The following is a 61,057-nucleotide window of genomic DNA, read 5'->3' on the forward strand; positions in this document are numbered from 1 at the left end:
TAAATGGAAAACCGGTTGCTTGTTTGAAGAAGTTTGCTTTGTTTTACATTGGGGAAATACGATGCATTTGTAGTGCTACACATATGTGACACGGTTTACCATTACTATACAACATGCAGACATACTGCTCAAAATCACACAAATCCTTTAAACATACAGCTCATTGAAACAAGATAAAAGTAGAAAATCTATCCTATTTTTTACTGTTCCCATTATTTATCATGCTTAGTTCTATTATATTCGAGTTTGAAATGGATTGATTTGTTGCCCACATTTTGAAAAGTTCCACCATGATGATATCTATTCACTGCTGGGAGTAAGTGTAGAAGAACAAGTAAGCTACAAACTTCTCCCTTATTATGTTAATTCTCTCAGCGCTCCCCCTCAGAGAGTTTAGATTTCATAGAGTGCATATAATGCATGTTTATACATTAGTTTTGCAGAACCCCATGAAGATAATCATTTAATGGTTTTACAATGTCTTTTCATTCTTGGTGAGAAGACAAAACCAAAGTTGTTATGCCACATTATACTCACACTCTCATTTATTTTAAACACCATATGTACAACATATTGAATAATTAATCTCCTTCCAAGACTTAAACCTTTGGGGAACGTGTGTACCCAGCATTACAGGTAAGTGTTCCTTAGAGGACCCTGCCATTTACATGTAGTGGCCTTTACAGACGAATGTTCCATTCTCTAAATGTAACTGTAAGGAAATACCATCATTGCATGTTTCCATAAACTCCTATTATTATTCTGGTGTCTTTTATTACACAGTATACCTTTTCTCTTCATTTTGCAAGCAATCTTTTCTTTTGCCCTTCACTCTCAAACCCACCTAGTTGCCAGTGTTCTCAAATGAAAATAATTTTTAAAACATTTGCACGCAATTCCAGGCTATTCAACTATCTGCTCTCCCCCACTGAAATAATTGTATTGAAATGTAGTTAAACATTTAACACAATGCACAAATACTCACAGGTATTAAGAATTCAACAGAAAGACTATGTTGCTCAATTTTTGGTAATAAGAACAAAATTCAGATGTGTTTTTAGTAAAGGGAATCATATGCTGGATAATGCTGGAGCACTTGCTGACGTGATGTTCAAAATGATTTTCCAGTCAGTTCTCAAGTGAATTTTATTTTTAATGGGTTCAGTAGCTAGTGTGTTGAAATTCCAGTGTGGCTATGGTACCTTAGAAGGCGTGAAGTTTTGACTTTGGAGTTTGGAGTTTTGACTTTTTGAGTCTAAATCAGCATTTCTCAAATCTCTCCTGGCAGCCCACTGTCCTGCGTATCTTCTATCTATCCTTGCTGCTTGATTAAATCAGGTGTGCTCAGCTAATCAAAAGTGCCACTGATCAGTCAGGTAGGTAGAGCAAGGATAGACAGATGATATGCAGGACAGTGGGCCACCAGGAGTAGGATTGAGAAACACTGGTCTAAATCACATATACAGATCTGGCTCAGAGATGGTGATATATGGCTCACAAAGTCATTCCTTATCACAAAGTTATCCTATCTGATGCTGTTGGGTCTACAGACATAATACTGTCATTCAAGTGTCCATCAATTATGGACATTAACATTACATTGACATCAGCATCATATCAGCATCCTCACTTATACCTTGGAGCAGTCATGATGTTTAAGTAGTCTATATATATATGCTTTTCCAGTTTTTTGAAAGCATAAATGTGGCTGGCCAAAGACCATCTAGTGAATTACAGACTATTGCCAAAGACAGATACCAGCAGAAAAAGGTTTTGTGGCCTTATATACCACTTAGGACAAAAAAGATCCCTCCTGGGTCTAGTGAGTAGATATATATGGCATTATTTTTCTGGCTTTTGTGTCTATAGTCACAGGTGCAGAAACATGAAAATTGGCAAAATTATGTCCACATTCGCAAGCCAGTATACCTGTCTGCCATGTATGGTTTGTAGTAAACTGCACAAATGACCAAAATGAGGTTTTCAAGTCTGGTTTATTGATTATTAGGAAATGAAATGAATTGATTCTGCCGGTAATTTGTGAATGCGCCAATGCAATTGGTATGTACGTATGTATTCCTGCTGTTACTGCTGTTCTTCACAGGATCAGGTGTGTGGGCCTCCCTAGTCTGCTTGAGACCTGTTACCCTGCTGGCCATTCTTGTGATTGATGGGCTAGAGATCTTGGGTGGGGATGACCCCAAAGGTACAGCCGGTTTTATTTTCTTGAGCTGGGTGCATGGGGATGTTTGGGAGACTGCATTTGTTGGTGGTGTATAGGAAATCTATTCAGTGTGCTAGATATTGTAGATGTTGTAGTTAAAGGAAGATTGGTGTGAGTTGTCAGAAGATAGGGCCATACAGTTGCCTGTGTATTTCTTTCTGGAATCATTCTGGAATCAGTTTCCCTAAAATTCATTTATTTAATTTTGGTAAACAAAATTGGAGCCAGCATTGTTTTGGCATTGTCTCTGCATTTGACCACCACTTACCATTAGTACTACTAGTAATACTAGTACTACAGCCACTATTACTACTGTTCCTGCTACTACTACTACTACTTCCAATAATAATAGTAAAATATACAATGAATAGAAACTCTTTCTGTTGATTTTTTAACTGTCAAAACTGACTGCTGCAATGGATTCACACAACATATGGAGCACAAGAATGCCAGAAAATACCAGAGATCCAGGAGGGCTTCCTCTTCAGGCTGGAACTAGAGAAGCCATTCTTTCTGTCTGCAATGTTTTGCAGTTAGCGCATGTCAGATGCTGAGAGCTTACCTGCTAGTGGAAGTGGGGAGGAGCTGTGGGTATATGGACTGTCAGCCAGGTAACGATGTACACTCAGGCTTCATTGAGCCTTGAGTCTGGAAGCAGGAGCCCGGGGGGCTTATGTAAGCCCAGCCTGGGGAATGGCACAGTGGTGTGTGATTAGTGAGGCAGCTGACTTGCTAACTACAAAGGGAATGTTGGCAGGGGAGCGGTTACTTTTGTGTGCATCTTGAGCGCTGTGCCCGGTGTTCTGTGTGGTAGCAGCTGAAGTGGAGGCGAGCTGGAGTGAGAGAGAGGAGGGAACTAGCGAGCAGGTGACCCGGCGGACGGTGTTGACCGGGGAGTTACCTGGAGCAGAGATTCCAGATGCCGCAGTCGAGCCAAACAGGCAGGGAGAGCTGTGCCAGATTGCAGAACAGCATGTCTGCGCAGTAAAGGAAGTGTTTAATCCAAAAGCTGCCAGTGTGACGGAGCGATGAGCAGTTTGAACGCTGCTCTGTGTATCTGAGGTGCCTTTCCTCCTGGCTGAGACTGGCATGCTGACTACCAGAGAACAGGAACCAGATAAACCAAAAATCAACTGAAAGTACACTTCATTTCCATAACATTTTGTTACCTTTTGAAAAAGCTAAAACAGCTGGAATCATACGAAAATCAATTTCCCTCATTTACAGTAACGGTATCTTTCAATAAGCAAACAATACATGTGAGTGTTACTCTGGTAACATCTACTGGTGTAACGTATTTCATCTGTGCAACATATCATTCAATTAGTCTTTTCAACTGAAAAAGCACCTCACCGCACCTGCCTGTTCCTTGTCACTCAATGCACACTGAGTTAAAAAAAAAAAACTGAAGCTGGCCAATGAAGATATAAAAAAAACTCTTGAGGTTTGCCATTTTAAAACAAGTGTCTGGTGCTAGATTTATCAGCTGGGAGAGTAGAAGTAGAATTTCCCCTCGTCCTTACCAAGGAAACGAATGAAATCCCAGGCGGACGCTAGGCTGGGAATTCATCTCCTAGCTCGGCGATTCAGTTCCGACAGAAACTGGCTTCGACACAGAGGAATGTTCTGTGTTAGGGGGCTTTCATTACAGACACTGGAGAGAGCAAGGCGCCGGTCTGTGGTCCAAAGAAACTGCGCATTTTAAAGAAACTTTAAATGTGAAAACCATTTTTCAATGGAAAAACTTTGAACTGAAGGTCATTTTTTGAAAGCTGAATGTTGGAGATACAATATACTAATATAGACAAGGAAGAGTACTTAATGCATAATTACTTACACTAGTTGTCAACTGATTAAAACAGCCTTTTTAAACAATCCTCCTCTACATTAAAATAAAGAGTATTCTTGTAAGTGGAAGAAGAAGGCAGTACTATGCTTATACCCATTACTGCCAGTAAAACCTGCTGTATGAAAGAGATACAGTGCCTGTGAAAATCGCTACCAAAATACAAAACCCATATTGTTGCAACACCAGCATTTAGGAGAATGGAAAGAAAATGAGAGTTGAAACAACTGCAGACTTCCCCATTATTGAATGATCAATGGGCAATCAGATGGAGCTTGCAGAACCAACACCTGCTTCTTATTTTATGGAACAGAGGATTTAAAACCACTTCATAAAAAAAGACATTTGTACTAAAGGAAAATGATATTTTTGATGACTCTTTTCACCCGGAAACCTACAGTAAAAACCATTCCACATTGTTCACCATTTTACCACATTGTTTGAAGTTCACGAAACAAATTTTTAGAGTCTTCTGAAAGTAGCAAATAACTAATTCCAGAAACTCAGAAACTTATTTTTTCTCAAAGGGAAAATGTTGGCTTTGAATTTATTAAGCAAATATTAAAAAACATATTCTTCTACTACTACTTCTGATATGCAGTATGTGTAGGTATGTGGATACATGCTGTGAACATAAGAAATATAAGCTGTGCATTTATAAAGTACATGTAGTTTATGACTTTAAGATATTGATTAAAAATTTTTGGAATTAGTTTGGCAGATCATTCACAAACACACAGGAATACGCTGGTGATCTGGACTGTTGCATAAGCACATCATCACCTCATTAGTCAGAGAGGTGACATGGAATAGGTGATGAGGTAATTTAACCCGTTGAATGCCAGGCCTGGTGAAATTCAAGAGACAGGACAGAAAGGAACCGATATGCCCCTTTTATTAAGAGAACAATGCCATAGTCTGAGCCTGAATGTAACTTACGTAATGTAGTTTGCTGTATACGGTGTTTACTTTTGAAGCTGAAGTGTCTGAGTCTTCATACACTGGGCATTGATGATAGAGAGAGAGACGGAGAAAGAGACTGTCGTTTCTATGATCGGGGAATGTCTCCACAGGTAACCAAATAGCCTGATGAATATGCTGGCTTTCTTCGATATTACCGAATCATGGAAGCAGGTATCAAAGATCTTGAGTTGCCATTTTATATGCAACTTCACTGTGACACGGCTGCTCATCTGTCATAACAACTTGCTAAAGGTCACAGTGCCCCCTGCTGTTCTGTTGCAGTGATACTTGTGCTGACTAAAAGTCCACACAAATAAAACAATTAGCGTTTTCTCCCTAACTAGCGTTTTCTCCCTTGCACTATTTTTATGTCTGGATCTGAACAAGATCAAAGATGGCATTATTTCTTCACAGAGCATGAGCAATGTTTGTACTTCTGTCTTGACCTTGACCAGGCGAGCTGATACTTGAACAAACAATAGCTGAAGTGATGTATTGAAAGCCATTATATTCATTGCTCAGGATGCTCTGCTGTGTCACACATAGAAACAAACTGACTGCCATTTCACTCTTAAGCGTGTAATCTTGAGGGGGAAGAGAGAGTATTTAACATAAAGAACATCTGTGAGAGAAATTCCTATGTCCTCATAATTCCTTCTTCCAGCACTCAGTCTGAATTTTTGATGACGATCTCGTTTCAAAATATGATGTGTTAGATACAGTTTAAACCTCACAGTAAACCCTTGAGTTTAAGCCCTCCCTCCTCTTTGCAGAGGAAAGACTTTAAAACTGGAACTGCTATGCTCATACTGTGGTTTCACAATTCCGGACCATTAGGATATGGAAGGCGCCACTCAGACCACACTCCCCTCAGGAATTTGCATTTTAGACCTCTCTTTAGTGGTGTACCAATACTGCCAAACTGCACTTTCTGTGCTTGCGCATACTCCAAGAACATTCTGCTTTGTGCAAGTATTTTCTAGATGCATGAAAGCAGCTCAGAGCGTTACAGAAGTGCGGGAACTGGGCCTGTGATCGGAAATATGCACATTCAGTTCCCAAGTGGGGCACTGCTATTGAGCCCTTGAGCAAGGCACTTTGCCAAAATTGCATCAGTAATATATCCATTTGTACAAAGCAGCTATGTAAAAATGTATGCTATGCAAATTGACCTAGATTTCTGCATCTGCAAAGCAAATAAATGAATAAGACTTACACAGCCTGTTTTTATCCCAATAATTTCTACATTTATAGCTGCGAACAAGTCAGAAAATATCACAAAGCCATCCTCCCTTTGAATTAATTCTTGTGCATGGAGCTGAGGACATGTTTAATAATATCTGATGCTTGGGTACCAGTGACAGACACTGTGATAATGAATTACTCATCTGAAGTACAAGTCCTCTGAAGCCTTTCTTTTTAAAGCTTGTTGAAGTTCTTTTCATTAATACTACTGAGCGACATTCAGTGGGAAATATCCTTTCTGGTTGTCCAGGTCATCTGGTATTATTTTCAGGAACACATGCTGATCTCACCCTGAAACATTGCAGAATTTATTCACAACTCATTGCATCATCATTTTGCAATGAGAGTTATTGTCAAAGTTATTGGGGAGTTATATTGCAAAGCATCAGATGCAAACACCACTAAAAAAATCAGATTTAACCATTTTATTTACATACATATCTGATCAAGGTTTCACAATTCAATATATATTGTCACTTATTTCTAGGCAAAAATATTTGTTCTCAAAATGTTTCAAAAGAATTATTGATGAAAAAGGAAATACAACACAAAAGTGCTTTCTAGCCATTCATATCTGTTTATGATATAGTTTAAATGTATATTAAGTTAGTACTTTCACATCACAAAAGGCACATTTTGATCCGCTATAGCTCCAGAGATTATCTTAATATCTTAACAAGCCCTGCAGGAAATGGCTCCACAGGCAAAGAACATTAAGCATGAGAAACAACATATCAGGTTTCAAATACTGTAATATGAGTAATGTAATAGCATTCAGGAAATTTGCTCTAACATCTAGAAATCACCAGAATTTTTATCAACAAGACAAACAGAAGACGCGTATTGTGTATCATTTCTAACAAAACTTAGTAACATACAGGAACATGCACGTCCCTTCTATTCTGTACAAGCAGTTTGTAAGATTTGGATATAAACACGTTCTCCTGTCAATCACATCCACCTACCAAAAGAGAAATAAAAAAGCAGATTGTATTATGGTTGGTGAGTTGAGTGCCCTAACCTACATACTCATCCACCAAAGGTCCACAGGTCATGAGTGTTTAAGGATGCACAGTTCATACATCTTCTTCATTCGCGGTATTCTCTCCCTCAACCTGCTGCTGTGTGGTCAGGTCACATGGAGGGGGGCTGTCCATCTAAGGAGAAGGAAAACTACAATCAAGCGCCTGCTTCACCTTCAAACAAACATCATTCATTGCCCTCTTCCTGTCTTTTTACACTGGTTAAAAGTTAGAAATCAAAGTTTCAGGACAAACTGTAAACTGGCTTGGAAAAGCCTAACATGGCAGTACTCAGTAGTTCCAAGCTTTTGCTTGAGAGATAGTCTGCATCTGTGCCCGCTGTTTGGTCCATTGTGATGTCAGATGTTCACATTCAGATGTGCATTCAGATGTTCCAACCATGCTAGTCAATTGGAAATATTTAGATGTAAAACTGTAAATGTCTTCAAAAATACTTCAGGCATTGGCACAAAAAGCACAAGCAACACATGTAGCATACTAGCTGAAGGTACTGGCCAAGTTTCATTAGTGCATCTGAAAAGATGCACTGTAGGAGGAGTTGCGTACACAAAATTGGTTGGAATAAGAGGAAAGAGAAGAAGAAGGAGGAGGAGGAAGAGAAGAAATAGAAATAATAAGAGGAACAGCGATTTTGCTTTTCAGACATAACTTGCAAGAAATTGCTGGCATTCGGTGCCTCCTAATCACAAATTACTATCTAGCACAGATTGCCTGTGATCCGGAACCATCATATTTAATATTTAACAGCTTTCCACACGTTTCTAGGTATGCTGAGGTTTGCTTGCCTTTGAATGGGATGTAGCAGGAGCTGCAGTAGAGATGCTGGTTTCGTATTCTGACTTCGGCTCCTGATCCTGATCCCCTGAGGTCAGACTCGCAGTCGAAGCACTGGCACAGGACAGGGGAGGCACGCACAGTGAGTGGAGAGGCAAACAGTTCTGAGCTCCAAATGAAGGAGGTACAGATGCTGCGAGGAGAGCTGTATCTACACCCCTGGCTTCCAGACGAAGAAGGTACAGATACAGAGAGGCCAAAACCGTCGCACTGCCCATGAAGACCCAAGGAGCGAGGAGGTTACCCAGCTTTCTCCAGATTCAGGAGTTCAAGACAGACAATAAAAAAGGAACCATTACCTCGAGAGCTGACGGCCTAAAATACAGCAGATTCACAGCCCACGGAAGAACACCAGCTATGGTAGCATCCCAATGACTGAGGACTAGATTAGGCAGGAGCTGATACACCAGTGCAGTGGAAGGAATGATGAGTCAGTGGAGAACAGGACAGGATCCTCGGGTGTGAAACGCAGATCCCACGCAACACATGAAGGCCAGGCACACCACCTGCAATACTCTAACCTTCCAAATCACGAGAGGCTAACCACCTGGATTTGTAGGACTAGAGAACTTACAATGTTATTATAAACTAAGCCAACATTTGCCCTGGAACTTGTAAATGTAGCAAAAACCCTATTTTAGTTGAATGTTTTGTGAGAGTCAATGCTTATTAAATTAATGTGTGAATTATTAAATGAATGAGTGGGACAGCAGCATAGCATAGTGGTAAGGAGCAGGACTTGTAACCAAAAGGTTGCCGTTTTGATCCCCCACTGGAGAACTACTGTTGTACCCTTGGGCAAGGTACTTAACCCTAAATTGCCTCAGTAAATATCCATCTGTGTAAATGGGCAACATGGAAAAAACTGTAACCTGTGTAAGTCGCTGTGGATAAGAGTGGCTGCTAAAAATGCCAATAATGTAATAATGAATGTGAGTGGTGGAACAGACTTGAATTTGGAACCTCTTTCCCTCGCGTGGCCTTATGAGTTGCGTGGATTCTGACAATGGCAGACCGATCAGGGTTAGTACGGCGCATAGATACGAAGGCAGTCTAATCTTCTCAGGCGAGCTGGACTCCTGGTCTCCTCCTGCCGGCCGTCCTGGCCCTCACCTTAAAACAACGCAAATGAAAACAAAGGCCCAGGGACTCGATGACCATGGCGGCCCCTTTGCCGAGCGGGGTGTCACAGAGCGTGCACCTCCTCCTCCCGCTGACTGACCTGGGTTACAGAACGGAGCGAGCGTGTGACAGGAGAGCATCTCCATTCATCCAATCAAAAAAACACGGCAGAAAAGATTTCAGCCTGTGGCACCGTGTCAATTCAGAAAAGAAAGGCACTGAGCTGTTATGTATTGATCATAGATGCAAATAAAACCATGAAAAGCCTAATTAGCTTTTTTTCTTAAGGGATCCTTTGCACTTTTGCTGAACCCAAACAGCGGATGCAAATTAAACATTATGCATTCTATGATCAAGGGGAAGCGTGATTATAAAGTAAACATGATGCTACGTGTACGAAAGGCAAATATGCATTGGACGGAGTGTAAAAAAAAAAAAAAAAACCCAAGGACCTGATTGGATGTTACCTGGTGCGTGGCTGTGACTGGGGGCAGGCCTCAGGGTCAGGTTCTTCACTGAGGTCAGTGGGAGGGGCTGGGGCGGTGGGGGAGGGCTGGAACCAGGGGCCCTGCTTCAGGGAGCCAGCTGAGTGGGAGGTGGGCAGGGTGTAGGAGATGGAGCGCGTGTAGCCGCAGGAGGAGGCGGAGCTGGAGGCTGCGGACTGCGGACGGCTGGAGGAGGACCCTGGTGGCCATGGAGACTGTCGCCAGGAGCGAGCGGTGTTGAGGTTATCCAGAGACTCATATCTATGGGCGAGCGGGCAGATTTGTGTTAGTGTCAGAAACACTCAGGTAAATTACAGTTTATTTTTCATGCCCCAGTGTTGTTGTCAGGAATTTTTATTGCTGCATTTTCAACCTTAAACTGATTTAAACCTAGGTTTTTCTAAGCTTATTACAGTTTGATGATATAGAGCTGAAAAGTGCTGCTGTGTCCAATCACAGCTTGTCCTTGTAATGTCCACAGCTTGTACTGTAGCTGCCAGATTACTGACTCACACACACTTGTCTGAACACATCATGCCTGTCTTATGATCCCTATGTTGTTTGCCTGTTAAACACCACAGTCATTACAAGGTAGCAATCTCAATAGATAAGACCTTAAATGGGCCTGAATTGGTAACAACCTTGAAGAGTTGTATGTGCTGGCTCAGTCTGCTAGAAAATTAGGGACAGAGATTCTTTTAGTTGTTATGCTCCCTGAGCCTGTAACTCTCAGCCAGTTAAGACTAGAGGTGCTGATTCTCCTGAATCCAGCTGAAGACATTTCTCTTTAATTGCATTTTACGTAACTGTATAGTAATTTAATTGATTTAACTATGTACACCACCCTGGGACAAACCGATCTGAAAGGGGGTCACTCTCTGACCTCCGCATGCCCGCCCCCAGGCAGATGGGCTCCTTGTAGATGTTGGCGCTGCGCTGGCGGATCCAGCTGCTGTCTGTCAGGAGCTGGGTCCTCTTCTTCATCTCCTCCAGGATCTGCAGCCGGTCCAGCTCGGCCTGGGACAGGGGCCTGTTCCTCTTCTTCTGGGCTTCCTGGCTCCTCAGGCCCACCCTCACGCCGCCACTCACCGCTGGGACCAATGAGAGGGCAGTTAGTCGCTGGCTGAGAATGACTTCACTCAATTCCCACCTGGATGAACACTTATCAATCAAGTCCAACTGATTACACCTCAGAAATATAATAAGTAACACTGTCAGAAACAAGACTGTTACACTTTGACCAAAGAGTCATAATTGCCCATATAAAATAAGCAGGTAGGAATGACTGTTTCAGATAAATTTAGTTCATTGGTATTTAGCATTGGCTGACTTTTTGAGCAGACTGGTTCTGATCTGGGGGTTGTGTATCTCAGATACAGAGTAGGAGAAGGAGGAGAGGAAGATACTCACGTGGTTAGGTTTCATATATATTTTTGGCTGGTATGTTTCTCATTGCTGTCTCCCACTGCTGGCAGACTCTGGGTCTGGGCTCATTGCACTCTCCTTTATTACTCGTCCATGAACTACTCAGTCCACACGTGGGCGTGGCTACAAACAGCCACCCTCACACAGCTTAGCGGGACTCACGTTTTTTTAGCTGCCCTCTGTTCTCTGCCTCAATGTTCAGGGTATCGTTTGACTCATTTGAGGCTATTCACATGGTGAAAGGAGACACCTTACTTCTATCAAAAGCTTTTTTCTCCCCCCAATACACAGGTCCTGTGTGTCATCTGTAAGGCTGCTCAACATTGTGTTGACTGTCTCAAAACACGAACTAACCTTTTCCCTCTGGCTTGTCGACTTCGTCAAGATCAGGAGTTGATTTCGATTTTACCCTGAAAACCACAAACAAAAACTGATTAGACCATTTGCATCCTTAGATTCTGTAACACTTGCATATGTGGAGAGTGTTAGTATTGTTGGCTAAATCCAATGATTTCCCCACTATTTGATTAGACAGTATTCATATGATAAAAGGTCCTATTTGTTGTTGCAAGTCCACAGTTTTCACTTTGTTGTTTTGGGTGAGTCAAGCTCTTAAAAATCTAAAAAAAAGTTTTTTCAGTACAAAATAAAACACTGTTTTCACACAGTCTTTATCTGAATTGTTAAAGCTTTGATAGGCCTGAGAATGCACATGTTGTTAGGTCATTCCCAATATATTAGCGGTGAGAGAAAAGGGGCTCGGAGGAGATTTAGGTTCTGTTTCTTCCACCTGAGCACTGACTGAATGCATTGTATTTAATTGGGACAGCATGACCAGTCAATCATTCAGCAGAAAGGGGAGATGTGGGCACGCTAATGGAACTAGCTCTACGGTGGCCATTGAGGACATAAGGGGCGGTCCTTTGTGTTAGACCGGGGCTTGGACTGGAGATCGGCATCATCAGAAAAGCACCATTATACTGACCTGTCTGAGGGGGCCATCTCAGGGAGAATTTTAGCAAACCCGTCTGACTCCCCCTTCCTGTGTCACAGCGGCAGAAAATGACACAGTGAACCAGGCGTTCACAGCAGGCCCAGTGTTACCAGGAAGGAGGACAGAGAGATAGTTTAATCATAGACAAGGAATTAGTGCTGCTGACAACTGTTTGGGTTTACAACATGCCTCTGTGAGAAGTTGGTCCCTTTGATATACAGCAGTAAATGCTGGCTGATATTTCATATGAATATCCAACTGTATGAATGACTTAGTTGCACTTAGGAAGTGGTTTGACCTAGTGGAAGGACTGGAATGTAATGAGCTGCCAGCTCCAGACAGCCCTAATCAAATTGCTTCCTCCCAAGGAATAGAATCGCCTGGGAAACAAACACAAAACCAGAGAGAACACCATTTTTTCGAAGAGCGGTACCAAAAAATGAAACAAAATTGGTTTCCATTTAGCCTTTACTTGTTAAAATTGATGTAGATATCACCTAGATATAATGGTGACCTCAGGGTAGTGTGGTTTTCTGGTTATGACCATAGCTAAGTTGTCGGTACATCTCAAACGAACACTGCTCATAGCCTCACATTGCTTTGAAAACAAAGATATGCACAAACACTTATGAATGCAGGTCACAAGCCCCGAGAAAGCATACTCAAGTCACATATCTTACAGTTCACTGCAATTACTCACTAACAATCGTCAAAACAAACAAACAAAAAACACATGGATGCCCTGTAGCTGAGGGCAGTCTTCACAGCAGAGGAGAGCACTGCACCCATTTAGAAAAACAGATTATGAATGACAGAGAGGACAACATCTGACTAAACTGGAGCTTTTGCTATTACACACACAGTTCTGACACCTTATGAATATATAGCTTTTGTTTGCTTCAAGCAAGAAGCAGGTCTTTAGCTACTTAGCTAGTGTTGTAGTTAGATAGCAGCTGGCAAGCCAATACAGTAACAAGTTACAACTTATACCTTTTTAAATTATATGGGTGTTCCTTCATTTTAAACATTAAGTGTGTTTTACTGTGTTGTATGCATATTCCATTTTTGGGTCAGGTAAACACCAGCACATGGAAAAATAGACAAGAGTATCATTAAAAGTAATAAAATAAATGAATTTTCAAATCCTCTAACTTTTTGCTCTAACTGGTTAAAACTTTAACAAGCGCCCAAACCACAAAGAACAGAAAAAAGGAGTTCTGTTCATAATGAACAATTATGAAAACAAAAAATCTGTTTCTGTTCCCTGCTGCCCCATCCCGTTTGGGCTGGCAGTGGGTCTTCCTCACCGCTGCTCCTGCTCCTGGCTCCTGCTTTGCTCTCTGAGCTGCTGTTGCTTTGCAGCAACCTGACACGTCTTCCTCTCCTCCTCCCCGCCCAGTCCAGGGGGCTGCTCCTCCTCTTCCAGCTTACTCTGCCATTCCAGCTCCTCCCCCTCACCCCTTTGCCCCTCCCCCTCTCCCATTTTCTCCTCCCCCTGCTGCTTTGATCCCGCCTCTTGCGCCTTCCTCTCCACCAACTGGCTGGGGTCCTCCCAGGGCGGGGGCGTGGTCTGGCTCAGAGGGGATACAGGGGAGAGAGGGCTGAGGCTCGTGGTTTCTGTCTCCAGGATCTTCTGCTCCTAGTAATGATGAAGAGAAATGAGATTCTCCTCATCCCAGTTCAAAACTATGCAAAGCTATTTATTCATGAAGTATTCACTATTCATGTTTGCCTTTCACAACTAAAAATAAAACAAACATTAAAAGCTAAGCTGCCATTATATTTTATAGATCATTATAGCACAGGTGCAGTGGTAGTCAAAAGCTGCAGCGCAGAAGAAAATAAAATAATAAATATCAACATTATTGTATCTCATTGGAGCTTCTAGAGATCTGATATACATAAATCCTCCAGGCATTAGGCCAGGTGCATATATACTGAAGTAGTCATTAAATGCATAAAATGCTTGTCTGTTAATATTCACGACAATAACTGCACCGATGGTTCTTGGCGGTTCTGGCAAAAGCGGTTTGTTTGTGTCAGTAAAAACTAAATTTTCAAAAAGGATTCAGAGCGCTGAAAGAAATGGCATCGTTATCCCGAGAGGTAGGGTTCCCGAGGTGACGGCAGCCTCACCTCCTCGTGGTACCTGGAGCCCTCGCTCACGGCCTCCTGCTGCGCTCGACGCCACTCCTCCTCCAGTTTCTCCTGGTCGCGCTTGTATTTCTCCTACGCAGTGAGGGCACAGTCAGAGGCAGGAGAATGTGGGTCAGTTTGTGCTCAGTGGAAACCAGAGAGTGGCAGAGTAGAGTCATCCTGCAAGGATGACTGGGTAACATAGAGCTGATAGAGTTACACAGCTGGTGACCTCCCTACCAATGAAGAGCAGAGAGAGCTTCAGAGAGAATAAACAATAAATAATATTAGTCATAAAATGTAAATCTTATCATTCAATAAAACTAAATATAGGGGTTTACAGCCCAGTATTTATGTCCTTGGCAGGCATCATTTCATGGAGTAATTTACAGTTCAGTTAAAGAGTGTAATATTCAGTCTTGTCAATTCATAGAGCTGAATATTTTTCAATCAATGTTAAAAATGTTAAAAACCTTGCTCAAGGAGAATGCAAAGTCACACATTGGATTGAATGTGGCGTTATTCAGTTTCTGGAGCTGTCCTCTGATGTTCAACTCAGACTTTAGAATGAACTAGTCTGACAATTTATGTGTTGCAGATTTTTATCTTACAGAAGATTATTTTAACTCAATCTTTACCATGACACATATTTTTCAAACAATATGTTGGATGGTGAAAGGACATTAATTAACAGCAAAAAAGAGAGGACAGATGCTTCACAGACCCACTAGGGTGCAAGTAACTGAACCATTCCAAACTTTTCAAAGCACTCAGCAATTTCTGTGATATACATTGCATTTATGACAATGTCTCCTGTAAGTTATAAATATGAGATAAATACATCCAGCCAATTAGATAATCAGGCCATTTAAGCCGACAGGGAATTTACTGCAGAGATAATCAGTATGCACAGCTGTTCTGAACTAACTAGATTTTAGGCTTCTGATCAAGCTCTATAAATAGGCTTTAGAATCTGAAGATTTTCACAGCCATGGAAATCAAAGAGATGAAATGATTAGGATTAGGATCACCCCCGTGTCCTCTTGATGAGCGCTTCCCTGTAATACCTGCAGGAGGCGCTCCTGTTCCTGCTGCCATTTCTCCTGACGCCTGCGCTCCTCCATGGGATCCCAGGAGCGGCGGTTAGAGGCGGTGCTGATGGAGGGGACCTGCAGCTGTTGCAGGAGATCAAAGAAAAAGAAAAGGCACATGTGCCAGAGGTCTAAACTCCAATTTTCTATGGCGGAAAGCTTGGAGCTTCATAACAGTTTCTATACCTGTCTGTCAATACAACTGCAGGGAGAAGGGGTTAAGTTTATGGCTGTATAATATGAATACTGAGGTAAATGATGGCCTAGAGAAAATAAACACTGGAGTCTTCCAGGCCTAAGGACGGTTATCATGTGCCCCCCCTCAACAAAAAGACCCAAACATCATGCACTTAAGGAGTTCAGCAACCTGGTGTTGATAGGGTTTCTAAAGAAGATTACTGCTAATATGTAATGTATAGTGTATAAACACTGAAAACATTCCTACAACATACACAAAGCAGCATAACCCGCATGACATAGGAATAACTTACATCTGATATAGCTGACTCAGAGCCTCCTGCAAAAGAGAGGGTTATCAGTACAGTCCTTTCAGCACACATCAGCCTGAAAGTTACTGCATCTGAGGACTGAGGAGTTAACAGATTCAATTTATAATCCCCATGCCAATTGACCTAAAAATACTGTGAAACTGAGCTCTAGCTCCACACTTAAGTGATGTTATTTTTTGTCTTTCGCCTAAGACTATTTATATTTTACAGCATTTGAAGTTTTCTAACTTCAAACCCAAGGAATTTGAAATTTATGCTGCAAATGATTCCAAAACTATAATCTGGTCTCTGGAAAACTCAGTGCTTTAATGAGAAATGCAAATATAAATATTTAAATATTTCAAAATAAAACAATTAACATCACTATCCAAATCTATTTAAAATCACAGTAAGATATACTGTACTCTAATACATATATATATATATATATATATATATATATATATATATATATATATATATATATATATATATATATATACACACACACACACACACACACACACACACACACACACACACACAAAACAACCAGGAAGAAATAGACAAGTTACTGGCTCTGATCATAAGCACAGACCATTATTATACACTAAGAATACCAAGGTCATGCCCTGCACAACATGCAGAGTGGGACAGAGATGTGGTGTACAATCCACAGACCATATAAACAAACTGCTTCTGATTTACTCACACCTTCAAAATATGTGCTGGATATACAGTTTAAGAGCATATAATGCACAATTTATGAATGCAATGTTGTTTTCCGTCACACAAATATGACATATTATACTGTGTAACTGGCAAAACAGGTTGTTTCAGATTGCGTTTTGTTTCTTAAAACCAGCAATTTAACAGTTCTGGGTTCTTGTTAAAAGACTGAACACAGTATGTTGGTATGGTTTGGGACATGACTAGGAAAACCTTCAGGACCGCACTCTAGTATATTTACCCACTGATGCAGGTTTTTATACCTCTTTGCACTGTACTATACATCTGGGGAAACTATAACATTTAATTGTTTAATTACAAAAAAAAAATTCTCTCTGTGGAAATTTATATGCTATATATAGTATATATACAGTATAAATATATACTGTACTTGATTTTGTGTTCTGAAGGTTTTCATGTTCAATAGAAGACATATGGAATTCTCCCATATTGGTATGATTCAGACCTTTGAACAACTATCAGATGATGTTGCAATGTATTTTTTGATGTATGCCTTATATTTTAGTGCAATCTACCTTAATTTCCCACAGTGCAGTTACTAAATTACCCTCTGTCAGATGCTAGCACATTTGTTTGTTTGATAAAGAATGTGACAGGGAGAGGGCACTGAGGGAAGCCATACTTCAAGCCCCTTATTGAAATATTTATGAAATAAATGTCATGTATCGACAAACGGCGGCATGTCGCCATTTCAGGAAACAGGAAAACACAGCAAGCGTGGCCCCATTTACCACAAAGGTAGACCAGCGAACTGACTGTAAACCCCGAGGAGCCTGAAGGGAAAACACACACATTATGCTGACATGTTACATGAGAGGATGGCAGGGCAAGGCTGATGTTCTGGAGCCCAGCAAGAGAAATGCAAAGCCTGACAAGACAAAACAAGGAAGCTTTCCCCTCACCACCCAAACACCCGTAGCTTTACCTTGCTTTTCAAAAAATTCAGACCTCCTTTTAAAGTTTTTCAAAGAAAGGGGTTGAGATTCTACATAGGAATTGAAATCGAGGAAAGAGGAAAGTGAAAGAAGGTAAGTGAGGAGCACATTCACAGATTTGAAATTAGAACATTCAGCAGCTTCTGAAAGCAGAAGAATAGCAATGACGAAAAAGCTTAACCCCCCACAACTGCGTGCTAAACCAAGAATAGGAAAACAACAGACAAATCTATAATAGTGGGCAAGGCATATTTACAGTTTTTATGTATATTTTTCAGACAGATCAGAAAACTTTTTTTCACACTCCTAATTACCTTTGTTTCTCATGGTCACAGATTCATCAAGTAGTCCACCATTCATGCCTTTAAATTCCACATCCTGAAAAAAATAATAGTGTGCCCTCTGCATTTCAGAGAGTACTCTAAATACAATAAAATTTTTTGCTTGTCGGCTTTTAGACTAAAAAGAAAGCCTTTTGTTACTCGTCACAGCTCCTTTAATGTGAAATAAATTGGCAGAATTATCTGGCATTATGATGATACTCACATTGACAGACTTGTTGCTGAATGGGTGAGACATTTTCATAGTGGTTTCTGATGATGGCTGGGGATTAAAATCATTGCTGGCATTGATGTGGTTTTCAGGGGAACCTACGAGAGTTGGATCAATACAGAGCAGTCTTTTTTGCCTCTAAGTATAGAAATATTGCAAAAATAAGACATCCTGACACATCTTAACCTATAATGTATCTGAGAACCTAATCCTCTGTAGTCCATGTAGACTTAAGGGATATGTGAATGTTATGTGATTTGACAGACACATCAGCAACTGGACAGCTGTGTAAAAGTGCAAAGGTCAACCAAGCTCAGAGAATATGGTAATCTGCCACATCTTTTTTTTCTCATCTCCATAGGTTCGGCATACAAGGGTTTCAAGTGTGCAATGTTCCGAAAAATGGGACCACCACCTTCAAACTCCAAGAAAGTATTTAAAAATGATCCATTAAGAGGGTATTGTCTCTATGAACAATGCTATGGTACCACTTTATCAGAAGTGGTGGTTCACAAGCAATTGCACAAATATGTTCACCTGCCAACTACTGCAGTCTCAAAAGCCCCTGTGGCTAGTGTGATGAATACTTAATGTGTGTTGGCAAACACCGAGCAAAAAGATACATGGATTTAGAGGGCTGCACTGTGTCTGTCACCAAACTCCTGATTCCCCAGTGGCTGTTTCATCGAGACGTGCCCCCGAGGGGAGACCTTCCCTCGACTTACTCTTCTGTCCGTTTCGGCGGACCTCCAGCTGCCGTGAGGCGTCCATGCTACCCTCCCACTGCTCGCGGCTCATCTCCGACGCCCTGCGCCCGTCCACCGCCAGGATCTCATCACCCACCCGCAGATCGGAGCGCTCGGCCAGGCTGCCTGCATGCCCACAGAGCAAACAACTGGACTTGAATTTAAAGTCTATCTACGGTTTCATTAGGCGGTCAAAAGGACGTTGTTCGCAGTTAACTGTAACTGTGACCTATTCCGTGAGGACAGCTCATCCACAAATACAGCATGGTTTGAACATACTTCATTTCTGCTAATACTCTCACTCTCTCTCTCCCTCTCCCTCTCTCTCTCTCTCTCTCTCTCTCTCTCTTTCTCTTTCTCTCTTTCTGTCTCTCCCTCTCTCTCTCTGGCAGATGTCTCTGTCTTCTCCAGATAAGAATGTCTGTTTGCCTTTTCACAGCCTCTTCATATTGTTCTACATCTACCATCATTCAGACATTTTCTATACAGTAAGCTCTGCCAATAAGCTCTGTTAAGAGCTTTACATTAAACAAAACTGGTCAGAACAGCATTCTTTCTCCCAGCCAGCATATTGCAGGGAGCAGTGTGCTCTCCACATATGACCTAGAAAAGATCTGCCCTATATAGAGTCTTGGCAGGCATGTGTTGCAAAATTGCCCCCAGTTACCAATGGCAGGAATGATAATATTAAAGCCCGTAGAATCTACTAGTTCTAGCCACTGCTGGTTCTAGCTACTAGTTCTAATTCTCTCCTTTTGCAAGTGGCAAGAACTAGTAGCTGGAACAAATAACTAGCATCCACTTATTTCACCTTGAATAGAAATGAAAGCAATAGTGTTAAAATGAAAGAAATCCTACACGTAATGTCGTTTCAGTGCTGCACCAAACAGGCTAAACAGGTTGGATAATACGCAAACTCAGTGTGGATTTAGCTCAGCGACCTCCAGGAGGGTATGCAAGGGATACGCATTTTTGCCGCTTCGGTATTAATCATTCATGGCCATCTCACAAAGCTGCACACCTGATGCCCTGCGCTCTCCAGGTGCAACACTGCTCTGAGTCTACAGAGTCCTCAGCCACAGCTCCGGTCAATTCCAGTCAATAATCCCAAATTGCCCCTCCAAGAAAGGACAATGACATTACTGGTACATGAAAGAATACTGAGATTTTATTTTTTTCAATCTCATTACGATGTTATATGAATGAATCCATTTTAGAAGAGGTGGGAAGTAGGAGTGATTTTCTGTTCAGTGTCATCTGCAAGAGGTTAGTATGTCCTTCAACTCAGGCAGCCCTGTGTGCAAGTCATTCCCAGTCTCTTAATGAGCTCCAACTTCTCAAAAATGTAAGTACACCACCAGCAGCTCTACTGAATTTAACACAAATTCAAATTCAGTGCCGATTTGTTGAGAATTGAAATTAAGAGCGTTACCTTGTTGAACGGATTTGACGAATGTCCCGGTCGAGTCCTGGATGGTCTGGAAGCCAAAGTCCTGACTGCCGTTTGGTTTCTGGTTCAGACTGATTCTCATGTCGCTGTAGCGTCCCTGAAACGCACAGAAGGTGACACCTGAGGATCCAGTGTCACCTGTTTCCTGTGGAAAACCGATGCCTCCGCAATACCAATGGGCTATGGCAGAATGCACCTGGCAAAGTAAAAACACGCTCCCATAAACACTCCCAGCTCTGTTAACTAAGAGGTGAAACTGCATGACAGATACTACAAGCTGACGCATCCGTTGTACCAAAACAGGGTGATAGAGTGCACGACGAAGGTGAAAAACATTTCCTTTCAGTGCTCAATAAATGGCTGCCTTTTACTGGCAGATTAAATGGAATATAAGATACTGCACAAACACCTGCCCCCAGGGCAGAGCCATTGCTGTCCTCTGAGAAACCCGAGGATCCACAGAAATAAATACCACTTGCCTGTCATGATAACATGATAACTGAGAACGCAATCTGCCAACTAATTTGTCATAAAACTCAGTGTCATCCAAACAATAGCAAAATAAAATACCAGACAAAAATTTATTATGGGGAGACCTAGTCCTTTTCCACCTCATTCCAGCTTGTTTGAATCAAATCCAGTGCTACTCAAGGTCTCCTCAGGAAAAGCTCTGGTCACTGCTGGTTTGGTTATGACCAGGTCTGGAAGCACCTGTAAGCTCACCTGCAGAGTGTAACTCTCTGAGACCGAGCTGACCGGAGACACCAATTTGGGCTGAATGAGGTCACTACCGGTCCGGGGGGCAGAGCATGTTCTGTGTGGGCCAGGGGCTGTCCCCTCCTCCTCGTCCTCGTTACTGCTCGGTACGGAGTTGGACGGGGAACAGGCCTCATCCTCTGAAGTCAGGAGCTGACTGTAGCGGTTGGGGGCAGTGGAGCTCTGGGAGCGATTCATCTCTCCATTGAAGCGCTTGTGTGAACCATCCATCTGAAGAAAGCAACCAACTGTTCATATTTTTTCATCTATTTCATCTTTTGTACTTATTGCTAAGCAACACAACTCGTTTGGATCTACCACCTGCCTTGCATTCAGAAGGTGGAAAAAAAAATACTTGGCACAAATTTTGAACCTTCCATCCTCAAGTGTCCCCACATTAAAATGCAGCGGGGCTTTAACTGATCAGATGATACAAGTATATACACAAAATAGCTGTGTCAATGAAGACCTGCACTACAGTGATATTGAAAAACACTTCTGCAATGATGATATAAAGAACATACACATACAAGAACGCTATACTATGCATAAATGCAGGATTTCAACATGCACAACAAACACAAGCTATTAGTGACCTGCTGTCACACAGTGTGAATGGTAAGTAGTATAAAGAAACAGCCAGTTTCATTATTCATGAGAGCTGTAAACAGATCAGGCACTCACACGTAACCCGAGGCTTACACACAGAACATGGCGCGCAGCAATATTTCAGCCCTGTACCATTACCCTGTGAAACGCGCTGAGGGGTCCCAGTTACAGCAGAAGAAGGGAATCTCGGTGACCGGTCGAAGCTACTTACGGCGAAAGGTTTGGGCAGCGAGGCGATCCTGGTGGACTGGGTCCCAAAAGGCCGGGGCGAAACTACAAAGGCGAGACGGGAGCTATCCGATCTCCGGGAGCCGCCGGGGAGGAGGGCGGTAACCTGAGCCGGCCCCGGTTTTGTATCCATTGAATTGTGATTGTATAGAGGGCCGGGGCTCCTGTGTTCCATCGGACTGCCAAAGGAGTGGCTGGGTTCAGACGCTCTGTTAACCGAGCTGGCTGAGCTCTCCCCGCTCTTGCTAGTGCTGACCAAATTTGTCAGAACCCTGCTGGTCCGGTCGCCTGAGGCCGTGCTGGTCCGGCTATCAAGATCGGCGCTGGTGGAGTCGGCGGGAGCTGTGCCAATCTGATCTGTGCGAGTGGAGCCAGTTGAGCTGGCTGCAGCGGTGCTGGTCCAATCAGTGAGAGTTGTGTCGGTCAGGTCAGTGACAGACGTGCTCATACAGTTGGTCAGAGCGGTGCTTGTCGGCTTGGTGACAGCTGTGCTGACCCGGTCGGCGAAGCTGGTGCTGGTCTGGTCAGCGACAGCGGTGCTGACCCGATTTGTGAAGCCGATGTTGGTCTTGTCAGTGATAGTGGTGCTGCTCCGGTCTGTGGTGGTGCCGCTGTCCTGGTCAGGGACAGCGGTGCTCGGGCTGCTGGTGCTGACTGAGGCCGCCCGGCCGGTGTTGCTCTGAATAGAGGGTGGGGTGGCGGCTGTGGGGGTGGCGGTGCTGTCAGGTGACAGGGCTCCAGCGCAGCTGCTGTCCCCTGGCGTGGAGGGAACGGAGGGGGCTGCGGCTCCGGTCACAGGTGGGTAGGGACTGTCCACGGTGTAGCTACGCAGCGGCAGGGATCTGCTGTGAGGCTGGAGCTCGGAGGAAACGTCACTGCATACGGAGGAGGAGGCACTGCTGTCGCTGATGGGGGCGCCTAGTTCTCTGCCGTCCCTGCAGGAGAGACACACAGGAGCAGGGTGTAATCCACTATTAGGTTACACTTTTACAGCAGACAAGGGGACGGGGGAGTTCACTCAGAGGCACAACACTTTCTCCTTGTTACTAGTGGCTTAAACAAACACACACACACAAACACACACACACGACACACACGCATACATTCATGCACACACTTTGCTGCAAGAAGGGGGGGGGGGTATGGCACTGCTTAGCTCCCTCACAATCCCCCAGACTAATTTCCTTGATTGCCACCATTTGTCACTCAATGCAAAAACGTTTCAAAGACGTCTACATCAGGACAGACAAACAACCACAATCTTTGTTGAATTCAGATTTGATGCTCATCATGTTTATCAGTTTACCATGACAATGAAATGAACAAACGCAACTATCAAAGTGTACACTGGGCGCAACAAAGCAATCAATTATAACTGAAGAGCACTACGGTAGGAGGGGGTGCTGTTCTGTCTGGTTACTGCAGTTGAGAGACACGCCAAGGGGAACGGAAAGACCACAGAAGCCGTCATTCCCAGCGGCGGCATCTTTACCTTTTCTCCTGCGTCCCCTGGAGGGTTTCGGCGTTCCCGGCGCTGGCCGCGCTGGCGATTAACCCCGCGTGCTCCGGCCCCTCTCGCGTCCTTACCGTGTCAGAGTGGGCACCCCTGCGATGGCTCTTCCACCTGCTGAGATCCTGGGGATGAACGGGGAGAAGAGCTCACCCTCCATGCCTGAGCACCCAGGCCAGTCCTCCGCAAAGAGAGACAGAGGGAGGGAGAGGGACGAGGTGGCGGCGGAGAGATAGAGGGATACATTTATAGGTGCCCCACTTCTCTCTGTTCGACTCCTCCCAGCTCTGGTCCCTCGTGGACCGGGGCCTGAATGTGACCTAAATGTTCCCATTAAGATGGAGCCCCTAGCAGCACAAACACACACTCATACTCATTTCTCAGAAAGAGTGAGAAGGGGCTATCGATCTGCTTTGTTATCGTGCCATTCCTTTTAGTAATTTAGGATGACATGTGTGCCATTTTGGTTGGAGGACAGCAGTTAGGGGTGGCGGGTAGCGCATTGCAGATTGTAGTGTATTTTTGTTTCTGCATTTTGCACCTCAGAAAAATACCAACACTTAATGAAAACAGATCATAAAAATTACCTTCATGTGTCATTGTCATACTGAGGCAGACCGTGTGCTGCTTGGTTTAGACAGATTTACATGGTGATCAGAAGCAGGCCATTGCAACTAATTTATTACCAACTAACGTTGGTAATCTAGGTTGGCTCAAACTGACCATTTTCAGTCTTCAAAGCATGCATTGTGTTAAAGGTTGTTTGTATTGCTCTGTGCTGCACACCGGAGCACCACCATCTCTCCTGACAGCAGATGGACCAGGTGGCTACCACTCACAACACTGCTGCTCTCTTTGGGTGGATATCATACTCACAGGGATGGTCATATTCACATTGCTGGCCATATTCATTGCGAGTCAAACTCACATCTGGCCATACTGAAGTGGCTGGTCATACATTGCTGATCATACTCACATTGCTGGTCGTATTCGCATAGCTGGTCATACTAAGGTGGCTGGTCATACTCACTGCTGGTTATACTCACATAGTTGGTCATGCTCACATGGCTGGTCATACTCATAGCTGGTCGAACTCATACTCACATCTTGCCACTTTTCCTCATTCTCCTTTGTCCAGGCTTGGATTTTCTGTAGCTCCTCGTAGTACTGGGTGTCTGGGCCCACAGGGCTGGTCCTTGTGGAAAACACAGCACTACATCTCACTCTGTGCACAAATGCATTTTAATGGCTGTGTAAAATGTATAATTAGCTTGCATTAAGAGGAATTATACTGCATGCATTGGTGTTCACATAAGACATTCAGAAACATTTAGACATTACACTCTTCTGAAAGCACTAGTAAATTACTAAATGTTAGCCACCTTTCTGTTCAGCATGATGGAGACACTTCATAAAAAAGACTAAACTGAGTTATGGAAGGATGAACTGTGGTTGACTGTCAGACATTTACTGAAAACTCTCCACTGAAAATGTCTCCAAACATTGTCCACTGCTGGATTCATACATTCTGCCAACTGTAAGGCTAGCTTTAATTAAAAACAGCTTTAACTGTCATCTGCAAAGCAGTTTCTAGCTTTCAGAGACCAACACTTCAAACTTTGTTAAACCAGTGATCATCCAACTAATGAAACATCTAACCATTAGTATAACAAAATTTTGAAATTAAGGAATATATAGCAAATATAAAAGTTAGCAAAAATACAAAATGTGTACAGTCCATTTCAGTCAAACAGAAACATATACACAAACACTCTACTGTGCAGCAGATCTTCATACATCTATTGATCTATTGATATTATGAGCTAAAAAAAAGCCATTCCTTAAAAATGCATTCCCACAAGCACACAAACCAAGATGTATAAGAGGGATGTCAGGCTGAAATTTGTTCCCAGTTCATCTTACCTCGGATTGTCAGCCATCAATGTGGGAAAAAAAAAGTCAAACCACAAACCACTACCAGGCATCAAAAACCACCAGTGAGATATCAACTCCTACTTAGTCCCGAAGCAGTTATTTGATATGATTTATTGGTTTACCTCACCAGCACGACAGCAATAATTACACAGCGCATCTTGTGCACCTGCTAACCCAAGTTTGTTTCGCGATTGCAAAAAAAAGCGTTACACCCACCCCTCCCTTGGTCGGGGTCCCAGTGAAAGAATTCAGGACACTGTACGCGTCAGCATTTAGCAGCAAGCGAGCCCGGCAACACAAAGACACAGGCAGCGGGGTGCGACCGCGGGGCACGGGGGGCTCGGAGCCCCGCGAATACAAACGCGCAGCATTCCTGGACTAGAAGCCAACTCACCCGTCACAACCGAAGCGCTTTCCGAGCAGCCAGGCCAGAGAGAGCCGCGGACAAAATGGGTCAACTCGCTCAGCGCAGTCGTTCGCCAATCTTGTGTGCCAAGAGGTGGTAGGCTTGGGGGTAGACACCACAGACGTGCAATCCAGTACATATCGTGAATGATGGAATGTCATTGTTATACGGACCTTATTGGAAAGGCAAGTTTCATTCTGGATGATGGCAAAGTTACCAGCTCAGACAGAACAGGGCAGTGTTTCGATAGCGTCTATGACATTCCACATACCTGCGGTGTAGTCAGGGAAGTGTTTAACCACACGTTATTTTGCCAATAATAAATTACTCTAGGGGATACACAGAATAGCCTATAGGGGAGAGGAAAACATTAAGAAACAAATCTCAAAGTAGTTAAAAATGTATCCTGAATCAATCGTAATTCAGGCTGGCCGAGGCGCTCCGTGAGCTAAAGGGTAATATGATAATATAAGCAGATATTATATTACAGGCATTTAGCAGACGCTCTTATCCCAAACGACGTACAATTTTTACAGGTCAACCATTTATGCAATTGGTTATTGCTTGAGACAATTCCGGGCAGCAGTGATCCAGCGAGGAATCAAACCGTTAGCCTTTGGAGTACGAGCCCTGCGCCGTACCATTATGCTACAGTGCCCATTACAACATTAAGGAAGATAAAAGAGAATCATTTCAACTTCAGAGTAAGTCATGGCACTCGAAAATGTGGCCGCATTAAAAAAAAATCCATCCAAAATGAGTAAAAACGGCAGAAACAAAGTATGCAGTTAACGCCAATTACCTGAATGTATAATGGCGTTTAGGGACATAACGCGAGAGGATGCTTCCTATGATCTCCCATGAGGCACCACACAATGCACGCTGGAACTTTAATGTCATATATTCTGACTACAGAGTCAGGATTGGGCTGCGGGGATTCAGGAATGAACATGATGCCTAAAACATTAGGATAAAAAGGAATTTCAGCATACAGCATGGCATGCACATAAACCACTCAACAGATTCTCGTTACTGATAATATTTGGTTCAGGCACTGATCTCCCTGATCCTCCATGAAGAAAAAAAATCATATAGTGGTATATGTGGATTGTCCTCAGGTGCAACCCTTCCCTCACAACCTTTTTTGTTGCATCTCTGTCTTTACCAGTCAGTGTGAATTCTCTATGAGGCAGGAGCGTCAAACTGTACAAACTGAATGTAGGTGTAAGTCTGAAAGCCAATTTCCCCAAATGATTCATCACACCCACAGAAGGTTTTCCAGCTGACTTTCTTTTATTAAACACAAGAACAATTTCAGTTCATATAACAGGCAGACTTCATCTTTAAGCAGGAAAAAAAATAATCTTTACAGTGTATGTAATTTGAGTCTTTCTACAGTGCATACACTTTTCTTTCATAAATAATAGTAAATTAGTTATGAGAAGCAAATCAAAGAATAGTCCATTGTGCCTCTGTGTAGCATCTGTAAAGAGCTGTATTTAGGTTGTGGAGCAATAAGCTGATGGCTGTTAGCTGCTCCTTAGTTAAGTTAAGCTTTCTCCCATTGTTGAACTAGCAAGTACATCATTTAAATGTAATGTAATACAAGGGGCTCCACCCTGACACATTTAGTACTTGAAAAGGGTAAACACAAATACTGTAACAATAAAACAGTTTCCGCTGAGGTTTTGAATTGCATTTTAATATTGTTCAAATCAGAGTGAGATTTTGATACATACATCTGCCCACATGAATGCTTTTTGAAAGAAAAATATTAATGATGCTCTAATTATGCTTTAATTAGTACTTATTTACACTGTATATTAGCATATGATACACCTGTAAGGCACATGAAAGTCTTATGTCCAAGTCTGCCACCAAACCACTGTGGTTACATCACCCATTCATTAAAAAGAAAACAGTAGACCTACAGAGTGAGGGAGGGAGCAGTGAAATGGAGGTGGTCATTCAGCCGAGTCTGACCTCTCCATACTCAGGCCTCCATGTAATCTGCAGACCATTGTCTGTGCTGCTGGAGGAGGACAGAGCAGGGGCCGTCTGAGCGGTGGCCCCGCCCCCACGGATGCTCCGCCTCCCAGCATCCACAACAGTGATGCCACAGAGTGTCCTTCCCCTTGCTCATGACCTTCAACCTCTCTTCTAAAGCACTATTCATCCTCAACAGAAATACACTGCAACCTTCCATTTAAGTAGCCTGCATACTCAGAGCAGATATGCTGTGAGTCATCGATGTGTACTGCCTATAGGGGATGGGGCTGAGTTGTCCTTGAAGGATATATAAAAGCATATCTTGAAATGTAGTTTTCGAAAAGGTGGAAGTTTCTCAAAGAAAAGAACCACTCCAAACCAGTCCCGGTAATTTAAGTTATGTTGGTATTATGTGATACAAAGTGCTTTACAAATGAAATTCAGCAACTCAAGCTTCTGTGTTTAGCATGTAGCAGTGTTTAGGCAATGCGAACATGGCACATACAGCAGTAATCAGTAGGGTCTGGATGGTAGTGCCCTGCGCTGGATGACAGCTAGGGACTGTGTTGTGTGTGTCTGCTACATTTAGCAGGGTTTGACATCCAGACGAGCAGGTCACTACTGTCTATGTCCAAGAATGCAAGTTAATCCTGTTTAGGAGGAAAGGTGATAGAGTCATCAGCGTAACCTGGCCTCTACACTGCACTCAAGTTCCTAACTGGTGACGTCTGGGTTGCTGTTGAGGGAACATGCCCGTCGCACAAACACATCATTCTTCCTCAGGAGGAAGGGTCTTTGGGCAGGTTTTCACAGTTCAGAGTGTAAATGTGTCCTGGAAACAGGTCTGAAGTGTGTTCTTGGTGGGCTTTAACTATTTATGTTTGCAGAGGGTCTGTGCAGGCCTGTGAGAGTATGTGTGGCTGCATGGGGGAACTTGAGGTCAGGAGCAAGAATAGAGCCAAAAGCAAAGATTCACAAAATAAGAGAAAAAAAGTGTCTGGTGCCAACTCTACAGTAGGTTTAAAATTGTCCAGCCAAAATAAAAGAATTGTATTGTGCATAGGGGTGATGCTTATCAGATATGATAAAAAACAAAACACACTGTACTGAGATATCTAAAAATAAATCAGTTTCAGTACCCATATTTGTCAAAGTTAAGTTATCATTGCTATGGTAACTTTCCAGACTCCAATATTTTCAGCAAAACCACCAAACAGGATGCACATAATAGAGAATATTAGTTGAAATAGAGTGCATTATTATGGAGTGGACATAGAGTGGTCCTTATTTTGGGAGGTTGCTTCATGCAGCAATATCACTCTGTAAGCTGCGGGGAGGAAGGAGTGGGTAGAGCCTCTGAATGCATTTGGGTATTTTGCCAATGTGTCAGGCTAGATCTGAGCAGGTGAGGGCGCTGCGAGCCAGGGACTGATATCACAGTCTGAGTCCTCTGATGATGAGCCAGTCCTCTTTCGGCTACAGCCAGGAGAGAGACAGAATAAATGGGATGGGGGGGAGTGAGTATGTGGGAGAGGGAGAGAGAGGGAGAGGGAGAGGGAGAGGGAGAAGGAGACTTCAGAGGGATGAAAGAAAAGACACCTGAAAGACAAAAGTGCTCCACTGCAATATAAAATCGATAAGTAGTGAGTAAGAGGGGGTACAATAAGAATACACACACACAAACAGCGAGATGAGCTAGACCTTTCATCTCCCACTGCCTAGACAAATAGTATTCAAGAGTTTATAAGGGCTCGAGAGGTTATAAAGTGTTTTATTTTTTGTTTGTTTGCTTTTTAATGGAGCGCGGTTCTAACTTTTGGAATCACCAATTGTACACATTAGGCTTGCCTTTGTTGCCCACTGAGTGCAGTCATGCAGCCAATGGCTATTTTTCACACTACAAGTCCCACAGTGCACCAGGAGAACAGAGGCCAAATGGAGAATGGGCACATCTCCCTGAAACCAGTTAAGAGACTTGCAGGTGCTTGGTAAGTTGATGCATGAGAGCTGTGAGACAATGTGACCATGTCAACATACTCACCCCCTGCCCCAGCGGAACAAAACCAATTTGTTCCATCGCTGAGGGTTCCTTGTCATTGACATGGTTGGGTGCTGGAAGAAGCACCTTGACCGACTGAACCAGTTGGAACCAGTCAGAGCCAGTTGGAGGTAATTTTTGATATTCAGATGCTCATTCACGAAGGAAATGGGAGATGATAAAAAGGAGAAATGAGGTTCTATTATAGGAATATGGAATATGCTGTAATTCCTCTCACAGCAGTTGCCTTTAAAAGGTCTGTGTAGGATGTTTAGTGTGCATAATACACTCAGTCACTCAGAACAAACCTGAAGCCCTGCATCTTCCTGTACCAAGGCCGGCGCTGGGACCCCAGCCGGATCCTCCTCACGTGAGCGTCCTCCTCTGGCGTCCAGTACTTGGGCAGGAATTTATCGTAGCCTGTGTTTTTTTGGGCCTGGAGGCTCTGGCCCATCCTGCGGGTGTAGAGGTCGTCCTGGATGGGGTCAGCGTAGCCCACCTCCTCGTCGTCCTCGTCTGAGTCCTCGTACATCTCTCTGAGTGGGATGTCCTCCAAGACCGCCCTCCCAGAGTACACTCTCACACCGCGAGCTGGCGGGGAGGGTGAGGCACTGCTGCTTGAGAGAGAGAGTAGAATATACTGTATGAGATGAGGGGGGGTTTCACACACACACACACACACACACACACACACACACACACACGCACACACACACACACACACACACACACACACACACACACACGCTCATTGTGACGGACGGCTGAGTATGCGCTCTGACTGCCATACCAACGACCCTGGTTCTTTGGCGTCGCAGTCAAAGTCACATGGTTGGTACCCTGTAGACCTGGGTTCAAGGCCGGGTGGGGTGACTGCTCTCGCCCTTTGCTACACTCATGCACACTCACACTTGCATGCATGTACAGTATACACACACACACACAGCAAGGAGGTCCACTCATAACCTCTTCACAAAACCTCCAGGGGAGCACTCAGGGATAGTGGGATGCTGAGCTGAACACCACAACATGAGACACCACAATATGAGAGAGACAGCTGAAATCTGAAACTGAAAGTCCTTTTCTCACCCTGGAACTGCGGTGAAATGATACAGAAATAAGACCGAGCACCTATTCAAAGTGCAGGAGGAGTTAGACCCACAGACGACTTTGAGCATTAATTGCACGGCAAGTACAGGCTTCTCTCTCACAGGCGTCTGACCTGAAGTAAGCCAAGCTCTGCAGCGGAGCGTGGGGGGCAGTGACCAGCTGCCGGGGGACTCTGGTGACCGTTCTGGCCTCCCGCGGGCTCATGGGCACGGCGAAGTTCACCGGCGTCACCGGGACAGGGCTGCGGAACCTGCGGCTGGCCAGGTCATCCAGCACCACGTCCGGTTCGGGCCGGTCCACGTCTGAGTCACTCTGGCTCTCGTACTCATACACCCAGCGTAGGGGTGGACTCTGGGGGTCGTGGCTGCTCTGAGGGGAGGGGCCTGTGATGAGCCAGCCCCTACTGAGGGCAGCAACCAACACCAGCCACCGTGGCACAAAAAAACCAACAATGTTTTCTCAGCTTCCCGCATGTCCAAACACAACACAGCAGCTAACGGCATGAAAATGAACTCAAATACATTAAATTGTGGCGTCATGCAGGAGTCAGCAGTTCTTTTCCAGGAGAAGATGCTGTTCTCCAGAGCGACTTACATAGGTTACAGGTTTTTTTTTTACATTTTACCCATTTATAGTTGGATATTTACTGAAGCAATGCTGGATTAAGTACCTTGCACAAGGGTACAACAGCAGTGCCCCAGCGGGGATTTGAAGTGGCAGCCTGTTGGTTATGAGCACTGCTCCTTAACAATGTCACCCAAGAGCTAGTGTCGATCAAGAGTTAGTTCTCTGGAACACCAATGCTATGGTTTTGCTCAATGAAGTGGGCTTTAAATGGCATCATAATGACTGGGTGATGAGGATATGTTATATAAATCGTTCACCTGACTCCATAAAAACAATAATGCCTTAAACAACAATGATTTTTTAAAGGACAGCAGTCATTCACTTTTGCTTCCGATGTTGGGGTTGCAGTGTTAAAGACAGCGGTTACCTGGGTAAACTCCTGCCTTCCTCTGTGTAAGTGGGGCTGGCCCAGGTCCTGCCGTCCCCATGCCGTTCAGCCGCTTTATTCCACTGAGGCACTGGGATGTTGTCCGATGGCTTGGCCTTGCCCAGGAGGAAATGGCCAACCTGTTTTGCGGTCTTGGCCTCGCCGCCGAGTCGGCGGCGGGAGTGGGGAGATCTCACGGTCTCGGTCATCTTGAAGTCGCGCTTCTGGGGGACAGAAGGGGACAGGGGGGTGGTGAGAGGGGGAGTTGATTGCTGCTCCTCGCAGCCGAGCGAGGGGGCGGAGAGCAAGGCGAAAGGTCCTGCTAGACAAACAATGACACCAGCTCAATGACCGGCGTGTTCATTTGTAGAGCCGTGAGGAATGCGCTGGAACTTCACACAGAGGTGCACACAGAGCCGACATGGAGGATACAGATAATTATAGATCATTTCACTACCATGTTTTGGGACGCATGTCAGTGTCTCAGTTTGAACTGTACTGTTGTAGGCAATATCCATTCTGCAAGGTTAGTCCGAGTTCAAGTCCATACTATTTTACATGGAACCACTAGAGGGCGATATGGATTTATTTTTATGATGAGTAGTCGGCAATAACAAGAACTCACCCATATTAGGAAATTAATAAACAGGATGTACAGCATTAATTACTTTGAACCTTTATTTTTCTGAAATGATGATAATAAATGCTCACCTCTTCCTTCAAGAGGCAAAAGACAACAAATAACAGATTAAGTGTTATTAAATGCTTGAGCAATAACTATATGCAACAGGTGTATGATATACAACTCTTCCTTATCAGTTAAAACCATAGTCCTGGCTTCCCTGAGAGAGTAAAATGATAAAACACATAATTTGTCATCTGCAATATCTTTATGGAGCAAAAGCTTTAAATTTGGATGTACATAACAAAATGCCAAGGAGTCATTCTGAACTATTGCAACAAGGAGTACCCTGAATGCAATGCCACTGGCACAGCTGAAGGGACCAAGGGATAAAGACCCCCCTATTTTTTCTTTGGTTCAGCCATTATGCTTAGGCTAACAGCATCCTTTTGTGTAACACAAACACTGTAAGCATCCAAGCTGTCTTCAGGCAGATTGAATGATCTGTTACAATAATCTCCAGCACCTTACTCTCGTAACAGGAGTAAAGCGGTCAGACTAGTTAAGCCACCAATAAGGATCATCAACTTTCATCACTGTCCATCACTGCATCAATATGCAGTCTCTCTGACAGATTGTCTCATTCACCATCACATCTACATGTGGCATAGATGCCACACTTGTTTAGGGGATAAAACTGTAACTAGAATGTTGCCAGTTCTATTCCTAAGTGGGGAGCAAGGCGTTTAACCTGAACTGCACCAGTAAAGATCCAGCTGAATAAAGGGATATTATGCCTGGAGGATAAGGGTATCTGCCAGGCACATTAATTAAACATTAATTATGATAATTATGATAATTACATGAAGCAATAATCAAAACCACTGATTAAAGATAGATTTACACATTTGACTAAAGCTGTTCACAGAACACCACAGACACGACAGAACACCTTCAGAACTGGTGCTCAATTATATACCTACACATAGAATATATATGAACAACAGGTTCAACTCTCTGTTGGTAGACATTCCTACCATCTGAGGAGACTCTCAATGCTGTGGACTGCACTGGGTCCAGACCGCCTACAGACCTCTCCTGTGACCAGACTGCCGTAAGGGAAGGTCCTCTTTCTCAGTGTGCTACCCGTTCCCGTAACCGCCGGTATCCCCGCTCTTCAGACCGCACGAGTCATCCAGCGCCTGGAACACAGGACGAGGTGGTCGCGTCAGGCGCTAGGCTTCAGCAGTAAAGAAACCTGACACCCTTCTGCTGAGCTATCTGAGGTTCATGCCGTCTCCGCGTTATTGGAGTTTCACACTTTGGCTGGTCTGTCACTGCTTTGACGGTGGCGCCAAATCTTTTTAAGGGGGTCCACATGTCTGTAAGCAAGACCGCTCGTCAATCGATGTTCACGGGTTAATTTATGCATTCTGAAGCCTTTGTTAATCTCACAAATGAAGTATCAAATCAAAATCTCTGCAAGAATAAATGGTTGAATTAAGAACTTACTGGTACACTCTTCAAAATAAATTGGCTGGGATTTGTAAAAAAAAAAAAAAAAATTATGAAATTTAGAATGTGGAATGTTTCAAGGGACTGAGCAGGGTTATTGTTCTGCAGGGACTGATTCTTTGCTGTTGCTCAACATGTTAACTGTAACTGGAAAGGGCATTGATGCAATGGCCAGGGAGAAAGAGAGAGAGAGAGAAAAAAAAAAAACAAAACGTAGGATTTAAGAACACCAGGTTACGTTACCCTTTGTCCATTGGCGACCTCTAATGCAGCTTTCATACTGTGCTCCACAATGTTTCAAAGTGCTCATGAGGACAAATCAGGATACATCTGCCTGCTTTTCAAAAGGAAAGGTAGGCCTGCTGTTTGTGTGTAACACGGTTTATGCTTAGCTGCCTCGGCCTCTGGGCTGCTCAACTAAGCTCCTAGCAAACGCACTGTTTCTATGAGGGTCCCAAAGAGGCACGGGAGTCTTTCAGTTCAGCAGGAGCACAGAGAGGCTTTTGTGTCTGTGTTCATCCAGAACGCTCTAGCCCTGCCAGCGCACAGTGTGCTGGGCAGGTAGGCTATTGACTGCTGCCGAAGGCAGATTCACCCCACTAGATTCTGGAGCAACATAAAAACCTTGCTCGCTGAGTTCATCCGCGCTTCGACACACTGCTATGGCTTATACACACAGAGGCTTTAAGATGAGGCTAGCGGGGGAGAGAGCTGTCAGCCCCCTTCTTCTATGGGATAGCTGCCCAAAAGAGGATGTCCATCATACACAATGCAGAGGAAGGTCTCTTATCATCAAACCAAACAGGGCTTATAACTTAATTTGTACTCATTAAAACAATGGCTTCCCTTTTGAAGAAGGTTAAAATAAGAGATTGTGGATAATAGTTAGAGATATTGAAATATCAGGATTTGATACAACTACAGAGCACAATCAGTAGATCAGCCCAGATGATGATTGTTCCAAAGGTCTCGAATGTAAATGCACAGGAGAATATAAAGAGTGAACACACACACAGACACAAACACATACACAATACTGTCTACTTACATTTGTCAGCCTCCTGACAGTCCTTTGTACCTGTGAGGGAGCACAGATGTGTGTGTGTGTGGTTAATCGCTCACAGCCTGGGAAAATGACAATAAAAGAATAGTGGGCATGTCCACATCCATGTGTTTCCCCGCTGAAAACACTAGAAAGTGACAGCACGAGCTCTGCTGCCAGGTTCCCTCCCCTCCCACCACACAAAAGGTCATACTCCCAGGACAGAGCGGCAGCACGCGCCCCGCAGCATCACCGGAATCCTCTCCTTTCACACAGGACAGAGTGCTATGCTCCCCCGCGGTCATCTGACAGTCAGCCCACTAGTGGAACAAACACACTAACATCAGCATTCATGCAGATATGAAATTAATGAGCACTTTTTAATGGGCACTTTTGATTAGCTGAGCACACCTGATTTAATCAAGAGCATGTTAATCACACTAATCAGGTGTGTTTGGAGCAAGGATAGATAGAAGATATGCAGGACAGTGGGCCTCCAGGAGCAGGACTGAGAAACACTGGGTTAGAGAACTGGCCTCACTATCTAGAGCGGCTGCAGATTCAAATCCCATCTAAGGGACTGCTGTTGTAATATATATACAAATGAACAATTCATGATCTAATGGCCAACATCTCACAACCTGCTGGTTTAAGCAGCTCCCGCAGCCCAGCACGTTTGTGAACAATGCCTAGACAAATCAATCAACGCTAACCCACAATTTTCAGTTCAGTTTCACTTCATGTATAATTATGGTTGTAATTTTTTCAACCTTCCTCATCAACACACATTTTGTTGTGTATCCACCAAGCATCTCTATAGCCACTGCAGTTGAATTGACAAGTATTGATTGAGCAAGTCTCTCATGTGAGTAATCAGAGGAATAATAATGAGACTAATGATTTCATGTTCTCACATTCTGCCTGCTAACCCAGATGATCCTGAGAATAGACACACCCTTAAGATATCAAAGACTAAAACTGAGCAAGTGTGTGAAACAGTACCTACAGGACATTTTTTATTTGGTTTAATTGCCCACCAAGCAGAATTGTACTGGTTAAATGAATAGGGATATATATATTTTTCAATCAATCAGCATAATGCAACTAACACTCAAAAGCGAATTCCTGAAATTAAAAGCTACTGAATAGGTGATGAATTTGTAGACTGAAGTTTTCCTTGCTCTGCATCTTATGGATGGAGGATGATGGAAATGCAGGTTACACAACCAGATCAAGGAAAACTCATGATCTTCTTTATAATACTAAGTGTCATTTATATATAAAGCAAATTTTACATCCTAATACCCACACACTACAGTCTTCAGATACCAATTAAATTTAAACAAACTAGTAATGTTACACATAATTGCATGACTACATACTTATAAATAAATAATTATAGGTATATATCAAACAGTATTTCACCATAAGAATTATGTAATTTTGAGTAAATATGACAAGTACAGAAAGCAAATCCTTTCCTGCATGCAAAGCCTTGTGCAGAGGTCACATTTCAAAACACACCACTCACAGTGATTGTGGGCGTGGCAAAAGGGAGAAGCAAATGTTTCAATCCCTCGTGATACGAGCCTCAGTATCATGTTCAGTACATTGGTAAGGTCCACGTCAGTCATGGAAATCTCAATCCCCTTGCGGTCAGACTGAAATTTGCAACCACAGCAAAGGGTGCAAACAGACACCGCACACCTGAAAGATGGATTAAACCTAGTATACCTTGAGTAAAAATGTCTACATCTATAAAATCATTTAAATGGAACTTGTGCGGCCATTGACCTAGAAATCTTGTCAGATTCTTCGTAAAGTGTACACTATGATGACATCAGAAATAGAGGGCAGTAGGTGAAGGACTGGCAGTTTCCATATGATTTTTAGCCTATCTTCATGTGATTGACCAAAGGTATATAGAGTTGCATATTATCCAGCCAAGGCAGTTAGCACCATTTTACAACTGAGTCTTGATAACACGTTATGCTGCAAACCACACTCCATTCCAGTAGAAGGTGATATGTATCTTTAAAGCTGGCTTAAGTTGGTCAGTACCCCAATAGGAGAAGAAGAGTGCAGCACATTCAGCCCATTAACGATACAGAAAGGTGTTGCATTGGGATCCAATTTAGCGAGCTACCTAGTAAAAACTATTTTAGCAAGACTCAAGCTTTCTAGCAAGGTAAAGAGAAATTTTGATGAAGAGTAAAACATCTACTTATCTATATAAACACAAAACGCTATGTTTTTAAGCAATACGGTCTAATTAAACCAAGTTATTCTATTTTTCACTGATTGCTAACTCTCTAGCTACCATGTATAGCTAGCTAAAAGGCTAGCCCTTTTAGGTAAAATGCGAGTTAACATTAGCTTGCTAGCTAGGTGAGTTTAAGTTTTCGATGGAGAAATGTTTCGATCCTTTTCACAGAACAGCTGACTGTATCCTCCAGCAAGTAAAATTCAGCAAGCTAGCTTCGAAGTCTTAGTGCACAGCAACTAGAGTTTGCTATACAAACTTGGCAGCCATCATTCTTGGTTAGCTAGCTGACCTTATTGAAGTGTTATTAAACTTAGTTGGACTAGCAAATCAACTTATGTTGCAAAAGGCTGTTGCACTTTGTGAATGGAATAGCCTCTGATCTGATGAAATAATGAAGTACTTAATGCCATCTACCAGTCTGACTTTTTTTTTTTTTTTTTGCAACCATTTTTTATATTCACATTTAACAAACAGTCAATGTGTTTTTGAAGCTATATGTAACAACCCCTGGAGGTGATCTGGTAAGCTAACATTAGCTAGTATAACTAATATGCTCTGCTCATTTCTTTTGACATCATTGTTACAAGTAAAAAGGAAGGGATGGAACAGCAGGAAGATTTTATTCAGACATATTTAGTCAAAGGAGATCAACGTGTGTCCAGACAGTTGTGGATGCATAAAACCACTGGAATGATAAGAAACACTATGTCATTTTTTGTGGATTCTTTTAAGTGCTTTAGTTGTAGTGCTTTGCATGGCGGTAAAGCTAATTACCAATGTCTATTATTCAACTAATTCAACTAATACAATGTTGTTTTAGTGTTAACAGTAGTAGTATCAATATTATATTTGAACAAAAAAAATCCATTATTAGCATATGAACAGATGAGGGGGAAATACCTACTTTATACCATCATTTCATCTGCCATTTATAGTATAGTATGACTGACGTGCAAGGAATGATGTCAATACTTACAAAATAACCTAACCAAATAACCTTAAAGGGCATTTTTAAAAATTCCACTATAAGTGCCTCCCTCACCTTTGCCACAATACTTGTGGCTGTGATGTGCAGTAATTGCTAAACAGACAGATAACTCGACAAGCGATCCTTAGGTCAGCTACTTGCACCCAGAAAGCAATGCAGCTGTGTATTTTGACCAGTCATGTCATTCCCAGGCAGTGAAGGCCTAACTGGTCTAAATTCATCCCTGCATACCACACTGAGAGCAAGGAACTGACCTGAGATTTATCTGTTTATCCACTTGTCAAACATTCTACGCCTCATTTTGCTTGTGCTTAAACTGACACACTGGGTCAGGTTCAATCTATTTCATGTTGCAGGCGCTCAGATCTCATACTTAATATTTATGTGATATTTTCAGAGTATCATTGCAGAATAAATAAAATTTGTATGTTATTGGGCAGACACTGTTATCCAGAGCAGCTTACATATTTTGCAGCTTCATCCATTTATACAGCTGATTATTTACTGAAGTAATTGTGGGTGAAATGCCTTGCCCAAGGGTACAAGAGCAGTTCCCCAGGACAGAGATTCAAACTAGCAACCTTTAGGTTAAAAGCCCTACTCCCTACCACTGCACCACAATGCTGGCCTAGTACTTTTGCAAATCGCACGTAAAGTGTTATGAGCACAGCGGCTGTGCACAGTCGTACCATAAAGCTAATGTGATTTAGAGTAATGGCATAACATAAACAGGAGAAAACATTCTATAAAAAGCCATTGGAATTGCTATCATTCCACTGTCTCCAGCATTACATGGTGACCCCCCACTGCTATAATTAGAAGCAGCAAGGCCCCCGAACTTGAGCCGTCAGACAAATGCCAAAGTCGGTCTGCAGGGTCAAAAGTGTTTTCCGTAGGGTGACAGCTTGCTTACCGCCTGGAGGAAAGGCAAGGCCTTGTTTGTTTAAAATGTCTATGTAGGTGCTTAGGATGGATGTAAAATTTACATTTTCGTATATTTATACACTGATATTTCCATTCATAATACTATATAGATGTTTACCTGAAGTAATTAATTTGTAATGAAAATACACACACACACACACACACACACACAAACACACACATATATATACATTACATAACATTGGCCTTAACTTCTTCTTCATGTTCTCCTGCTTTTGACAAGTTGCACCTTCTCCATTACCACTCAGAAGAAACCAGACTTACCTCACAGTGGATCTCATGTGGTTCTTGGAAATCTCCTGGATGAACTGGTTGGACACATTCACAGTCCCAGCTGTCCAAAAGCCTTTAAGAACACATTAACCTCATCCTGACCAAGTTCAGAAGGTTTGTCACGCCTTCAGTTTCACAGACACACAGGTGCTCGTCTGCTGACATAGACCAGAATTCCTCAGGCCCAAATGGCAGATCTCCTGTGAGCTGACAGGGTCAAGGGGTTTTGTGCGGTGCAGATATGACACAAAGGTAACAATGTAACATGCAGGAAGCCTGTGTGAGACCAATGCCTGTCTCCACTGACATGACCCGGCGGAGTGTGGGAACCCAGACGGGGGACTGGGCAGTGGATGAGAAATGCACAGCGTAAGCACGTGCCATTTGTTCATACACTGGGGGCTGGTGACCCCTGGAGGGCTACATGGTAGTTTCATAGGGTCTATTCAAAGCATTCAGTTCTTTCTCATTGGGGAATAAGATCCAGGCAGCACAGCCCAAACAAATAACAAATATCTTTTTCTATATATGTATGTGAAGGAGTAGCCCTGCACCTCACCCCCAACAGGTTAAATGTTCAATGTTTATTGTTTAATTGTTAAAATTGAGGATCCTCACTGTCTACTTTCCATCTCGTAAAATAAGTGCTTCATATCAATCAATTACAACTGGGACAGGTTTCATACTTGTCTTGATTTAATGATTGTTTCATTGTTTTGTTAATTTGTCTTTGTCTGAGAGCCAGTTAACTTGTCACACCTGCACTAATTAAGGCTTATTATTTACAGGTGTGTGGCCAGGTTCAGGGGGCTGCAAGCCATTTTGGTGTGCTGGGGGTTGTAGACTGGTTCTCCTGTGTTTTTTTAAATAAATTATCATGTTTTTTGTAAAGTTTTACTCCTTCTGCTAATTTATGTGCAGAGCATCAGCCAGCTCTGTTACAATGTATTATGAGGTTGTCACTGAAGACTGTTAAGAAGTTATTATGGTTGATTTGTTGCTGAATGTATCTGTGGCCTTACTCTTACACACTGGTGCTCAGTATGTGTAATTCAGTAGTGTCAGGTAATTGCAGGGATTAAGACAAATGGAGAATGACTTTGAGGCACTTTGCACTGTGAGAGTTGAAAATTTCTGAGGTGTAACTGCCAGTGTGGCTGGATTCATGGGTTAAGTAGCAGTAGCACATTCTGGATGATTGTTGACGGAAAGAAAAAAAGTCATCCTTTTTTCTGTCTTCATCATTGGAACTTAAAGCACCTGAACTCTTTGTCATCTAAAAAATGCCAGCTATGGTTTAATTTACCAGCCTCTCCAGTCTTTCAAATGATGTGCACATTGTTTATATAATGAGCTCCCCATCCATGTGTCACTTACTCCCTGCACGGTGAAAGTTAAACGTGTGTGATATAAGATAATTATAAGGCAAGATAATTAATGTAAATTTGTCTACATTAAGTCAAAACATGATTGAGGAATGTGAAGACAAAATACAACCATTGTCTTGTATTTTAGAAATGATGTAACTGAACTATCCAATATAATATGCCAGCAACTAAACAAAGTGGATATGTAGTGTGAATGGTACTCTAATATGTTTCTCTGAGGTTTCTGTCCTTCTCAGGGATACTGGACAGAGGTCAATGCCATGAAATGATGTGTGTGACCAGAAGACGGTAGTCAATAACAAATAGGCTAATACTAATTTTGAATATGTACTCACATATTTCAAAGTATTATTGCATACGCTGTACTTCAAGTACATAGTCAAATCCATCCTTATGTGGTTGTAAAAAGTTAGTTAGTTTCAACTTAGCTGTAAACCTGCAGGCATAGTACATAGAACACAAAATGCCAGTAACCCTTGCCATGGCATTAAAACATAGCTATGTCCCATTTCTTGTGAAGGTACCTCTATAATGGCCCAGCAATTCTAACTCCAACAAAATGTAAAAAATGACAAAGTGTTTTAGATCATACTTATTGAAAAAATACTGACCATGGAGAAGTATTTATAGAAACCCACAGCTCAAGATGTTCATAGAACATGGTGTCCAATGTAATGACACGAGAGACCAAACCATGGGCAAGCAAAAACCACTGTGGTTCAGCAAAGGAATAAATCTCAGCAGATATTCCACAACAGCATAGCTTTCTGCTCTCTTATGTAAGAAGACATGTTTTTGCCAGAATGAAGCTCTGACTGAATCTTCTGAAACTCAAATTGCAGTGTTAGTTACAGACATATTTCCAAAGGAAGAGGCAATCACTCTGCAGAGATGAAACACTGCATTCAGTCTTATATAAAAATAATGTTAAACATAGCAACAGATAGTTTTCCTTGTACAATTCATCCTTACATATTTTCTTTCAATGTAAACTTCTGTGTCACATTGGTGCTCATGTTCATTTGTGTAGCTGTGTTACCAACACAACATTTAATCAAACATGTTCCACAGGGATGTTAACAGCTTAAAAAAAGGTATAAGAACAGTCAGAATGACCCAGATTTATGAGATATGCACAGAAAATAAAACTTAAAGATCCATTTTCCTTGCAGAAGCAACTCTCTAACAACCCTTTGAAGAAAAAAAGAACAAACAAAAAACTCAGGCTTCAACATATTCCTTATAACATATTCAGTCCATACAAAGCTGTGGAGCTAACACTAAGCAAATGTGTCAAGCTGGAAACAGGTGTAGTCAGCCTGTTGAATCTCTTAATAGCCCCTGGCTTGGTGTCATTCATCAGACTATAAAGACAAGTTGATCCTGCTGTGAGCACAAACATTAGTAATGTATTGGTGCTGTGCTTTTTATGACTTCCTTCCTTGCTGCTTTCAGAGCTTCAGTTTATCAAAGTGTCCAACAAGAACAGTCCACAATACACTTTCGGAAAAGATGTACTTATTCAAAGGAGTTATCCCCTCCTGGTTACGCCATTTGAAAAAGTGGCGGAAATTGATCTGTCTGGGAAAAGTACTCTAGGATAGGAAGGGGGTGGAGCTACTTTTGGTTCGGCAAACCAAGATGGCGTGGGTGGAAAAGGGGGGAGCAGGCCAGTGAAATTCTGCATCTGACTGTGGTAATTAGGCTACTGAGTCACGCTAATGGCAGCAGTGTGTTGATCCAGAAGAACTGCCTGTAGAATGGGATGGACCTAGTCTTAATAAATTGCTCTGACAGCTTCAGATTCCTGACCTGACAATCTATCACTGTCACTATACCCTAGACACTGACCCCCCCTCCCCCCATGGCAGGCAGAGCCTGCCAAGAACATCCTACAGGAAACAAATGTCTGACCCTTTCAGCTTTCAGTTCCTTGCACTGTGTTACAGATTACCACAGCGGCCTTCCTACATACCTCACTACAGCCTGGTTCTCTTCAACACTAAATGCAGCTGCATTAGTAGCGCTGATGTGCCTGAAGTAGAAATGTATGAGTTTTGGGCTGTGGTTCTGTCAACACAGATCCCACAATGCACTCTTCTACCAACCATGAATCACATCCATGTTGGGATCTCTTCCTTCTCAGGCAACAGGAGGGTGTGAGCGGTGAGAGCAAAACCATAAATTTGATACGCCCAAATGTTAAGCTTATATCAAGTGAACATTTCAATCACCTAAAATGTGTTACCTGTACAGATACAATGATGTGACCTGTGAGAGAAAACATGAATATGGGTTTTCATGCTTCGTTCTTGATCACTGGAGCCAGCCTGCCATAGCACAGTGAAGAGAAGCACCTGAAGGAGCATTGCTATACTGCAGGCAGCTAGCCTCTGGCATCAAAAACATGAAATCACACCATTGAGGCTAAAACCAAGGAGGTAGCAAACACCTCCCTAAAAGACAGACAGGGGATAGTTTGCCTTGTGTTAATGGTCAAATTATAAATAGGCTGTAGAACATCACAAAACTAGGAATAAAATTATGATATAAAATTTCTAGATAAATTTAAAAAAATGATAATTAAATATTCAATGCAAAAAAACCAACAAACTAACAACTAAAAATGCAATTGTGTTTTAATTTATTGCAAGAGATTATAATACTGAAACATATGGAAATGCAAGTAATGGTGGCATGACACTCTTATTTGATCTATCCTGAAAAATATTTAAAAAGGCACTGTACCATCTGTAGTATCATGCCAGACAAAATATGCTTGGCTGTTTAGTACAGAGATTCAAATGCCAGCAGTACACACAACAACTCCCTCCTCCACTGAGTGGAGTTCCCTCAAGCCAAAAGTGTTATTCACCATGTGGACAAACCAATGGTGCTCTCTGTCTGTTCACAGGTGGGCAATTGACATACACATGCAATACCCCGTATTGCTAAGATCCACCAGCTACTGCAACACACAGCACCCACCAACATGTATGAGATGTTGGTGTCATAGTAGAAACATTCAGATTAGGCTGTCATAAAATAGCACAATATTTATTTAGTTGTGGCCAGAGTTCAGGCTGTTGCAATGACCCACTGGGAACTAAATCTGCCAGGCTGGGGAATGAGGATGAGGAAAACCCTCACCATTTACTCCTTTAAAAAAAGGAAATAGTCTAAGAAGAAAGAAAAGAAAAGAAAAGAAAAATAAGCACAGTACACAGTACATTAAAATATACAATACGTAAATAAAACACTGAATGAAACAATCTGTTGTGGCAAGATTTTAGCATTTATATTTCACATTTCACTTCTCCTCTGTATGCTTTCAACCTGTTTTGTTGAGTGGCCTACATCTCTTTAGCAAGTGAAGTCATTGGCTTGGTTCCTAATTTCCAAGCAAGCTAGATCCCAAGCTAGCTAAGTAGTCAATTCAAGCTATACTTAGTGCTTAAAGCATTGGGAAGAGGGGATTTTAAACTTGTACTTAAAAACAGTTTCCTCTGGTACAAAACATTGTATTTGAATTGTGTAAAGACTGGGTAGATTTGCATTGGAATACTGCTTGTCCAGGTGGTCTGAAGTAATGTAACCCAAACTGTTTTGGGTTATCTGGCATCATTCAATAATTCTAAAGGCAGACCTATGGTTTCATATGTTACTGACTTACTGAAGATGTACTGAGCACATGTGAGTAACTTCACTGAAAACGTTTTTATGGTCTCATTATTTACATAATTTATTTGTAAATTTATTATTTATTATTTATTTATTTAGAGTACTTACATTACTGACATTTCCTTGAATTTTCCTGATTTATACAGATGGAGGTTTTCTAAAGCCGTTAAGGTTCAGGGCCTGTAGGAGGGTACAACAGAGAAATTCCTTACGTGGGATTCAAGCGGGCAACCCTCTCCAGGTTCGTAACCTCAATGCCACATTGTTGCTCCATTCTCTAGGAGATTGCCTCTCAGATTGGAAGAATAGGCTGGTGTCCTTGGGGCAACTGATAACCCGGGAAAGGTAAGCTGAAGTGGAGGCACAAGTGCCGTGGTGACAGGGGAAGATGAGGACTACTGGAGCGCCAGGATTGGTCTCTTGAAAACCTCTCCTTTCTCAGGCTCAAGGAAACAGCAGGGGTTTCCGATGAAATACACACTTCTGAAAAAGACTTTATAAATATACTCTCATACTGCCTGCCTGACCTTCAAGTGACAACAGTGTCCAAACTATTTACATGTTGAAAAGTCAATCTGAATTTGTTTAAACTGGGGGTGTTCGAGTCAGGTCTCAGAGGGCTTTTCTTGCTACACACACATGCACATATTTGCTAAAATATTGAATATGAGTGAAGGATTAGCCTTCAGTGAACTGGAAAATTGTATTACTACAGACTTGAATTTTCTTAGGGATTTACTGGTGTTAATTGTATTTTAAACTAAGTGTGTATAATTATGTCTGACTGACTGTATATTCCATTGCCAATATTGAAAATAATGTATTTCTATCAACAAACTTCATTTTCAACTGTAATTGCTATTGTGTCAATTTGAAGCATGTGTGTAAGCAGATACTAGCCAATGGAAAAAGCCACCACTTTAATTAGATTATCTTAAATGCAGGTGTGACAGCATTTGAGCAGATGAGCAGCACCTGGCTATTTGGCATATGGTTCTCTCAAAGCATCTCAGTGCTGAATTTTTACAAGAAATGATTTATATGTTTGGAATTTTTTATGAGCAATGCATTGTCACACTGAACACTTAAGAAATGCAAAAAACCCCACTATTGCAAAAATGGTGAACACCACGGGTGGGACCTTTAACAATTCTACAAGAATTTAGTGAATGCTTTTCATCAGCTTGGGTGCCTCACACATAGTCAGGCAGTTTCAAACACAAATCAAAGCATATTTGCCTCTTTAAACAAGCGCAACCCCCCCCCCCCCCCACTGATTGTAATGATTACACATTTATGATAAAATGCACCATGAAAGTGTTAGTTTGAAACAGCATTTGCATGTTCATGTTTGGAATGTGCCCATGGCATGGCGAGGGGTGCCACCATTCCAAATTCTACAGCATGAATGAGAACAGAGATGTTGTCTGTCATGGTGAGCTGTTTCTGTTCTTTGCCAGTGCTATGTCACCGGCAGCTACGATTCTGAAATGCTTCCTTCCATTATTTCCTTGCCACAATAACAATTAAACCTATGCTAACGGTTAATGAAAAACAGTGATGGTAATTAAAGGCACCCCTAATCATGAGCTCCATTAGTCATTTGTGGTGTGTGTGTGTGTGTGTGTGTATGTGTACGTGTCTCTGTGTGTGTTTGTATGTGTGTGTGTTTGAGCATATGGGGCTGTGGGTTTTTAAATGCTTTTATCTTAAAATCTGTACCTTATTTGAAGGTTTGTTCACTTGTTAAATAAGTAAGAAAACACAAGGCTGGGTTTTCCATTCTGCAATTACTGAAATGTTCTGAAATGAGTATTATGAATCATTAGTTTGACTGTGGCACCTAAAGGGAAGTTTGCAGGAATTACATCAAAGGACAAGAAAACATGCCAGATGTCTGTCACATCTCTCAACCCTTATGTTTTCCATTTTACAGTCTGTCCTGTTGCCCAGATTCCCCAGTAGGTGGCACCAGAGCACAGCTGCAAATATAGCACCAAGGAGACAAAGGAATAAAATACAGGATAATCTTCCACAGAGCAAAATACATTAACTCTTCATTAAGGATCATATATCATAGAATATGGTCTAGGTCAGTCCTATACTGTATTGGTCATTGAGCCATGAACATACTTTATGATTGGTGAAGTGGCAGGGTTTGAAAGTGACTTATCATGTAAGCAAATGCTCCGGAAAACGATGTGCCGAGGAGAGTTCCCTGAGGAAATCGCTGGTGCTACTACTGGATAAAGGATTGCCCACACTAGAGCCTCTGATTCAATGGTGATGCAACAGTGTGTTATGTACGATCACAGGCGAGCTCCTCGGTGCAATGTGATCACAGAATTAGTGTCAGAGGTAAGCAACCACCTCAAACACACCTTACAATTCCACACCTTCAGAGCACAGACACATGCATGTAATAAAGACACCTAGGCGGTCTTTTGAGACCGTCTTTGTCTTTTGAGGAATAAGGCGCTTGTCAGTGTTCTGGAGTGCTGTTGAAGTTAAGGTCCTGAATCCTGCGGGGAATGTGGGCAAGTTGCTGACGAGGGAAAGCAGGGTGGCGCAATCGATCCGCTCCCCCCGGGGCGGCAGAAAAACCTCCCACTGAAGGTCCGTCCAGCGCCTTCACAGATACCCACCTCAGGCTGCGCTGGAGGACCTGGTGCTGACCGAGACCGAGCCTGAGCAGTCCGGCTGTAAGCCCAAAGGACGCGGAACACACGATGCCGAGGTGTGGGAGGAATTGCCCGGAGCAATTCGGGCCTGGAGAAACTCAAAGCCCTCTGTTGTGTCGATATGAGTGAGTACGAGCCGAGCTGCAGAACCTCGGCGCCTGCATCCACTGAAGGGCTCCTGGGATGGAGAGTGGGAGGGGCTTGCTCACCACTGATTGATGAGTAATCTTAACTGAGTGAGCTCCTCTCCGAGGAATGTCTACACGCTCCCTGTGCTTTACTGGAGTCTGTGTTTAAGGTGCCCCAATTATTCACCTCCGCATTATAAAAATGCAAAAATCCTGGCACACTTTATCGTGGGAAACAATACAAAAATTCCTCTTACATCCTTCTAACAATGACCCACAGTTGTGATATGAACAATGGGTGATGGTAGTCATTATAACTGGCACCATGACAAACATGCCAGTGTTGTGTGCTCACACAGTAGGCATTCCCTGCTAGAGAGTTTTGTGCTTGTTTAATTTCATGCAGTGTTTTATGCTTTATGCAAACCTATTTGGAAAATGGTAACAACCGCTGCACTTGCTCAGGAATGCTGAAGCGAGATGAATGGGATCCCATACACCTGAGTCCACAAGGAACACAGTGCACCACGGTGACGTGGGAGCCAACTGGAGGATAGACACTACTGTACTCTACTGATGTAAGAAAATTAAACAAATGCCCAGCGTTACTCACTTTTCCTACTCTCTTTTAAACTATACTGGGTCTTCATTCATGAAAATCTAAATTCGAAAAATCTCCTTTGATTCAACAAAATACCAGAAAATTGATAACACCCACTTCTTTTCAGCTGTAACACCCTTCTGAATGTACTATGTTGTAGAAAAAGGTGTACTCATTTATTTCATGCTGTAAGTCAGTCGTGGACAAGACCTGGCCAATTTACAATGTTTACTCTTCCAACAAAATTGTCATTTCTTAAATTAGCCACAAAATAAGGTAGACGCAAGTGTAAAATAAATGAGAAATCTGTATTGCTGTGCTCAGATATGATAAAAAACTACTTTGAGGACTGTAAGATTTATTTGAACACATCCCTCCACATTTGTAAATGACTGTGGAATATCTGTCTATTTACAGTTAAATATTTTAAACGTAATTTCAAAAATCGTTGTGGGTTTTAACCAATAATTCACGTCAGTTCTTCATCAATCTCCTACACACAATTCAAATCTATAAGCAAGTAGTGCTACAATTAATAGTGCTACTAATCAATCCAAGGCATGTAGGCTGAGAACCTGATATGCCCCCATGGTCTTTCTCTTCATTTCCCTGAAATGTATGCCCTGTTGCTTTGGTTTACCTTCAGACCCCTGGAACAGAAGGGTAAGTGATGATTAAATTAAAACAGTTCCATTGCAGTTAATCAAATACTTGGACAATGAGATCATAGGGTGGCAGTGAGTCAAAGAAGTCTGGGCATCTCGTGGAAATTCATGGCTGGAGAGAAGGAGTGTGAGTGTGTTAATAATGGATCAGATAAAACTCTGCTGTCTGGTTTGAATTTTAAGGTCTACTGACATTATCTCAATGAGTTTACAAGAGCACTTTGTACCGAATAACTACAGTCTTTAAGGAATTACATCACCATTGTTTTTGTTAAAAAGTATTTTTTAACACCACTTTCACACATCTTCATTGTAATGCTGTGAAGATTATACAATTTGCCTGGAAATGGACCCATTCACTGTGGGTGTAGAGACAAAATGAAGGTATGTGTTGGCCAACTAGAGAGGTGTAGTACTGAGACATTCAGAAATTGTGCCTTTATTGTTTATGGTTCATATAGTTTGTGTCTGGGTGCTCTAATGTACCTAATCATAAGGGGAATATCACAGTTCATAACTTCCATGTAATATTTCACAAATTTGTGAGGGTGAAAGACAGTCTATGATGGCAATTTTACTGGAGTTGTACACTGGAGAACACTTTCTTTTTGGACTTGCAAATACCACTTATGTAGAAGAGGTCAAATTACTCAGACAAACAGGACCACAGTGTATATATTTAATATCAAAACAATCTCTTTACAAGCACAAGACCTGTCCTCTTCATGTGTTAGACACACACACACATCGATTCAACCTCATCACGGATATACAGTAAAAGTTGCACTTTCATAACCAAAGTACAAAAGGTGAAGTATCTACACTGAATCATCAAGCGCGTTGAGAGGTACATTGCGTCAAACAGTAATATTAACGTTAGATTCAGTCAGCTTATTCATGCAGTTTTTCAAAGCAATTAAAAAAATCCTCCATCGCGTCTCTATTTCAGCACTTATTGTGAGGCAGGCATTCACTTGTTCAGACCGAGTGGTGTTTGATTTTCATGCCTGGTTTTACCACATGAACTCATTCAAATTTCAGGGTTCCACCGCACTCAGGACCTGTTTGTGAGACAAATGTATCATTTTATCATACTATCATATGTATGATATTATTATATTGACCAGTTACTGGCCAGCATAGCTTGCTCTAGCTGTTATGCTTTGATCTCCATTGTTGATTTTAGTGTTAGTGCATGGATCAGTCAAAGTCACTGATATGCTGTTTGATTGACCATGCTGTATTTCAGTGCAAGGTAGTGATTCTAGCAAAGGCAATACTCTCCTCAATATCAAAAGCATTTTGGCTTCAAGCGTAAACGTGGATGATTTCCAAGTTCCACAAAGTCCATGGGGGGCCAGCAATGTTGTGGCTCCATATTTCTAGTGAAACATGAGCTAAGACATCTGTATTTTTCACAGAGAACAACATATAAAAAGTGCTGAAGGAAATATTTTTGAGTGAAATATCACTGGTTTAGGATTATTAGACACCCAATTAAAAACTGATCTACGGGGCTTCTTTGAAAACACATTCCATTACAAAAGAGTGTTCATTTGGCTCTGTAATATATTCCTTGGCAATACTGTAATTTATTATAGGAAGATGTTAATAAGAATATATAAACATTTTTTAGATTCAGTTTCCATTGAAAACAACAGCAATTTGGGCTGAAAAGGAAAACTGACTCTAGTTAATTTGTTTGCCCTTAAAAGGAAGGCAGAATTAAAAAGGGTTGCTTCCTTTAATGACATGAATGTCTGTGAAATGTTAAAATGAATCCTCGCTCATCTTAATATTGTAACACTAAATAAATGAAATGTAACAGAATACTGACAAAGCAGCCTAGTTATAGTTTTAATGATTGCTGAGGAATTAATTTAGATGGGTCTACAGTCTAGTTAATAATATTAATCATTTTGAAAAGGTAACAATGTAGAATGCAAATTCATACACTGCTTGATTGCTCAGTTTTTTGTGTCTGCTTTGTGAAAAACAATACCACCACCCCCCGCCCCCCATCCCCCCCCCCCCCCCCCCCCAGTTCCCACACACACACACACTCACCACCCTGGATCATACCTACAGAGGTCACTGACACACACAATAACCCCACAAACACAACAGCTCAATAGCTGCTGAGAGTCATGGAATTCACATTAACCTAGCTTATGACTGATTCTCTGCTTTCACCAGGTAAGCTTGGAAACTTAGCTGGATCTCATCTGCCTGACTGATACGAAGGCAGCCTGTAAAAGTGCTGTAAACATGCATGATAATGAATATCACATACAGCTGGTGACATTCTGAGATTCATTGACCCCATAATGGCAGAATACGAGAGTCTCCACATCTCATTCAAGCTTCAGAATGCGTTTCAGTTTCTGGCCTTATCATTTCATTGCTGAAAGAGTTGCTTGATTGTAACACTGAAATGCTAACACGCTTACAATACTTTTTGTGTTGTGAATGAGCATTATGGCGTTTTCTCTTAGCCAACAGGCTAAGCTCCAGGCTCTTAATCAACATATTAAACCACCATAGCATGGGATATATCAAAAATGACAATAAAAACCAAGTACAATATTAAACAGGGATTGCAGTTATATTCGCACATATTAACCTGGAGAAAGTAGTCTGACCAGCTGGATGTTTAAAGTTGTGGTTAACACTACCAAGACATTGACAAAACAAAAGGCAGTTTTTCTCGTTATGATGTAACGAGCTTCCGGATCACATCACAGGCGCTAATGTACAGAGGAGAAGAGGGGTCGAGAGAGAGAAACAGAGAAGACAGAAAAACACGTCTTTAACATGCAGCCGAGCGATGCGTGTGACCTCCCATGTCCCAGGACACTGCCACCACACCCCCGCCACTCTGTTCATATTCCGCCCTAGACTGGCCAGGTTGCCAGAGCTACACAACTCCCACCCATTAGCTGCAGGAATCCAGGATAACCATGGCAACCAGTCTCTCACCCCCGGGGAGACGAGCAGCAGAACTGAAAGGCTCTATTCAATTTCCACGTCCCCAGCCCACCGAGCTGACAGTCTCGCGGTCGCTCCCGTTCCAGTGGGCTGGGATGTGTGCTCATTAAAAAAGCCAACACACCCTATGTAATCTCCAGATTAGATCTTTCCTCTCTCTTCCTCTGGCTTGCATGAATTACACCGAGCCCCATAAATATTCACACAAGGCAGATGCAACTGCGATGCATAGTTTCCGTGTTGGAGGGTTCCTGCTTTGCGATTTCATTGCCGCCCAATAGCTAAGTTTGCGGGTACCCCTCTCCATTATTTACTGTTTTTGTTGATTTGGGCGAATCTCTCATGTGCGTAAGAGTGTATATTTTTGCTTCGTTTCTACTGGATTGACACACATTGGCTTGTTCAACTGTATTCTGCATTCAGGCCCGACCAACTCATGAACTACCTTTCAGACACAGGACCATCACTGTGTTTTTCACATGTATATTGGTGATGCTCCATCGAGTAACTGCCATGTCAGGTGAACTCTCTTTACTTTCTATGCCTCACAGCTCAGATAAAGAATACTAGATTAATAGTGAAGTAAAACCTATTCAGTGGTCACATTTTTAGAAATATTATTTTCATACATATTATATATTTTATAATTATATATTACACAACATTATATTTGTTACACATACATATGACATAATACATTAACTAAATTTGTACTAAATAACTAAAAATCATGTGTAATTAACTAAAATTAATTACACATGATACATTTGATTAAAAATTACCACATATGCATATTATTTTATATTATAACTATGAATAATTATATGACTATAATTACCATAAAGGCATTAATGTACATTTTCTTAGCAGTGATATAGCTATATTTTGACATAAAAATGGCTAAGATAAATTCCCTTTCCCTCATAGCTCAGTGCTCTCCACTTGCATAATGAACAAAATATTGGGCAACAAAAAACGCACAAAGCACCTCAGGAATCCATTCCTGATAGAGTAAATTGTGGGTGTAGCCCACTAGGGGAAAACTAGGGGAAAAAGCTCCCGGCTCCCTCAAATACTGTCAGAAGCACCTACAATGCCCATATAATGAATGGCCAGTCATTTTGCATATGTTTATCACAGGGCTGCAAATGCTGATATGTACACAGCAATCAGACTGTAGTTAACCCATGGGGGAAGGAATTAAATTAAAAAACATAAAATATACACCCCTTCAAGGCACAGCGTGGCTTGTCAGACTCAGAACAAACGGTGTCAGAGATGGGGTACTGCTGTTGCACTCTAGAGCAAACAGCGCTTCTCCTGAACTGCTTAAGGTACTATAAATATCAAGCTGAATATATCGCTGTGTGAAGTATAAGCAAAGCAAGCTCTCGTCGATAAAACAGATCTGCTTAGCAAATAATTCACTATCGCATTAATGTTCAAGGACATGTTACTGTGTGAGTGTTTCTGTGAGTTCATAATGGTTGTAATTGACAAATCGTTCCTGTAGTAAACAGATGTATTAATAATAAAAACATTTAAATCCCTGCATGAACAGACCCTTGGCTCTGAGGAAATAAAGGCCTCTTGACAAGGACCTGGCTCTCACACTCGGATGCATTTACAGACAGTCATGGAAAACCGTGTCAAGACCAGTTCAGAGTCAGTGAAACATCAAGACATGTTTAGAGACAGTGAGTCACAGTGAAACTTGTTTAGAGACAGTGAGTCACAGTGACACTTGCTTAGAGACAGTGAGTCACAGTGAAACTTGTTTAGAGACAGTGAGTCGCAGTAAGGCTTCTTTGGAGACAGTGAAGCACAGAGAGTCTTGTTTAGAGACAGTGAAGCACAGTGATACTTGTTTAGAGACAGTGAAGCACAATGAGACTTGTTTAGAGACAGTGAGTCACAGTAAGGCTTCTTTGGAGACAGTAAGACACAATAAGAAATGCAGTGAATCAGCTGAGCTGCAAGCCCAGCAGAGCCATGGGGAACTCATATCCGTCTGCTGCACCACACCCATCCAGGAGAACTCTACATGGGGAAGGGGGGGAATAAAATACTTTTCATGTGAAAACATAAATGAACATATTTTAATCCTGTCTTTCAGAGCACACACAGAAACACATTGATCACACATCACAGAGGTTATCAGAAATCACTTATGCAACCCTGTTTGCACTATGGTACGACAAATGTTAGCGCTGTACAGTGTGTGTTTGTCTGCAGCCCGGAATGCGATGCGGTCCGCTGGTGTGGAGGGAAAGTAGAATAGGGTGGAGGCTGGGAGATGTTTGCCATTAAGCGAGGGTGTGGCGTCAGGAGGCTCGGAGGGTGGGGGGTGTCTGCCATTAATTGAGGGCGTGCTCTGGGCTAGACCAACACAGCTGTCGGATCAGCATTATGAAAAACGCTGCACTGCCCCTCAGGAGCAGCAGCTGGACCGCTCCGAGTGAGAGAGTGGGCTAAATCGCACGGCTCTGCCGAGCAGCTGGCCTGGACCGACGATGGGCAGAACCCCAGACAAACTGGACTCCAGCCTGGCCGTGTGTACTGGTGAATACTGCACTTGAGACGGCTTATTGTAATATGAACGACAGGAGTACTTGGTAGTGCAATTGACGGTGCTTCAGCTCATACCCGAGAGTATCCTCGCACCATAAAATTGTTAGCTGTTTGTAAGCTGGCATTGTCTCTTTAAATGACACACAAGAAGAGCTTTAGATGGCCTTGGTGAACATTTTCCCCGCTGGCGCTGAGTCCACACGCACTCACTGTTTTCAGAGTTCATTGGTGATGTCAGTTCAGGGCAGAATTATCCATGCAAACATTTTTTTGTTGTTTAGTCACTCTGTGCCAACTCCCCAGCACTGAGCATAGCACCTCCTCTGACCGAATCTGAGGGCATGAATATGATATCAATAATTCCTCACAGCCAGTCTGTTTTTAATGGAAATCTTCTTAAATATCACGCTCTTATTTCACCATCCATAGACATAATAGCTCCGAGTTTATGAGCCACTGCTGGCATTTTTGTTCCTTATTAATGGATCAAATGATCTTGTTTGATAATGTATGTGATGATTGGCTGACAAGGAATGTTGTGTCAGTACCTGATCTTAGACACCCAGGTACTATTGAGCCATATTTGTAATGAGTACTTGCATTATCTGAAAAACTGTTACCATGAGACCCAATATAAACTACAAAATATTTCACCTCTGTCGATTGGGTGGGATCAGACCCTTGCATTCCTGTCCTTTCACAAAGGTATTTCTAAATTGTGTCCTTTCAGTAATTTTCACCATGGTCCAATATTAATCAGATTTCAATTTTCTATTGGTTTACCAATGCCATCTAAATCTCCTTCAGAAGACAAGTAAAACTTGAGATTATATTTAAATGAAAATATACAGGACATCAGTGTCACTTCCACAGGATAATAATGACTTACTAGCAGTGGTTTCCAATTCCAACTGACCTCTGATAGAAGTCATGGGAAAAGATCAGCTAAAAAAAATGATAATAATAGATAAAAAGGTCAATGTGCTTTCAATGCTTGAGGATATGAATAAACACATCAAGAAAGCTTTAAAGAAAGATTTGATAGTGTTTTGTCTTTATGTTATTGCAAAGTAATAAATGAATAATATCACTGATGTTAGAATGTGACAGATGATAGATTTGTCGACACTTTATAACACATGAATTACTGTAATATATAATACAAAAGAGTATTATTATCATGTTATTAGCATGTTTTAGAGGACAATTAGCTTCAAAAACAGTGTTTTTGATGATTTTGTGTATACATTTAGTCTGCAAATCCCCACTTGCACTTTTTGTCTTTAATACTACATGCAGAATTAAATTAAATAAATGAAAAGATCAAAATCAGAGAGGGGCTGTTTTGAGAGGCACAGCGCTCAGTGAAAGGTCACACTCTATTGCCTAAGATGAGATACGAGGTGGCAATAGCAGGGGTGGGAGAGAGGAGGGAGAGGGTCAGAGAAATTCCCATGGGCGGTGTGTGCTTTGTCCCCTCCCGCAAGGGCTGTGATTAATTCGGAGCTGGATCAGGTAAGCCGAGTGATTTTAGAGGGGGCGCGTGGAACGGTCCCGGGAGATTACCGGTCCGCCTGGCAGCAGAGGGATGCAAATGGAAATACAGCTTGCAGAGGGAGCCTGCAGGTGAAAAGGCTTGACAGTTAGTGTCCACTAGGAGGAACTCAATTTGTACGAAACACTGTCTGTCACCATGCAATTCGAGAAATGTCATTGTGTGTTAGAGAGAGAGAGAGACAGAGACAGAGAGAAAGAGAAAGGGAAAAGGGATCTTTTTTTAATCAAATAATTATCACAGCTCTTTTATAGCTGAACACACTGCTTGATCAGGGGTATTGAAATAATGAAACTACAGAAACAAACTGACCCATATCACTTGTGCATGTGTTTAATGGGTTATAATTGGGCGCTGAAATTTGCATGCCGGATTTGCCAGAATTCCCATGGTACAAGGGACAGCATCAGCGGAACAGCAGAGAGCTGGGAGATGAGGGATACAGTGCAGGGAGTAGTGAGCGGAGTGCAGTTATGTGAGTGACAGTGATTGGACCGAGGAGTTCATCATTAGAGTCACTCACTAGAATGAGCCCAATGTATTATAATGAAGACTGGCCTGCAGGAGATTACTGTCAGCTTTTTAGTTAATCCTCTAAGGGGGGGGAGTGTTTGATCTAAACTGTCTTTTAATTCTGACCTTAAGACCTCACCTAACTTAGCACAGTTCAACCCTGGGTTGCGAGGTTTTTACTCCACCATTAATAGCCATAGAGAGTTATACGTCTGTGACAGGCTATGCCTCCTCGTTTTCTCTGAGTTTTGGATTCCATGACCATGATGTGAAAAATCAGTTTGTCTGCCTTTCATATTCATTTCTTCTGGTGAGGTCTTAAGGCTCATATTTAGTCTGTCTTTTTATTCTTTAATGTGCTAGCTGCAGTATTGTCTAGGCAATTAAGTTGTTTAAGGAGCTGATGAACTGAATAAATATTTTTTTTATGTTTGTTTGTAAAATGTATATTCAGAGTTATGAATGAATGAGAATTATGACATGCATTAAGACAAAGACAAAGACAAATAAAATCTCATAATTAGTTTACATATTATTAAGACTGCCAGCAATTAGCACTATGAAGAAAGAAATCTAACTGCACATGTCCCGATTACCTATGTCATTACATTTTGTGATAATTGCACTCAGAATATAATCTATACAAGAATTAAATGGCAACAACTGATGAAATAGACATGTATAGTGTTTTGAACATGCCAAATGTATGTGTAAATAGCACGATTATCTGTAATGTTGGTTTCTGTACAAAATAACTATAATCTATCTGCCGTATTACGATTTTACATACTGTAGGTGGGGGAGGGGCTGGATGCAGTAAAAAGGGGAGGGAGAGGGGGGTAGGGGCACATGTCCTTTGGGACAGCTCTGTTGGCCAGACTCAGCACACCTGTGCCTCTCTCTTTCTCTCTCAGCCCCTGTAGTTAGGGCAATCCTTTCAGTAGCACAGGCATGGACACTACTATTCATATACTCCACCGATATCCCAGTTAATCTTAATTTAATTCCCACACAGACTTTACGAAGTCTGCATCTCCCACGCTCTGTAATTGTTTGACTCATACTTCACCTACATGGACAGAAGTGATCTCACCCATACTGTGAATGCAGGTAGTCTTCCTGTGAATCACACAATAATATTGTAGAATATGACTAGCTCATAGCAGCATCAGCATCAGTCACACTACAGTCAATTTTAGGTATCTTGGATAATGTAGAAGGAGTTCCATGGGTAACCCAAAATCACAGATAACGAAAATCACGTTAATTTAGCCACAAACCTGTTCACATCAAAACATATGATTTTATACACAAAACAGATGTTTTTCAAACAACAAAAAACTGTTAGTAAAGAAAAAACTTCTAATAAAGCAAATTCACACTTTCCTAGTTAGAACCAGAGAAGCTTGCTGAATCTAACCCACATTGGTAGGTACTGTAGATGTGAATCAATTGTGCTCATGGATCACAGTTTAGCTGTTACTGTACATTAGCTAACATCTTTAAAGAATGTACTCTTACAAGTGCAAGTACACTCTTAAAATTGTATTGTTATACCCAGTGGGTTGGTGTTGAAAGAGATGGAGCAATCCAGAGGGCACAAACAAAAGAGGAAAAGAGGGTAGCCACAACCAGACTATAGATGAATGGGAGTTTGAAAGCATGGTGGTACAGCAGGTCAGAGGGGAAGATGCGGGACAGATGTTTCCAATGACACACTGTACTATACTGTGCTACTGTGTGATACTGAAAATCATTGTGTCTTAAAGGGAGAGGCTGGGTATGGGTATATTGCTCACTGCATTACAATACACATGTAAGGAGTTCTTCCATCATCCCCTTTGACCATCACATTTCACTGTATTAATTTATAATATTGAAAGACAATTCTGCTCTGGTGGGCAAGGAGAAGTGTTTAGCACTCACCAGGAGGGTGCCATTGTACATATGGCAGTTACCAACAATGCAATATGATTGAGAGACATCCAGACTACAACTGTGCAAGACCTTAACATTTTTTTAAGAATGTACACATGTATTGGGAACACTGCTGTAACTGCAAAAGGTAAAATTTTTGTCAGTTTTTTTGTCATCGAGTTAAATTCTTTCTACTTTCCTCTACTTGAGAAAAGTCAACTCAGAGAAAATGAGCACATGAACACAATGTCAGCCATGTATGATTTCTTGAAAAAGAAGCACAAGATAACACACAGTATGTACTCTAGGTTGACCACATTATATTGACTCCTGTAGTTAGTATTTATCGCGTCATTGTGAAATGGATGATAAATACAACTTTTAGTTGGATGATAAATGAAACTCTTTTAATGGAATCAAGTTTTTGACATGTACTTGTTTTGCTGAGTGCCTTTTTACAAAACATGTTAGAATTTTGTAAGTTGCTGTTCAACATGAGAATGTGTATAATGTTTCAAGAAATAAGAAGAAGCAATTCAGAAACTCTAAAAGCTAGTAAAATCTGTATGTCAGTTAATGACTGTGCTTACTTAATCTTTTAGTGTTTCTTGCTCTCCTCTCCTCAGTTTCTAAAAGCTCCCTACAAAGCGGCTTGAGCATACTCCCTCGCTTTTTCCACTGTCTTCATTTTCGGCACCAAGATACCAATGTGCTCTGACACAAGCCATGCAGTAAGAATCACCTTATAAGGCAGGAGGACACTTCCACCTTCCCCCAATCCCCCCCCCCCCCGCAAGCCCCCCCCCAACTCCTCCCTCCCCCCTTGCTCCAGCTCCACACACAGCGTCTGTCAGCTCCCGCTTTCCCCCCGCGACGCTGTGGAGCTCTCCGCCGCTTAACCCCTCCCTGCGCTGGTGATACACGGAGACATTGTGCAAAAATCCGGAGCTCGCAATGCATTTGATAAGACTTAGGAGGGAAGACAAAGTGGAGCACAACCAGGAGTGATAAGGCCGCGCGCAGGAAACGTCCCGCTGGCGTTCCCCTGCGGGCTGGCTGTGTGCAGGCGCTTCCCCTACAAACACCAGACCCCGATACAGGGACTGGGGGTGGGCAGGGAGGAATGCTGGCTTTTGTTTTGAGTATGAGATTTACAGATAAATACTTTGCAGCGCTTTTTCTATCCTAGAGCTCATTAAAAAATATCCAGTGGAAATTTGAGTGAATTTCCTGGATTTTAGCTAGTAAAACGATGCCAGAAAAAAAAGAAAATAGGCAGAGAGTTTTCTCAGAGGTCTACAAAACTTAACAGTAAGGAGACAAGTCCGGTTCACTGATTACATATTATAATGAGGTCCCTGAAATCAGTTTGGACTACATTGACCTGTATACCTGTAAATAAATAAAAATGTATTACTTTATGCACTTTATAATGGATATTAATAAGACAGTGAAATTGGGAGAGTTCAAAGCTTTGACAAGCTGTTATTATTATTATTATTATTATTATTATTATTATTATTATTATTATTATTATTCCAACAATAATCTTGCAGCTTTGCACATTTGGTCAAATAGAAACTGACACTATTTTCATACTGAAATGCTTTTCTGTTGCTGTCTGTTTTCTGATGTCACCATTCTGATTATGGCAATTGTATCATAAACTACTGACATTCTCCCTTGCACTGCTGCATCTTTGGAACAAGGGTACTCCTCCACATTGACCATGGGGCAGGTGGAGGTGGTCATAATACAACCACACTTAGGTATCACTAATATGACGATACCATTGTATTACATACTTATTACATAAATGTCTCTCATCAAAGCTTACATTAGCTAGTGATAATGTGTGAAAACTGAATGCAATGATCATGACGCTTCTTCTTGCTTCATTATTACAAACATCACCTTTGCTAAACAGTACCTGCCCCTAAAAATGACTGTTTTATAGTTTAATTGGTTGTGTTTATAAAAGTGTGTGCTTGTTTGTGTGTGTGTGTGTGTGTGTGTGTGTGTGTGTGTATGTGTGTGTGTGTGTGTGGGATTTTATGTCTATGTCAGTTTGCCGTCTTTTTAAAATGACAGCTCAGAATTCGACCAGTTTCCCTGCAAACAGATTAATTGAAAATGTTTGCGATAATTATCTGTTTGTCTAATAATTGGCTAATTAGCTACACCTGCTTTAATCAGCAAATCCAACAGTGTGTGGATGCTAGAGTCAGGCAGGTTTTGGATATAAGTAGCTTGCTGTGGCTATGGGCAGGTTGGTTCCTGTGTTGTGATTGTAATTTTTTTTTTATATACCTTTTCTTCTGTGCTTCTTTGTGCAGTGTATTGACTAGCATCATTACACTACCACACAGTGTTGTGTGGGGAATTGCTGTATAGGCTGTATACAGTTACAGGCATATTACAACTCCTAGTTATTACAGTACGGCCTCCTACAGCCTTGATCTATTGAAGAAGAAAACTCATTTCAGTCCACCAGCTCACACATTTCTCAAGCCTGTCAGGATTTTTGACTCCAAACAAATTTGCAGTTTAGATGTGCAAACCTTCCCATTCTATTCCAGCTATTGATGAGGACTGTATACCACAACTAGACACTTATGAACTGTTATGCAAAATGAAACATGGACTAAACCCGTGTTTCCCAACCCTGCTTCTGGAGGCACACTGTCCTGCATATCTTCTATGTATCCTTCCTGCTTGACTAAATCAGGTGTGCTCAGCTAATCAAAAGTGCCACTGATGAGTTCAGTCAGGTAGGTAGAGCAGGGATAGATAGAAGATATGCAGGACGGTGTG

The 61,057-nt window shown here is 42.1% G+C and overlaps 1 protein-coding gene across 1 annotated transcript; it reads right to left on the reverse strand.

Moving 5' to 3' along the window:
- Positions 1-7,286: 7,286 nt before the first annotated feature.
- LOC118789222 (LIM domain only protein 7-like) lies at positions 7,287-32,123 on the reverse strand. Its single transcript, XM_036545568.1, has 24 exons — positions 31,905-32,123; positions 31,023-31,313; positions 30,109-30,414; positions 29,155-29,238; positions 28,648-28,695; positions 24,537-24,627; positions 23,415-23,557; positions 21,906-22,857; positions 21,053-21,316; positions 20,312-20,426; positions 18,859-19,005; positions 18,128-18,231; positions 17,896-17,959; positions 17,572-17,631; positions 15,900-15,925; positions 15,385-15,492; positions 14,318-14,410; positions 13,489-13,820; positions 12,173-12,229; positions 11,542-11,597; positions 10,646-10,853; positions 9,745-10,023; positions 8,107-8,209; positions 7,287-7,435 (listed from the first exon to the last, which is right to left on the reverse strand). The coding sequence occupies exons 1-24, from the start codon at positions 32,111-32,113 to the stop codon at positions 7,355-7,357; spliced, it is 4,221 nt and encodes a 1,406-aa protein (XP_036401461.1). The 5' UTR covers positions 32,114-32,123; the 3' UTR covers positions 7,287-7,354.
- Between the last annotated feature and the right edge of the window lie 28,934 nt (positions 32,124-61,057).

The sequence above is a fragment of the Megalops cyprinoides genome, chromosome 14 (assembly GCF_013368585.1).
Source record: "Megalops cyprinoides isolate fMegCyp1 chromosome 14, fMegCyp1.pri, whole genome shotgun sequence".
Lineage (NCBI taxonomy): Eukaryota > Metazoa > Chordata > Actinopteri > Elopiformes > Megalopidae > Megalops > Megalops cyprinoides.

Coding starts and splice junctions, on each gene's coding strand:
- LOC118789222 (XM_036545568.1), bottom strand. CDS start 32,113: ATGACCGAGACCGTGAGATCTCCCCACTCCCGCCGCCGACTCGGCGGC. Junction 18,232..18,858: donor CCGCCGAAACGGACAGAAGA/GTAAGTCGAGGG, acceptor CAACTCTCGTAG/GTTCCCCTGAAAACCACATC. Junction 17,632..17,895: donor TGTGACCATGAGAAACAAAG/GTAATTAGGAGT, acceptor ATTCCTATGTAG/AATCTCAACCCCTTTCTTTG.